The sequence below is a fragment of the Capsicum annuum genome, chromosome 1, assembly GCF_002878395.1.
Source record: "Capsicum annuum cultivar UCD-10X-F1 chromosome 1, UCD10Xv1.1, whole genome shotgun sequence".
Classification (NCBI taxonomy): Eukaryota; Viridiplantae; Streptophyta; class Magnoliopsida; order Solanales; family Solanaceae; genus Capsicum; species Capsicum annuum.
Genome location: NC_061111.1, coordinates 153477235 through 153549323, shown reverse-complemented (window position 1 = coordinate 153549323; position 72089 = coordinate 153477235). Strand labels below are relative to the sequence as shown.

General features: G+C 34.0%; 1 protein-coding gene and 1 long non-coding RNA gene across 2 annotated transcripts; one reads left to right on the top strand and one right to left on the bottom strand.

Moving 5' to 3' along the window:
• Positions 1-27752: 27752 nt before the first annotated feature.
• LOC107853485 (nucleotide pyrophosphatase/phosphodiesterase) lies at positions 27753-39226 on the top strand. The gene is made up of 13 exons (XM_047407682.1): positions 27753-28108; positions 28982-29069; positions 34880-35149; positions 35384-35492; positions 36104-36218; positions 36580-36712; positions 36832-37019; positions 37399-37585; positions 37878-37945; positions 38212-38311; positions 38577-38765; positions 38865-38945; positions 39036-39226. The coding sequence occupies exons 1-13, from the start codon at positions 27753-27755 to the stop codon at positions 39087-39089; spliced, it is 1938 nt and encodes a 645-aa protein (XP_047263638.1). The 3' UTR covers positions 39090-39226.
• LOC124896143 lies at positions 29935-33206 on the bottom strand. The gene is made up of 2 exons (XR_007052644.1): positions 31158-33206; positions 29935-30465 (listed from the first exon to the last, which is right to left on the bottom strand). It is a non-coding gene; the product is annotated as an uncharacterized LOC124896143 (long non-coding RNA).
• Positions 39227-72089: the final 32863 nt, after the last annotated feature.

Sequence of the window (72089 nt, the reverse complement as noted above, 5' to 3'; positions counted from 1 at the left end):
ATAGAGATTTGGATGAAGAAGTTTACATGAAACTGCCCACTAGACTTACTGTTTCTGATTCTTCTATTCCTATGGTTTGCCAACTCAATAAATCATTTTATAGGCTTGACAGGCCTCTCGTCAATGGTATGCCAAGTTGACTTATGCCCTTCAATTGAGAGGTTATGCTTATTCTCTTAATGATTACTCTCTCTTCACTAAAGGTTCGAGGGATTTTCTTGTCATCTTGGCTATCTATGTTGATGATACTATTTTGACTTGCACTGATCTCAAAGAAATTACTGATCTCAAGTTGTTCTTCCATGAACAATTTAAGATCAAAGATTTGGGTTTGTTGCATTATTTTCTTGGTATTGAAGTGTTATATTGTGACTCTGGTGTTTTCTTGCATCAAAGCAAATTTGTTCATGATCTACTTACTGATTATCACTGTGATGTTTCATCTTCTAGGGTTTGACCTTTAGAACTGAATCATAAGTTATCTATTGACATGGGTAATCCGTTGGTGCAGCCTGAGGTTTACCTTAGCCTGGTTGGCAAGTTGAATTATTTAACTCATACTCGGTCGAACCTCTCTTTTGCTGTCCAACATTTGAGTCAGTATTTATAGCGTCCTTGTGTGCCTCACATGTAGGCTGCCTTACATCTTTTGCATTACCTGAAGGATTCCTCTGGGTTTGGTTTGGTTTATTTTTTAATAATTCTGCTGACTTCTCCTTACAAGTTTTTTGTGACAGTGATTGGATTTCTTTCCCAGATAGTCGCTGTTCCATCACTGGATTTTGCATTTTACTTGGAGGTAGTTTGATTACCTGGAAGTCCATAAAGCAGCCAGTGGTGTCACTTTCATTAGCTAAATCTGAGTATCGCTCGTTGAGTAAGGCTGTGGGTGAACTCACTTGGCTTTTCTGCCTCCTTTTTGACTTTGGCCTGCACTCTTCTCTACCAGTTCCAGTGTTTTGTGATAGCAGGTCCGCTACTCATATCGCCAAGAATCCCGTATTCCATGAGCGCATGAACCACATCGAGTTGGATTGCTACTTTGTTCGGGCTAAGCTTGGTGTTGGCTTGATAACTTTGCATCATACTCCGAGTGCTTCTCAAATGGCTGACATTTTCATGAGGCCTTACCTGGTGCTGCTCATCACTTTCATCTTCGCAAGTTGGGAGTTATCTCACCCTCCAACTTGAGGGGGATATTGAGCTACATGATAAGACCATAACTATTAGTGAAGTTAGCTAGTCCATAATATTTGTGTATATATTTTGTATGATGGCCCATACAGTGTATAAGTCCCAATGTCTTATTTATTATCCAATTTTATTACTTCATTTTGGGTCATGTCTATATATTATTTGACCCATATTATGTGGAAAACAGATTCATAATTGAAGAGATCAGTTACAGGCATTATATATCTTCCTCCCTCCTCTCTTCTCGAAGCTTAGTTTCTCATCGAAGTTTTGCTCTGAATCTGGTATATTTTCGCTTCTAACAAGTGCTGGAGGAAATATTACTAACGATGTCGCTGTTAGAGCAGGGGTCACCAATCTTGATTCTAGTATAAAAATTATAGGAATATTTTTAATAATAACTTCAAATACTTGTTCAAATTAATATATGAACAATTAAATAAAGTTTTAACTTTGTATTTACAACTTTGAACTTGCAACAATAAGTTTAACCTAACTTATGAACATCAACAAAATAAAGTTCAAACTATTTTCTGGAAAATAGCAAAACCAAATGTTATGAACTTCAACACAAGTTCAAAAAGTTGAAGAACTATCAATATGAAGTTCAACTATTTACTGAAAAAAAACAATAAAAGAAACAACATGAATTAATAATTATTTCCTTAAGATTGTTGTTTTGGGTGCACAATCTGTATTTTGGTAAAACAACTTCAACACAGGTTCAAGATTAAATCAAGAACACTTATAAAGTTTTCCTACACCTTTAACACAAGTTCAATATGAACTATCAATGAAGTGTATTATTTTATTTAAAAATAAGATGAAAACAGAATAAGCCAAGTCCTCCAAATTCACGGAGTGTCCTGAAGGAAATAATTCCCCTCAAGTACCTGAGGTTGCAGAATTTTCCTCCCAGGATAAAATAGCTTCACAACTAGAATATAGCGGTACGTCAAACTTTCTGATTTTCTTCAAACTCACTCAACGGGAGATGATCACACACAGTTTTTAGAAGAAAGAGAATATTTTTCTTATGTAAAATTTTTTCATACTCAATCTGTGGGAAAAATGCAGGTTTGTATAGCCATAAAGTGCCCCTTCCGAAAGGTGGCAATGGTTTATCCGAAAAGGTGTATCATTTGGAAAAATCATGTCTTTGAAATATTTTGTCTTTTTTCTGAACAGACACAACTATCCGAACAGTCACTCCTTTTTCAAAATAATGTGTCTTTTCCTCAAAGGGTTGTGTCCCTCTATTTTCCATTCACACCAATTAAACCCAACAATATAATCTATGGAAACACAATTATTTACTAATCACCTTTTAAAATTATTTTAAATAACTTATTTGAAATGTAATATTAACTACCTCATGTTAAATTACTACAATATATATCAAGTTAACTTTTGTTAGTTCTTTTGATTCTCTTTAGTTAAAATAGTAAATTTTTTCATCAGATAGACAAATCGCTTTAAAAGAAATTTCTTGCTTACTATATTAAATTGGTCTCCAATTTTTGACGTATATAAGACAAGACATAAAAATAATACTTTAACATTATGATTCATTAAATTGATCATCCACTAGGTCCTTGTTTTCTTTTGTTAAACAAACTTAAAACGAATTTAAAATCATTTATGTATAATTAGTATCCTCTATTGCTTCGTTTGATTTTATAAAAAATGTTAGTAAATAGATATTTATAATATTAATCTATTCTCTTGTATAATTTTTAAATAAAGTAGAAAAAAATATTAAAATTAGTGTTTAATCTAAAAAAATGTGTTTGACCTGATATTAAAATAAACATTAAAGTATATGATATTTAAATATTAATTATGAAAACTTAAATAGGTTGTAAGATATTATTTGATTTTATAGAAATAAGAAGTTATATTTTACTATATAGTGTGATTTCTATTTACATCTCCAATTGTGTTTATTCAAAAATATTAATAATTATTTTTTTAAAACCTAATTAAATAAATATAAATATATTTAAAATTATAATATTGAGCCCGTAAATGGGCCCTTTATTATCTAGTGTAATTACATGGAGTAATTCCCAATTCCTCACCCTTCCTATATATTTTAATCAAAAGTACTTTTAGAAAAAACTATTTTTTAGCCTATAAAAAATAAATTTTGCTACTCCTTAAAGCACTTATTTCTCATAAAAACTTGGCCAGACACCTTTTTGTTTTTAATTTTTTTTTAAAAATAATTTTTAGAAAAAATAAACATTTTGAAAAAAAAATAAGTTTAACCCTGCTATTACTATATAATAAATTTAAAAATCTTCAAAAAAAGATATTTTTGTATTTTTTTAAAAAACACTCTATTTATTCTTGTAAACTGTATATTAATAAAATATCAAATGGTTCAAAGTTTTAGTACCCAACCCAAACAAGTCGCCTCCTCTCTTCTTTTTCTTGCTCGAAAAATCAAGCTTTTATACTTTGAGTTTTAGTTTGTTGAAGTTGAAGTTGAAATTGAAATTATTTCCTGATTGAAATCCAATCAATTTAGGAAAAAACTGTTGTTGATTGATATGAATTAATAAAGTTTGTGCCTTGGCAGCTCATTTGATTTAACTATGGATTGTAATGTCACTTTGGAATAATAATAATTTGTGAAAATTTAGAAAAGCTTCAATTACTGAAATGGCAGAAGAGAAGAGTTTAAATGTGAATGAAGAGTCGAATTCGAAGCAGAAGCACAAACGGAAACATGACAAGCCAAAGCCATGGGATGATCCAAGCATTGACCATTGAAAGATTGAAAAGTTTGATCTAGAGTGGAATCAGAGTGGATTGCTTGAAGTCTCTACCTTTTCAACTCTATTCCCTCAGTACAAAGGTTAGGGAGTTTTATCCATTGTCCAATGAATACTGAAAAAAAGAATGAAATTACTTCATAACTTCACTCTTTGCATTACTAATTACTGTACAATACGTTTTGATGTTGGATTAGCGAAGACTTTGTAAATAATAAAACTTCACCGCATTAATTCCAATGTCAACTCTCTAATTTTATTGTCAAATTTCAAGTTGGAGCTTTGGGCACATTTTAGATTAGTACGGTTAATTGCAAAACCAAAAATCAACAACAACACCTTAGTCCGAAAATAAGTTGGAGTCATCTATATGAATCCTCATTTGTTTTTTCAGCACATAGAATAATCATCATACCAAACAAAATAAAATTATCTGTAGGGATCTCTTTCTTCCATTGTGTTCTATCTGTAACTGAGTCGGCATAGATTCCAAGGATTTGTAGGTCTTTTGGGACAACTCAAGTTTTACACCTACTTTTTATTGCATCTGTAGGTCAATGCATGACCAAATCACGGAAACTAGAGTAAATATGTATGTGAGGGTTGGATAGAATCAGACACCTTAGGAATTTTGATGGAATGTGTGTTCCTTGTAGTGTTTCTGTTACTCCAACAGTTACACATGTTGTTTGTACTCTATGAATTAGAATGTAAAATTCCGGCTGAAACATATTAATCTTTTTCTCCCCAATATTCTGATACATGATATGGTTAAACTTAAGTTGAAGTTCTGATAATACCAAATTGAAGAAATAGAAAGCAATTCCTATGTCTATTGGAGTGTTGTTTAGTTGCTTCTTTCTTCAATAATTGGTTAATAAAGAACTGAAAATACAAAGTTCGCTGAGCAGGTCAGAATTTTTAATGAATCAATCAGTTAAAATGTCATATCAAATTTCTCCTTATAAATTATCCGTTCACTTGATGATGTTTGCGTTTAACTTTTTCTTGATAAGTATGCTATTCTAATTTTTTTTGTTAAAAGCTAACAATATTTCTTGTGAATCCATAATTTGAAACATTAGCGTGTGTTATGTTATAATTGAATATTTTTATCAGAGAAATATTTGCAAGAGTGTTGGCCTATTGTAAAAGGTTCCTTAAAAGAGCATAGAATTACCTGCGAACTGAACTTGGTAAATCTTTATAACCTCCATCTCTCTCTCTCTCTCTCTCTCACACACACATAAAAAAAAAAAAGAAAATTCATGTCTGTCTACAACTTGTAGAATACTTCTAGAACTGTGTAGTACTTGTTAGTTTGCGAAGTTTTTTCATATATCTTAAATTTGATCTCTAATCAAAATGATATAAACTGAAATAAAGAGAGACGTAGTGTAATACCCTGCGAAATTCTAAGTCTATTTCAGCCACTTGAAGCTTGATAAGGGATCCAACACTTAGAAAATTTTAGCTAAGTGTCGAGGACTTAGTCTCATTTTAAGCCTCCAAACTTTGAGGAATTATTTCATGACCTTTCCGACCTTCGTTTGTCGATTTCTTTGTTGATTCATGATGGGGTGAGTCAATTGTACACCTCGGGTGAGTTTTGAGATTTTTGGAATAGCATAAGGGCATATTTAAATTCCCAAAATAGTAGCTCTAGGCAATTAGCTCGCGTTGCCTAGCTTAGTTTGGGGCTACAGGTAAGGCGCCACCCTGGCTAGTCTCCCGCTCTAAGCAGGGCGCCGCCCTAGCTATTCCTCCTGGGCTAAAATTCTACAATCCAGCCTCGAACTTTTAAGGGCAAAAGGGTCAATTTTCCACTCCTATATAGCCCTAAAATATGAGATTCAGCCATTATTCACCAAAATATACTTGTTTTCTCTCAAATTCTCTCAAGAACAAGCATTAGGGTTCTTTATTCAAGACTCAAAACTCAAAGGTCACCGTCAATCTTTCGAAAGTCAAGTATTAAGGTATGTTAGATGTTGATTCATGGGTCTCTTCCAAACATGAAGTTCAAGAATCTTTTTCAAAATATAAGATTTGATATTTATGAGTTTTCAAGATTTATTTGAGTAAGAGTTCATTTTTATGTTATTGTTGGATTATAATTCATGTCTTAGAGTACAAGTTCCATGATTTGATCCTAGTATGTGATGAATTGCATGATGTTCATGATAAATCCTTCAAGTTGCAAGTTTATTGATGTAGTCATGATACTTAGATATAGTAATTGTTTGTAACTCCCCGAGTCTGGTACCTCCGATGCTACACGGTGCTCATGGCCCTGAAGGACCACAATCTAACCTATGACTGGTACCTACTGTAATAACTGTAACATAATTATGTAAAATATATGAAAGATAGGCTGAAATTGCCATAACGTTCAGTACGAAAACATAACTAATAAAATGATATCTAAATAATATGGTATCACGATAGCAAAATCAAAATAAATGTCTGAACATGCTAAATTCTGAAACATCTATTCTGAAATATAGTCTAAAAGCCTCTAACTGCCTGAACTGTCTGAATAAGAAGTTGATGGGACAATCCCCCCAAATAACTCCATCTACTGAAATATCTAAGTACTGAAAGAATAAAATAATTAAATAATAACATCCTCAAATGATGAGGACTCACTGCTAAGTCTACTACTGTGGACTGGATCTGAACTGCTAAGGATGCTTTGGATCTCATGCTTTTGAACCTATGGTATGAAACACCATAGCACATAAAAAAGTATAAGTTAGTACGTGGGAATATACTGGTATACAAAGTGGGGTAGGCTAAATGCAAAGGGTTCCTATGCATGAACAATGCTAACTGACTAAATAACATGAACGTGAAAATACATGCATGAATATGTAATTATAACTGAGATTGTGATAATACTAAATATTGAATCTGAATACTGATAACATGGATTACTGATAACTGATATAACTGATGCTGAGTGACTGTGTCGATAGTCCTGATTCTGATAGAACTAGCTGAGTTTCATACTGAATTAAGTGACTATATCTGACAGTCCTGAATCTGAAAAACTATCTGAATTCTATTACTGAGACTGAGACTGAGACTATGGAAAGTAGTCATCTAACCGATATGCCCCAAATAAGATATTATAGCTGAGTTGGGGTCCAATCTGTAACCCCAATTGGAAGGGTGTTAATACCTCGCCACTGGTAAGGACAAGTTGTGAGTGACCCTCATCTGGCAGTATCCCCAAAGAAGAATGGTGGGACCCTCATCTGACAATGTTAATCCACCTCATCAACCCTCAACTGTCAGAGCTGATGTCTTAATCTATGCTGGCTACATAGTTCTGGAATGCAAGGATTGCTTCTAAGGGTCACACCCTCTACTGTCAGTGTGTGCCCTCATCCTTGTGTTCACTCGGTGTTGAATCCTACTCCCATATAAATAGACACTGAACTGATTACACTAAACTTAACTGGACTGAGTTCTATAGGCTGATGAAATACTACTGAGATCTATTAACTGACTAAGTACTACAGAGGTCTGAACTTAATACTGAATACTACTGAGTTTTCCTGAGTCATGTAACTAACTGAATTTTATTGATCATGGCTTGACTGAGATTATCAAGAAACTAACACTGGCTCTTGGCACACAACTAAATTGTCGGGTATTAAATACCTCCGGGACTAATAACATGGAAAAGTAAATCATGGCACAAGCTTTAAAGATCAACAATGGCTATATACTCATAATTCATTCACTAACACATTTCATCAAACACTTGGCATGCATTAACTTGGACATGGATGGGGATTACATATTGACATGCTATAATGGCACTAAGTCATTCACATAAGCATTTTATCAAACACTTGGAGAGCATGCTTTGGTTATACAATCATCAACACATCTAATAATCATGGGTACATTAATCAACTTGTAAATTGAAGGGTTTATCATAAATATCATGTAAATCATTGCATACTAGAATTAATTCTTGGGATTAGTAGTTTAACACATGGATCAAAACCCAACAACAACATGACTATGAATTTCAATTCAATTAAATCATGAGTATTCATAAATACACAATCTTTGTGATTTAAAAAGGGATCCTTGAGCTTCATGGGTGAAAGGTACCCATGAATCAACACTTGACATACCTTAGAAAGTAAACTATAAAGGTTCTTGAAGAAATTCTTGAGCCTTTTTCTTGAATTTTGAAACTAAACCATAAAGGTTCTTGAAGAAACTCTTGAGCCTTGTTCTTGAATTTTGAAACTAAACCATAAAGGTTCTTGAAGAAACTCTTGAGCCTTGTTCTTGAATTTTGAAACTTAGGGTTTCTTGCTTTTGAGAGAGAATGATTAGCTTTGGGGAAACTTGAGTGAATAATGAAAAATTTAGGTCATTTAGGGATTAATTTCGTGTTTAAGGCTGACCCAGTTCATGGGGAAATGTCTAAGATGCCCTTGGGATTTAAAATCCCATAACTAGAATGTGGATTAAGGCCTCACCGCGACGCGGTAGAGGGGCCATCTCTATACTCAGAGCGATGCGGCCTAATCACGGTGAGCTACTGGAATTGGACAATTTTCAAATTAGCTTTCATCGCGATGAAATGGGATGGATCATCGCTATAGACACCACGACGCGGGCTTATCGCGGTGAGCTACTATTTCTAAAATTTGATTTCGATTCAATCCCTGTCCAAAAATTCTAAAACATACCCAAGACATGCTATTTCCATCCCTGAATATGATCAAGTTAGAAATTAATTTTCCGAGCTTGGAAAGGTCATAAATAAATTCAGTAAAGTTCAAAGGGCTTAGAAAAGACTAAGTCCTAAGACTTCGCTGAAGTTTTCTAATTTTGGGACCCTCAACAAGCTTTAACAGCTGTGTTAAGCTTAGGATTTTGTGGGGTCTTACAATATCTCCCCCTTGGGAACATTCGTTCTCGAATGAGACTGACTGAGATGGGAGAAATGATAGACTGAGGTACATACTGAACATTAACAACTGAAACATGATTACATGACTGATATAACTGATAAGCTGAATGTATCATACTGAACACACATATCTGATGCATGAATAACTGATTCATGATTGCATAACTGGGATTACTAATAAGATGAGTTTCTCATCAAACTGAACATGCATATCTGATGCATGAATACATGACTGAGCTGACACGTGAATGTGTGATTGAATATGCAATGGTACTTGATACCAAGTTTATAATGGAGATCTAAACATGAACTGAATAAGCTTAAGAAAACTATTACCTTGAACTGAGTCTAAGTCTACAGAGAAGAGGTGAGGATACTTAGTTTGCATATCTGTTTCTGCTTCCCAAGTAGCTCCCTCAATAGACTGATTCTGCTAAAGAACTTTGACTAGCGGTACTTCTTTATTCCTCAGTCTGCGAATCTGGTAGTCAAGGATTTCGACAAAGGTTGTTCTGAACATCTATGCTCTGAATAGGGACTACAACTGCTGGGTCACCTATACACTTCTTGAGAAAAGAGACATGGAACACTGGATGAACTGAGGCTAGATCTGAAGGCAATTCGAGCTCATAAGCTACTTTGCCAAAGCGACTGAGAATTTTGAAGGAACCGACATATCGGGGACTGAGTTTTCCCTTCTTGCCGAATCTCTTCACTTCTTTCATGGGAAAGATCTTTAAATAGACAAAGTCACCAATCTCGAACTCGAGATTGTTTCTGCGCACATCTACATAGGACTTCTGTCAGCTCTGAACAGCCCAAAGTCTTTCTCTGATCAACTAAATTTTTTCTAAGGCTTTGAATACTAAGTCAGGCCCTATAATTGAGGCCTTACTAACTTTGAACCAACTGACTGGAGATCTACATCTCCTACCATAGAGAGCTTCGAATGGAGCCATCTAAAAACTGAAATAATGGCTGTTGTTGTATGCAAACTCAATCAAAGACAAGTGATCATCCTAAATACCTTTAAAGTCAATTACACACGCTCGCAATATATCTTCTAGAGTCCGAATGGCCCTTTCTGCTTGACCATTTGTCTGAGGATGAAAGGTTGTACTGAGATGAACTTGGGTACCAAGACCCTTTTAGAATGCTTTTCAAAAATGAGAGGTGAACAGGGTATCTCTGTCTGAGATAATAGATGATGGAACACCGTGTAATATGACCAACTCTCTGATGTAGAGTTTGGCATAATCCTCGATTGAATAAGAGGGATGAACTGGACGAAAATGAGCTGATTTTGTCATCCTGTCTACCATGACCCAAACTAAATTATGCTGATAACGAGTACGAGGCAAACCCGTTACGAAGTCCATGTTCACATCTTTTCACTTCTAAGTAGGAATATTGAACTTCTCCATGGACCCACTAAACTTTTGATGCTCTATCTTAACCTGCTGACATGTAGAGAACTTAGCCATAAACTCTACAACATTTCTCTTCATCTCACTCCACCAATAGATCTCCCGCAAGTTGCGGTATATCTTAGTGGCCCTTGGATTAATAGAGTAACGCGAACCATGCGCTTTTGTAAGAATTTGCTTTCTTAAGTCATCGCTACCTGGAACACACAAACAACCCTGACAACGCAACACATCATCTCCCCCTTAGGAGAAAACCTCTACCTTATGATCTTTGACTGACTCTTTCAACTTAATTAGGCTGGGATCTCTATCCTGCTTTTCTTTCACCTCGAAAACTAGAGATGATTTTGAACTGTTCTGAACTCATATACTACTCTCTGCTAAATTGACTAAGCAGGCACCTAGTTGAGCAAGCTGATGAACTTTTTGAGTTAAATTCTTCTTATCTTTCTCAATATGAGCAACACTGCCCAAAAACAGTTTGATGAGAGCATCAACCACTACATTGTCTTTGTCTGGATGATTAAGGATACTCATGACGTAATCTTTCAAGAGCTCTAAACACCTTCTCTGACGTAGGTTGAGATCTATCTTTGAGAAAACATATCGAAGGCTTTTGTGATCTATGAACACATCTACATGAACCCCATATAAGTAATGCCTATAAATATTTAAGGCAAAAACTACGGCTGCTAACTCAAGATCATAAGTCAGATAATTCTTCTCATGGGGTTTAAATTGTCTGGAGGCGTAGGCTATGACCTTATCATGCTACATAAAGACACAAACCAAACCTACTCTGTATGCATCATAATACACGACAAACCCATCTAAACTATTTGGTAACGCTAGAACTAGAGCTGAGGTAAGTCGAGTCTTCAACTCCTAAAAATTCTTCTCACATGAATTTGACCACTGAAACTTAACTTTCTTCTGAGTTAACCTGGATGTAAGGAATGAAATTGAAGAGAATCCCTTAACAAACCATTTGTAATAGACATCCAAACCCAAGAAACTTTTGATGTCTGTCAGAGAGATGGGTCTGGGCCAATTTTTTACTACTTTGGTCTTTTGAAGATCAACTCTAATGCCACCGGAAATGATATGACCAAGGAATGCTACTGACCTTAGCCAAAATTTGTACTTACAGAATTTGGCAAATAACTAATGATTTTTGAGAGTCTGAAGTACTATTATGAGATGTTCTGCATAATCATGCTTACTGCAGGAATAGACAAGAATGTCATCTATAAAGACTATGACTAACATGTTCAAGTACTGCTTGAACACATGGTTCATAAAGTCCATGAAAGATGTTGGGGCATTGGTAACACCAAAGGACATGACTAAGAATTTGAAGTGACCATACTGAGTTCTGAAGGCTATTTTAGGAATGTCATATTCTCTGACTCTGAGCTGATGATAGCCCGATCTGAGGTATATCTTAGAAAAGTAACTGGCACCCAGAAGTTGGTCAAATAAGTCATCAATTGTGAGAAGTGGATACGTGTTCTTGATCGTGACTTTATTGAGCTAGCGGTAATCTATACACATTCTGAGAGAACTATTTTTCTTTCACATAAATAAGACTAGTGCACCCCACGAGGACACATTGGGTCTGATAAATTCCTTATCTAGGAGATCCTTTAACTGTTCTTTCAATTCTCTGAGTTATGTTGGTGCCATTATATATAGAGGAATAGATATGGGTTGAGTATCTGGAAGAAGATTGATGCTAAAGTCTTTTTCCCTTTCGAGGGGATTCCTGGAAGATCTTCAGGAAAGATACCCAAATATTCATTCACTAATGGGACTGATTTAAGACTGAGAGTTTCAAAACTAAAGTCCTTAACTCAAACAAGATGATAGATGCATCCCTTATCTATTATTTTTCTTGCCCTTAGGTAGGAAACAAACTGACTTCGGATTGCTGAAGTACTACCCCTTCACTCTAGGACAGGTTCATTCATAAACTAAAACTGGATAATTCTATTTCTAAATTCGACTGTGGCATAGCAGGAATGAAGCCAATCCATGCCGAGAATAAAATCAAAATCAGTCATCTCTAATTCGACTAAGTCTGCAGAAATGACTTTCTGAGATACCATAACCGGACAGTTCCTGTATACCCGTTAGGCTATAATAGTTTTACCCACTTGGGTAGAGACTAAGAAGGGATTTACTAGAACTTTGAGACTAACTCCAAAATCAACTGATATATAAGGAGTAACAAAAGAAAAAGAAGCTCCTGGATCTAGCAAAGCGTAAACATGCAAGTGAAAGATCTGTAACATACTAGTGACCATATTAGGAGAATTTTCTTGATTCTTTCAGGACTGAAGAGCATAAAGTCTGTTTGGGAGTTGCCCACTGGTGGCACTGGAGGTGTCACCCTGCTGATTCAGGCGATCGGACTGAGCTGAGGAACGATTATGCTGACCCTGAAAATGTGACTATGGATAATTTTTGACTCTATGGCCTGTCTTTCCACATCTAAAATAAACATCATTGTCAGCTCTACAAATACTCTTGTGGTTCTTACCATAAGTCTGGCAAAAGGGATTAGTTCTAGCACTGCTAACACTGCCTTGAGGTCTAGGGCCTGATTCTCTATCTCTATTGCCGTCTCTGAATTTTGACAATAGAGCACTGGACGAGGAAAGAGCTAGAATGGAAGACCTTGGGCAGAACTGAGAATGATTTCCACCCTCTGACTTAGGCTGATTGAAATTGAGTTTTAGCCTTCTTATTCTATTTTTCCCTTTCTTTAATCTTCTGCTCTTCTATCTACTGAGCATGGATCATAAGTCTAGCTATGTCCATGTCACTATTTAATATTACGGTCATGCACTCTTTGACCACACTATTATTTACCCCAGAAACAAACTTACTCATCTTAGACATGTTGTCTGCCACTACATGCGGTATCTAGCTAATTGAGTAAACTTGAGAGAATACTCTTTCACTGTCATGTTTCCCTACCTGAGATTGATAAACTCTAACACCTTTGCTTCTCTAAGCTCTAGGGGACAGAACCTATCTAAAAATACAGTGGCAAATTCCTCTCATTTTATGGACCCTGCATTATCTGCCCTCTCTGATTTACACTGCCTGAACTAAGTATGAGCCACATCCTACAACTGATATGTAGATAGCTCAACACACTCACTAGCAGTCACTCTCATGATATCTGTAACCTTCTGAATCTGATCAAGTAATTCCTGAGGGTCTTCGTCTGACTTAGACCCAGTGAAAAAAGGAGAATTCATTCGGCTGAAGTACTGAATCCTGGCTGCAGCTAAACTGGCCACTGGATTGGCCAAAACGATAGTTGGTCGTTTATTCTGGGCAGTAACTGAATTAGCAAGAGTGGTGAATGCAACTCTGAATTTTGCATGAGAGACATGTTCATCCAAGGGTCTGCCTAGACTGACTGAGGGGCTGACTGATTTCCAGTTCTCTTCTTAGGAGATATGTTCTGTAAACGAAAGAGAAAAGAATTAGGCTGAGAGTTTAATTTGAGCATATGCTCACTAGCACGACATGAATACTGAAAGAAGGAAAATTGTTCCTAAGACATCTCATAGCCTCCTGTACATAAATGTGGCGTGCAACACACCCATGCACAAGACTCTACTAGATGTGGCTTTCAGACTTCCTAGGACACTGTAGAACCTTAGGCTCTGATACCAAGTTTGTAATGCCCCGAGTCTGGTACCCCAGATACTACATGGAGCTTATGGCCTCAAAGGACCACAAACTAACCCATGACTGGTACCTGCTGCAATAATTGTAACATAATTCTATAAAATATATGGAAAATGGGTTGAAATTACCATAAGGTTCAATACGGAAATATAACTGATAAAACGATATCCGACTAATATGGTATCACGATACTAAAACCAAAATAAATATTTGAACATGCTAAAGTCTGAAACATCTAGTCTGAAATATAGTCTAAAAGCCTCTAACTGTCTGAACTATCCAAATAAGAAGTTGATGGGACAATCCCCTCAACTAACTCTATTTACTAAAATATCTAAGTATCGAAAGAATGAAATAATCAAATTATAACATCCTTGAATGATGAGGACTCACTGCTAAGTCTACTGCTGCGAACTGGATCTGAACTGCTAAGGATGCTCTGGATCTCATGCTTCTGAACCTATGGTATAAAATGCCATAATGCAAAACAAAAGTATGCATCAGTACGTGGGAATGTACTGGTATACAAAGTGGGGTAGGCTGAATACCAAGAGTTTATATGCATGAACAATGCTAACTGACTGAATAATATGAATGTTAGAATACATGAATAAATATGTAGCTGTAACTGAGATTGTGTTAATGCTAACTACTGAATCTGAATACTGATAACATGAATTACTAATAATTGATCCAACTGAGCTAACTGATATAACTGATATAATTGATATAACTGATATAACTAATATAATTGATACTGGGTGACCGTGTCTGACAGTCCTGATTTTGATGGAACTAGCTGGGTTTCATACTAAATTGAGTGACTGTATCTGGTAGTCTTGAATTTGAAAAACTATCTGAGTTCTATTATTGAGACTGAGACTGTGGGAAGTAGTCATCTAACCAACATACCCCAAATAAGATATTATAGCTGAGTTGGGTCTAATCTGTAACCCCAATTAGAAAGGTGTCAATATCACACCACTGATAAGGACAAGTTGTGAGTGACCCTTATCTGGCAGTGTTCCCAAAGGAGAATGGTGGGATCCTCATCTGATAGTGTTAATCCACGTCATCAAACCTCAACTGTCAGTGCTGATGTCTCAACCTATGCTGGCTACATAGTTCTGGAATGCAAGGATTGCTTCTAAGGGTCACACCCTCTACTGTCAGTGTGTGCCCTCATCATTGGGTTCACTCGGCGCTGAATCCTACTCCCATTTGAATAGACACTGAACTAATTACACTGAATTGGACTGAGTTCACTGAGTTCCGTAGGCTGACGGAATACTACTGAGATCTGTTAACTGACTGAGTACTATAGAGGTCATAACTGAATACTAAATACTACTGAGTTTTCCTGAGTAATGTAACTGACTGAATTCTATTGATCATGGATTGACTGAGATTATCGTGAAACTGACACTAGCTCTAGGCACACAGCTAAGTTGTTGGGTATTAAATACCCCCATGACTCGATAGCATGAAAAAGTAAATCATGGCACAAGCTTGTAAGCTCAACAATGGCTATATACTCATAATTCATTCACTAACACATTTCATCAAACACTTGGCATGCATTAACTTCTACATGGATGGGGATTACATGTTAACATGCTATAATGGCACTAAGTCATTCACATAAGCATTTTATCCAACACTTGGGGAGCATTCTTTGGTTATACAATCATCAACACATCTAATAATCATGGGTGCATCAATCAACTTGTAAATTGAAGGGTTTATCATGAATATCATGTAAATCACTGCATACTAGAATTAATTCTTGGGATTAGTAGTTTAACACATGGATCAAAACCCAACAACAACATGAATATAAATTTCAATTTAATTGAATCATGAGCATTCATAAATACACAATCTTTGTGATTTAAAAAAGAATTCTTCAGCTTCATGGGTGAAAGGGACCCATGAATCAACACTTGACATACCTTAGAAAGTAAACCTTAAAGGTTCTTAAAGAAATTCTTGAGCCTTGTTCTTGAATTTTGAAACTTAAGGTTTCTTGATTTTGAGAGAGAATGATGAACTTTGGAGAAACTTGAGTGAATAATGAAAAATTTAGGTCATTTAGGGATTAATTTCATGTTTAAGGCTGACCTAGTTCATGGGAAAATGTCTAAGATGCCTTTGGGATTTAAAATCCCATAACTGGAATGCGAATTAAGGCCTCACCGCGATGCGGTGGAGGGGCCATCGCTATACTCACCACAACACGGCCTAATCGCGGTGAGTTACTGGTTGGTGACAATTGCTGATTTGACCCTCACTGCGACGCGGCCTAGTCACGGTAAGCTACTAGAATTGGACAATTGCTAAATTGGCTTTTATCGATTTGAGATGGGATGGATCATCATTATAGCCACCACGACACGGGCTTATCGCGGTGATCTACTATTTTTCAAAATTTGATTTCGATCCAATCCTTGTCCAAAAATTCTAAAACTTACCCGAGACATGCTATTTATATCCCCGAATATGACTCAACTTAGAAATTAACTTTCTAAGGTAGGAAAGATCATAAATAAATTCACTGAAGTTCGAAGGACTTAGAAAAGACTAAGTTCAAATACTTAGCTGAAGTTTTCTAACTTTGGGACCTCTCAACAAGCTTTAATGACTGAGTTAAGCTTAGGATTTTGCGGGGTCTTACATTATTGTATGACCAAAGCATGCTTCCCATATGTTTGATTAAATGCCTATGTGAATGATATAGTGTCATTATCGCATGTTGACAAGAAATCTCCAATTATGTATAAGTTAATGCATGTCAAGTGTTTGATGAAAGACCTTATTGAATAAACTATGAGACATTAGTATGTATGCCTATTCATGTACAAGTTTATGATTTTCAAATGCATGAAGAGATACTTCATTGATGGTATTGTGAATGATAGAATATTGCCATGTTTTATTCTTATTTATGCTATCGAGTCCTGGGGTATTTAATAGCCGACAATTTAGTTGTTTACCTAGATCTAGTATCAGTTTCAAGATAATCTCAGTCATGCTATGATCAGTAGAATTCAGTCAGTTATACAACTTAGGATAACTCAGTAATCTAAGTACCAGTCCAATCCAGTTTCAGTAATCAGTTCAGAACTCCGTAGTATTCAATCAGCCAATAGAATTCAATAGTATTCCATCAGACAACTGATCCAAGTGAACTCATCTAGATCAGTCAAGTAACATAATTAGTAATAGATTTAGCTCAGTCTAGTACAGTCTAAGAATCAGATCAGTGTCTATTCAATTAAGAGTAGAATTCAGCATCGAGCAAGGACAGGGATAACGACTTCCTTGTTAGCTAGGAAAAGTCGTTAGTAGCAGTCCCTGCACTCTAGAACTATGTAGCCAGCACAGGATGAGGAGTCACCCGTTAGACTAGGCTTGACTACCTCTCAGGGGTCATCCATTAGATTAGGCTTGGCTCCACCCAGGTGTCACCCGTTAGATAGGCTTGGAATCCTGGTTTTAGTAGATGTCTTTACCCGTGGCATGATACTGACACCTTTCCAACTGGGGTTATAGGTTGGAACTCAAATTAGCTAGAAAGGGGCATATAGGTTAGATAATTACCTCTTTCAGTTTCAGATTCAGATTCAGTCTCAGTAAAGAACTTAGATAATTCCATAGATTCAGAGATCACCCGCTAGATAGGCTTGATCTCAGATACAGCCAATCATTATCATTATTAGTAGATTCAGAGATCACCCGCTAGATAGGCTTGATCTCAGATTCAGTCAATCATTATCATTATTAGTAGATTCAGAAATCACCCGCTAGATAGGCCTGATCTCAGATACAGTCAATCAGTATTAGTAAACTCAGATATCAAAATCAGTAGACTCAGTTATTCAGTATCCCAATATTAGTAAAATCAGATATTTGTAAATCAGTATTCAGAACTCAGTATTTAGTGTTACTACAATTTCAGTCATAGTTTATGCATTCATGCATGTATCCTCATTCAGTATACTCATGTTATTCAGTCAGTATAGTTCATGCATATGAACCCTTGCATTTAGCCTTACCTCATCTAGCATAACAGTACATTCCCATGTACTGACGCATACTTTCTTATGCTATGGTGTTTTATACCATAGGTTTAGAAGCGCTAGCTCCAGAGCACCCTTAGCAGTTCAGACTCAGCCAGTAGCATTGGACGTAGCAGTGAGTCCTCATTATTCGAGGAAGTACCTTATTTCTTTATTGCATTAGATTCAGTATTTCAGCAGACGGAGTTAGTTGGGAGATTATCCCATCAACTCCACAGTTCAGAGAGCTTTAAAAGCTTTTCAGACTAGATGTTCAGACAGACTAGAGTATTTTCAGACAGTTGTTTTAGCTTTGGTATTTTGATACTTTATTCAGTTTTGTTTTAGTATTGAACCTTATGACAAGTTTTCGCCAGATTTTTGCATTTATTTCAGTGTATTATTCAGTGCTCAATTATAGATATTAGTCATGGATTAGCTTATAGTCCTTCAGGATTATGAGCACCGTGTAGCATCCGAGGTACCATATTCGGGGCGTTACAAACTTGGTATCAGAGCCTAAGCTTCAATAGTGTCCTAGGAAGTCTGAAAAACCGCATCTAGTAGAGTCTTGTTCATGGATGTGTTACGCGCCACACTTATGTACAGAAGGCTATGAGATATTTTAGGAATAGTTTTCCTTTTTTCAGTATTCATGTCGTGCGAGTGAGCATGAGCTCCAGTAGAACCCTCAGTCTACTCTGTTTTCTCCTTTCATTTACAGAACATGTCTTCCAAAGAAGCTAGCAAAAGAAGTAATGAAAATCAGTTAGCTCCTCAACCCGTCCAGGCAGATCCCTTAGACGAGCATGTCTCTCATGCAGAGTTTAGAGCTGCTTTCACTACCTTAGCTTATTCAGTAGTTGCTTAGAACAGGTTGCAGAATGTTGTCCTATCTAGGCTTGATAGTAAGGCGTGAAGGATGCGGATTAGGGTAGAGGGTTAGGGGGTGGGAGTGCGTCAGTAATAGCAGGAAAGCAATCTTTTGTGTCTAGAGTTTCTTGTTCGTGGTGTTGTGGCTGTAGTATTATCGTGTGGCTATTTTGCATGCCATACTAGTTTCTATGCACTTATCTTTGGTGTTTGTTATACTGTTAGTTTATTTTGCGTACTGTACTAGTTTATATGCACTTACCTTTTGTATTTGGTATACTATTATCGGTCCTAAGCCGGGGGTCTATCGGAAACAACCTCTCTATTTCTCCTGAGGTAATTGTAAGGTCTGCGTACACTCTACCCTCCCCAAACCCCACTATGTGGAAATACATTAGGTATGTTGTTGTTGTTGTTGTTGTTGCTATTCATGAAATCAATAATATATGATAAAGTTATAAAATTGTTATAATAATATGTAAAATTATAAATTGTTTTGAATTTTTATTTCAGTTATAAAATATAATATTTATTTTAAAATTAAATATTTAATTATGATAATATTATTTTGTAGATAAGCTACATGATTTTATTCTATTTTGACATATAGCATAACAAGATACAAAAACCAAAGTTAAGCAAGATAAGAGGATTAAAATAAAAGCAAACAACACTTTAAAAATACTATAATATGAAGAAACAATTCATAAGATTACGGTTGAAAAATATAAAAAGAATAAATATCTTAATTACAAACTTATTATGACAATATTTATTTAATAATAATAATTTTGTAACGATAGCATGAAGTACGGATATATCCATGAATATAATATATAAGAGCAACATAGTGGGCTAATTAAGTATAATTATTAAATGATGACACAAAAAGTCTAAGTGAACGTTCCATTTAGTAAAATTCTAAACCATGTATGTGTGTTGTTAGGTAGAAAAAAATGTTATGTTTTGCGGAAAATATTTTTCTATATTTTTTTAAGCATTTCTCTTTAACAAAAAAATATACAAATAATTGAAAGGGAAAAAAGTGTGAAAAATATCTATATTTTGACGAAATTTGTAGTTATGTATTCTGAACTTTGTGGGGGGACCTATGAATCCCCTAAACTATTTTTTATCATATTTAACTGGCATATATTTTGCACTTCAACTACTGCGTGTATTTCACGCACATTGAGCGCGTAAGAAAAAAATATGCAATAAGGAAAAAATATATGCCAGTTACATACGGTAAAAAATAATCTAGGGGGTCATAGACCCCCCATAAAGTTCAGGATACGTAACTATAAATTTTATCTAAGTATCAATATTTTCCGCACATTTTTTCCTAATTGCAACTTATATATTCCTAAACTTTTTTCCGTATTAAATGTTACTTTGGAATTATTATAGGAATTGTCATTCCATAACTTTAAATTATCATTGTAGCTATATGTATGTGTGCAGACATCTGATTAGTCAAAGGCGGAATAAGGATTTTAGTTATATAAGAATTATAATTCTATTTATTTTCTAGGTTGTGGATATTTTATTTATAGTCATGTTATATAGGTATACAGTTTAACTTGACCTAAATCAATAATTAAACATCTTAACTTTAAAAATACATATTTAAACATTTTATTTTGGTTTAAGTTGGCTTTGTAAACATCTCAGCTTCTTGAATGCACAAAGGTGTCTAGATATGTATATTTAAAATTAAAGTGTTTGATCAGGAAACATACCTATGTTAAATTGAAGTGTCTAAATAATCTCAAATCACAATAAAAGTTGAAGTGTTCAATAGTAGTGGAAATCAAAATAAAATGTCTATCTATATGTATTATGCCTTATTTATACATAAAGGGCAGTCTCGGTGTACTAAAACTTCTGTTATGCACAAGGTACAAGGAAAGGCCTGATCACAAGGAACTATTGTACGTAGTCTTATCTTGCATTTCTGTCAGAGGTTGCTTCCAATGCTTAAACCCGTGATCTCATAGTCACATGACAAAAACTTTATCAAATATCAAATAAATATATTTTTAACGTAAATATAAAATTTGAATTGAAACTAGTTGATTTTTTTAAACCTGTAACTAAAATGATGACTTCACCTCTGTAATTAGTGATTTGCAAAATAATATATAGTGAATAAAATTATAAATGATAGTTCAAAAAAGTCAAGTTAAGCATTTCGTAAAGTAAATTCTAAAGAATTAAAAGCACACACTATATATCTTATCTAAAATGTAATTAGTGATTTGCAAAATAATATATAGTGAATAAAATTATAAATGCTAGTTAAAAAAGTCAAGTTAAGCATTTCGTAAAGTAAATTCTAAAGAATTAAAAGCACACACTATCTTATCTAAAATTTATTTTCTATTAATTAGATATTACTAAAACCAGTGTATGTAAGAATTTTAGTGTTAGAATTGCATTTCTATGGAAATAACACTTCACCACTTTTAACTAAGCATGATAAAAAATATAACCAAAAAGTCAAGTTAATAAAAAAAAATTGTGAAGTAAAATTTTTAAAAAGGTTAAGTAATTAATGCATTATCTTATCACAATTTAAATGTCTTAAAAGGGGGAGCCAAATTTTTACTTAGAGCCCATTTGGATATGATTAGAAAAAAGAAATAACTACATAACTACACAACTTAACAAACATATACTCCTAATTACTCTATTTAGCCTAAATTTCAATTAATTACAATCCATATCCCCCTCTTACTTCTTAGTTATTAATAATTACAATTTATAGTCACTCTCATGTATTTTTTCTTTTTCTCTATTTTCTATTACTTTATTTTTTCTTTTCCTTTTTTTTTGTTTTCTCTTTCTTTTTTCTTTTTTCACTTTTTCCATTTTCATCTTTTTTCATTTTTCTTTTTCTTTTTGTTCTTTTCATTTTTTGTCCTTTTTTTTTCTTTTTTCTATATTTTCTTTTTCTTTCTTTTTTTTTTTTTTTTTTTATTTTTTCTCCTTCTTTTTCTCTCATTTTTTCTCCTTCTTTCTTTTCTTTTTGTTTTTTCTCCTTCTTATCATTTGTGCGAATTAACAAACACAATTACAAGTGCGAACTATAAAATATAAATACAAATATAAATGCGAACTATAACATACAAATATAAATGCATGCGAACTATATCATATAAATACAAATGTGAACTATAAAATACAAATACAAATGTGAACTATAACATATAAATACAAGGGTGAACTATAAAATACAAATACAAATGTGAACTATAACATATAAATACAAGGGTGAACTATAAAATACAAATACAAATGTGAACTATCATTTTTATTTTTTAATTATTGAAAGGAACGATTGATTTTCTTTCTATGAATACTTGTTTGTATTTATTGATACGAGTATAAATACAATTCAATTTTTTATTACAATATATACAAATACAATATGTATTTGTATTTGTAAAATCATTTGTTTCATTTGTTTGTAATTGTATTTGTATCAAGTGATATTTGTTTATTTACAAATACGAATAATAATTTTGACATACAAATACAAAACGGTACATTTTTATTAAATGATACATTACATATTTATATATTTTAGAATCAAGAAAATACAATTAATGCATTTACTTTTTTGTGTACAAATACAAATGATAAATTGTACATAATCATGACTAAATACAATATGCAATCAACTTATAAATACAAATACAAAATAATTCATTAGAAATAAAAAGGCATCGACGAAAATATAATACAAATACAAATATAATCTAAATGTACAAACACAATAAAACCGCAATACAAATATAATTCAATATAATATATAGTCAATTATAAAATACAAATCAGTTCTTTAAAATACAAGTTTAAATTATATAAAATATAAATTATGGTGCGAACTAACAAATACAAATATAAGTGTGAACTATAAAATACAAATACAAATGTGAACTACAAAATACAAATACAAGCGTGAACTTTAAAATATAAATACAAATATAGTTGTATCAATGAATACAAAAATATAAATGATGGTGTGACTACAAATACGATAAAAAATCATCGTATTTACGTTATCATCCATGACTTGTGCTCGAGTAGTCATATTTTTCGAAAATATAAAAATATAAAATAGAACAAAAAAAAGTAATAAAGAAAATAAGTACAAAAAAGAAACAAAATCAAAGAAGAAAAGAAAAGAAGAAAGAGAAATATAAGTTAGAGATAGAGGAGAGGTAAAAAAATAAAAAGAAAAAAACAAAAAGAAAAAAACAAAAACTAAAAATAGAAAAGAGAAGAAGCAAAAACGAGGAAAACACGAAACGAAAAAAATAATTAAAAAAATGTTAGTGTTTTTGGCGAGACTAAATATATAATGTATTTATGTTTTTTATGAATACAGAACACTGAGTAAAAGTAAATACAACGGCTATGAATCGAATACAACGGCTAATAGTACTGTATTTATATTTTATATGAATACAGATTATTGATAAAATCGAATACTGCGGGCGTCAACTAAATACAACAGTTATAAATGGTAATTATGTAAAAATATGGCTATGGAAGGTGAGTTTTTACAACAAAGTATCGCTATTTCTGAGAGATCCCCTTAAAAATAGTTTTTTAGCTTAAGAGATTAAAAAATTAAAATACGTGCTTATAAATTCGGCAGATAAGTGTTTGGATAAAAGTGTTGAAACTGAAGAAAAAAAAAGTTGTTGATATGTTTGGTAAACAAGTGATGTTAAATACTTTCTTGTTGGTAAAATGACCTAAATGTCCTTAAAGTTGTTAACACCATGAATAAGGTGAATTATTTATGATTTTTAATTTTAAAATATTTTTTTTTAGCAAACCTTCAATGTAATGATATATTCAGCGAAAACAAAAGAGAAAGATGAAGAGGAAATTGAAAGGGAGATATGAAGCGAAGCGCCAAAACAAAAAAAAAAAAAAAAAAAGCAAACCTAAAAGAGTTTTAACCTAAAAAGCAAAAAGTTGGGGGTACGCAGCTTCTTACTTTTGCCTCTTTTAATCAATTTTAACTTTTTAAAGCACTTTTTAATTTTACTAAACATCTAAAAGATTAAAAAAGAGATTAAATGTTAGTTTGATCAGATTTTAATTCTATCCAAACGGGGTCTAAAAGTATTTAAAATAGGAGTCGAAATGGGTTCAACGCGTACTATACATACATAAAAAATAATTTTAATTTGTATAAATAGTATAATTTTTCGCCGAGAAGGTTCAAGTGAACCTCTTGACCCTAAGCTAGCCCCTCCCCTAATTACAAGCCTGGAGACGGGTAAAGACGATCAACCTGGTCCTTATTAGTTAATGTTAGTTATTGAGTTAAGAAGGAGAGTCTTGATATAACTTAGGCAAAATGGTTCAGTGGACTTGTAAGTTGGACACTTCTACTTATATGTTTGTCATCTGGACCCCTGAACCCTCTAAAAAGCTATATTTTAAACTCTTTGACCATTGACTTTGCCTATGTGGCATTAAATAACTGACTAGGACAAAAAGAGTGTAGTCACTCGCCTGGGGTGCGAGTGGGGGTCAATTTTTGGTCAATTATATATTAAAATAATTTAAAAATTTTAAAAAATTCTCTAACTACAACTTTTAAAATTTAAATATATTTTTAAAAGTTAAAAAATAAAATAAAAAGATCCCTCCCCCAATCCCTCCCCGTCCAGCATCCCCCACCCCACAATACTGCCTTCCACCAGTCCCCCACCCCCATCGGCTGTCATGGCTACTGTAAAATCACAATTGCAATATAAATGCAATTCAGCTCATACAAAAATTAAAATACTTCAAATTCCATAAAAATGCAATAATTAGGGCTAAAAAAACATTGTATAAATAACATAAATACCAACCTTTTTGGAAGTAATTACACCCTCTCCCACTTTTTTAATTACTTTACTCTCTCTCCCTATTAATATACATAACATAGCCGACATATACATAACATTCTGTGTATATGTTGGAATTTTTGTAATATATTGAGGGAGTTGAGATTTTTTGTAATATTAAAAATATAAGTTGTTTATTTGTGTAATTTTTAAAAAACCATTAGCTAGCTCCAATCTCAAATTCAGCTCATACAAAACCCTAAACAACTTCAAAATTCCATCAAAAAAATAAAAAATAAGCCAAAAAATATTCAAATTCTACAAAAATCCTTCAAATCTGCAAAGTGCTTGTAGCAATAATACCTGCATAGCTATTAGTAACATCAACAGTGCCTTTGAATGAAGTACCAAGCAAAAATCCAACAACACGCTTTCTTGTATCCCTAACAACTCTATTGTAATGGTCTACGATACTCAGTAGCACCAACGGATGAATTATCATTTTCTCTATTGTCCTCGATAATATTTGCTACAATTGATTACTAAATTTAAATAAAATCATTAGCTAGGCCCAATACTAAATTCAGCTCATACAAAACCCTAAAATACTTCAAAATTGCATCAAAATGCAATAATTAAGACACAAAAAATCATTAGCCAGCTCTATTCTCAAATTCGGCTCATACAAAACCCAAAACAACTTCAAATTCCGTTAAAAAAAGCAAAAAATAAAAATTCAAATTGTAATGGTCTACGATACTCAGTAGCAGCATCAAAATGCAATAATTAAGGCACAAAAAACCATTAGCCAGCTCCAATCTCAAATTCGGCTCATACAAAACCCAAAACAACTTCAAATTCCATTAAAAAAAAAAGCAAAAAAAAAAAATTCAAAACTACAAATTCAGCAAAAATTAGAACAAATCCTGAGATCATCATCATCTTCAACAAAAACCAAAGCTCAAACATAGATAAACAGGTGAATGAAAAGCTTCAAGAACCGCCAGAAATTGTGCAACAAAAGAAAAAAATAGTACCTTTTTTTGTCCTCTTAGTACTTCGAGCGTTTCTTTTTATTTTTTTCAAAGAGTAAGAAGAATAAGAAGATGAAAATGATGAAGGAAAAGAACAAGGAGAAGAGGAGGCAGAACCATAAGAAAAAGAAGAAGAAGAAGAAACGCAAATTAGTTAAAAGAAAAATGGGGAAGAGAGAGGAAGGGGGAGGGGGAGAGGAAGGGGTTTATTTATTTATTTATTTTAATATTTAATATATTTTATAAAAATAAAAATGACGTGGAAGCTGATGTGGCAGCTGACGTGGCGTGAGTGTGTTACACTCACCAAAAAAGAGTTTAAAATATGAGTTTTTAGTGGATTCAGGGGTCTACATGACAAATATATAAGTAGAAATATTCAACTTACAAAACCAACCTACTACATGGGTCCACTGAATCATTTGGATGTTACAAAGTTAAGCTGTAAAAATAACCTCTTGCAAAAAAATACAGAATAAGGCCCGATACAATAGATTCTTGTGGTCCTAACTCTTCTGCAAATCCAATGAATAGCAAATCCAATGAATAGCGAAAAATTAATGCACCGAACATCTCTTTTTTTACTAGTTCACTAATCATAGAATATTTTTCCTCATCATAGTAGATTTGTTTCCTAGTAAGATCATCAACAAATTATTTACATACCTAATTAAGCAATGAAACATGAGAAAATTCAATCAGATTTGTTTCGAATTGATGGAGATAAACTTTAATGTCTTTGATGCACAAAATAAAGAATATTAGTTGTTGACACAATATTCATCATCATCATCGTCGTCGTCATCATCATCATCAGATTTTACTGAATTCCCACAACTACTATTTTGTTAAAGTGCTTAAACTCCAAAATGTAAAAATCTAGGACAATTACCATAGCAATAGATATTTGTCCTAAAATACCAAATTTATTGGCCAAAGCTGTTTTAGTTCATTTTGCACAAAAATACCAAAGGAGTATTCAATTTCATATCTTGCTTTGATGCTTTCACACGTATGTAGGCCTTATCTAGTATTCCTTCCATTTCGAAATAAATAAATTATTGGAGTATTTATTGGTGTTTCAAAATAAGTGAATTGTTGAATTTCTTTCCAAAATTACCTTTATGATTTGACAAGCAAAAGAGACTGCAGCTTTTTCTTTTTTTGAGTAAAAGAGACTTCAAGGGTAAAAATGGAAATTTATGTTAAATTTATGTCTTTGATACTTTTTTCTTAATATATGTGCCAAAATCCAACAATTCATTTATTTCAAAACGGAGAGAGTAATATACATCGATTGTGAATTTTTTTTTCTCTGCACAACATCAGCTAGATATAAGACGTTATTATTCTATTTAGATGTAAGATGTTATTATTCTATTTTTCAGGCGAATATATTTATATATATATATATATATATATATATATATATATATATACACATATATACCAGATTTGCTACGAAAAAAAATCTAGATATATATGTCATTTCAAAGCCGTTTGATCAAATTATTGTATTTTTAAAATGTTACTTATCATAAATATATTTTTTTTGAGAAAGTAATTTTATACAGAGCATTAATTAATTTGTATTCAACTAATATATTTTTACATTATTAGAACATTAGTAACTAGCATTTGGCTAAGATTCAAAAGACACTTCAATTTCTTTCCTAAAATGCAGTCAATACTTTCAATTCTCTAAAATAAACTTTTTTTTTAATTAGTTCCCCAAAAAATTGGTCAAACTATTATTTATCTGATCATGTGAAAAATTACTAGTAACTCAAAAAAAAAAGGGATTTTTTTTTAAAGGAAAAACCAACATGACACCTATAAATATCCATCCTTTTCATTATAAACTTCCCATCAATGTCCTCTCCAATGGCTTCTTCCTCCAAATTTTCTAAAATTTTATCACCAATTCTATTCTTCATTTTGTTCTTCATCTCTCCTTCATTTTCATCTTCTTCAAATAATTATACATTATCAAACATAGTTGTAAATTCAACATCTGAATTTATTAACCATACAGCTATATCCGAATTCCGAATACTGAACCGAAGAGTCCTACCCAAATGCCCCGACCCGAACCCGTATATTAGTATAACTACTTCCTCAAATTCAACCCTTTCTGATGAGGACTTTGTTACTGTTCATATTTCTGGAATTTTGGATCCTTCTAAAGGAGAGTACTGGGTTGCCATGATTTCACCTTCACATGCTGAGTAAGTTCATATGCACTTACAGTTTGATTTTTAATTATAAATATATATAAATACACACATACACACATATATATATAAATTTATAATATAACATATGGTGGTCACTGGTCTGAGGCGAATTCATGATTTACGTTATATGAAGTTTACTAACTTTTTCAATTTTTATGAAATATTACATATAAATTTATATTTTGCGTCAAAGTAGTATAGATTTAATTTTAATGAATCTGATATCAACATGCTATATTGACCTCTTGGTGATGACACCATTTTTGGCTGGTTACCGTTTACTAAGATAAATATTACTATAAATTATGTTTATACCATTCGTGCAAAGAATTTAAACTAAAAAACGTAAAGAAGATGATGTTTTCACTTATTTTTTTTTTGGCGAATGGTAAACTGAACACCAACTCAATCGTGAGGAAAAGAAATGGTCATTCAATATCATGTCTTTTATTTTTTTCTTTTCTTCTTTCTGTTGTATGTAGATTTTGTTATTGAAACATTCTTCCTTATTTGTCTTTGATTTATCATGATTTTTCCAAATATATCTTTAAAGTACAATATATGGATATAACTTTTTCTTCTCTTTGTTGGTGGCTCATTATCAAGCCTTTATCTGCAAATTAGAAATATAAAATTATGTGACTATTACATGGTGGAGAAAGGCACGACTTCTTCTTAAAGTACACTCAACTAAGTTGTCAACTTTTGAGGAAGAGAAAGTATACTAGTGATTATTTCCAATTAGTAATAAAAAGAAACGAGGAACAAAGGGAGCATGTGGACAATGGAATAAACAAAATAATAATGATTTTCCCCCCTTTAAATATAATAGTTTTATATTTATTGACTTACTGCATTTTTCAGCACATCAAGTTGCCCCTATAATTTCCTACTATATCAACAGACTGGTGATTTCTCTGAACTTCCACTCCTTTGCCGTTACCCTGTCAAGGTTAGTTTCTTTTATTCTGAGTTTCGATGATAAGTTATGCCTGCAGTTGTTTATCTATATTGAAAATCTTTGGCTTTCAGAAAATGAATCGCAATTAATATCACTTGAAAGTCGTTACTCCCAAAAATTTCAAGTATATGGTATAAAATTTATCGTACTTCAATGGTTATTTTAATAGAATAAACAACTCTTAATCTAATAAAGTATGTGTTCAATATAACAGAAAATTAATGGTCATGACACTCTAGCTCTCTATATTTTCAGACATGCACACAAGTGTGTATGTGTGTGCACAAGTTGTTAGAAAACAGAGCAATAACGTAGCGAAAATTAGAGATTGGAGTACCTCCAGCCATTCTCGGTATTCATTGGAGTCGTCAAAGTTGTAGATGTTTGCTTTCCACGTTCGGTGAGTCTTCTAAGTATTCAACTCTCACTCTTTAGATGGTGTGGAGTATTTTGAAAGTCCTGCTTTGGAATACTTTAATCAGATCTATCTTATTTACAATGTTCTCCATCAAGAACAGATTGGGTGGTTAGGCAACAGTTACAGAGGATTTGAAATTCAAATCCTTAACAGTTGAGTAACTGCTAGAATGGGAGGTTACGGACCATATCAGATAAGACCAACATTCTCCCATTTGGTTCGTATATCCTAATCCCATAAGTGAAACATAAAACATGAATCATGAGGATAGTTCCTCTAAGAGCGAGTAGTATCTTTCACGTATTACAATGCATTATGTCTCTAAGCCTTAACCCTTATTTCTTAATGAATAAACCCAATGTTTATTCAAGGTCCAAAGTTTAGTGACATTTCTCAAAAATAAACTAAATGTGCATATAGTTACAAATAAGAGAAATATCATATAAAATAGAGTTTCATCAACATTCATTATATTGTTACAACGAAGATTTACATGTTGGAACTAAGTCCCATTGTGACTGCATGATCCTTAAACTTCTGCGGTGGCATGTCTTTAGTTAAAGGATCAGCTAACATCACTTCAGTATTGACGTGTTCAATGACCACTTTCTTATCTTTAACACGTTCTCTTATGGTTCGACTACCACTTTTGTTATTCTTAGCCAAAACCATACAATATGTGAGGTAGCCTCAAAACAGAAACAAATTCAGCTTCCATAGTAGAAGTAGTAATCAAAGTCTGTTTTGCACTCCTCCAAGATATAGCTTCACCGGCTAATATAAAAATGTATCCAGAAGTTGATTTTCTTGAATTAACACAGCCAACAAAATTTGAATCAGAGTAGCCAATGACTTCCAAGTCATCTGATCATTTGTACATAAGCATGTAATCTTTCGTCCCTTGAAGATATCTTAAGACTTTCTTTGTAGTTCTCCAGTGGTCAAGACCCTGATTACTCTGATATCTTCCTAACATTCCAACATCAAATGCTATGTCAGGTCTTGTACAAATTATATTAATCACTAGATGTTTACCAAACATTATGCAACAGAATTAAATAGCATGTACTTACAAATTTTATTTCATATTTGTACACAAAATAACAATGTAGTACATATAGTGAACAAATAATGACAAAATGGTATCAAGTTTGCCAACTTAATATGTTAATGGCATCATTAATTGACGAAGTCAAAGAAACGTTTACAATATAACTGGAAAAATTCCAAAAGTGACTATTGCCATTATGCTTTTTTTTTAATAAAAGAAGAACATAAATTGGGTTCCATTTATTAATGCTTTCACATGAAAAGCAATTATATTCAGAACTTGAGGAAAAAGAACTTCAACATTGTCGGTCATCTTCTTCATTCAACCAAGTTGAAGACCCGGTTGAAACCCAGTTTACTTTTACCATTTGAGACAGAAAAAAAAAAAAGATCGATGCATAGCCACATAATTGTTAGAAAATCTGTTTTCTGATGATTTCTAACATCAATTTATATCAAAAATTCAAAAACACAGATCTGAAAATCAGAATACCATTTTTTAACCAGGTTTCTACTCTGAAAATTAACAAGGCAGAGGTAAATTCGCTTGCTCTGATACCAAATGTTAGAAAATAGAGCAATAATGCAGCGAAAATTAGAGATTCGCGTACCTCCAGTCATTGTCGGTATTTGTCAGAGTCGTCAAAGTTGTAGACATTTGCTTTCCACGTCCGGTGAGTCTTCTAAGTATTCAACTCTCACTCTTTAGATGGTGTGGAGTATTTTGAAAGTCATACTTAGGGACCCTTTAATCAGATCTATCTTATTTATAATGTTCTCCATCAAAAACAGATTGGGTGGTTGGGCAACAGTTACAGAGAATTTAAAATTCAAATCCTTAACTATTAAGTTACTGCTAGAATGAGAGGTTACGGGCCATATCAGATAAGACCAACACTAGTAACTTGGTACGTCAGATATATTCCAACAAAAAATTTTTTCTAAATATTTAATAAAACTATTTTTCAGCTTTCAAGTTGTACCACATTTTGAATACTGGTAGTAAGAAATAATTATGGAAATTTTATATTAAGAGACTAGAATAATATTGTGATGAAAGAACATAGTGGAATTTTATATTAAGATGTAGGAATATGGATACCACTTAGGGTGTGTGTTGGTATTCTAGTTTTTTCAATTTTTTCATGTTTTGTTAGTTAATTTTTTGAAAAATAATTTTTGCTTTAGAAAAACAAAGTTCGAAAATGGCTTTTTAGTGGAAGATGAGAAAACAAGTTTCACAAGTGTTATTTCATATTAATTGTGTCCTCCCCATCTTCCAACACTCCTCATCTTCACCCCATCCCATAGCCCCATCTGAAACCCCTACTCTCGACTCCTACCTCCCATAGTATATTTCAAGATATATACAAATATATTAAAATAATATTTTTACTTACATACCAAGCACAAGAAAATAAGTAAGAATTCACTTATTTTCTTTCGTAGTGAATGCACATTTATAAATAATCTAATCGTGTAGAAATTATTTATATTGATAACATATAGTATTATTAAACTCTATTGAAATGAGTCATGCAAATGCCGCTCCCTCAACTAACTTCATAGATTATACGTACAGAATTTGACTTCACTTCATTCACATCATAAGCGTTACCCCACTTTTCATTGTCCATCAATGTCCATGTTGCTGCAATTCTAACTGTTTCTTTCCCCAATTAACACTTGACATACATGCCCATTTTCTTGATCATTACTCTCGCTATTTACTTTTACTTGTCCAAATTAAAAAATTAATAAAAAGAATAGTAATCTTATATAGTAAGAAATCAATATAGTCTCCCCTTACCAAAGGAGTTGCAGAATAAATGTTTTTGGATTTGTGATTTAATGTCAACATTACGCGATCGGCATCATCATCTGATGAGAATATATATGTCATAGATAGTTAGATATTACTCCCTTCGTTTTATATATGTTATAGGCTTGCTTAATGTATAATTTACTCCGATTTTATAATCAAATCTCTTTTATTATGAGAATTAACACCCTTACACAAAGCAAATCTAGATATCCTTCCAGCTGAATGTTTCATGCCCGAGTTATTTCAGTGATTCCTACCGCGATGTCCTAGCTGGACCTAATCAATCCGTCCTGTCCATTGCCATCCCTTTCCTTATAACCAAAAGAGAGAAAGAAGGCAGAATTCTGCTACAGATGTGGGAATATGTCTATAACTTAATTGTAATAATAGAATTAAATAATAGTGGGAAGTGGTCACATTTCCGCCAAAAGCGTACCACGCATTGAAATAAGTCATGCAATACTGCTTCCTTAACAAACTTTATTGTAACTTCATTCACATTAATTATTACCTTCGAAACATTAATAAATAAATAAATAAATAAATCATATCACTATCACTACACATTAGGTAGGCCCCACCTTTTATTTTCATGCAACATTACGTTATTAATGACATCATTCATTTGTGAATGATGTGCGTGTAAATTTTACCTTACATGGATATACTACTTCCTTAGTTTCATTTCTATTTTTATATGGTTGTGTTTGACTTGGAAATAAGATTATTTTAAAAAAAAAATCTTGACACTTTAAGTACGCGATAAAATAATCCAATGTACTCAAGCTAAACACTCTGATTGTGGTTAATTGAAGCAAGCAAGAATTGATTAAGGACCCGCTTGATCATAAAAATTTAAAATATATTCACTTTATTTGATATTTTTGAAGTTAAAAATAAAGTTGGAGTTGTGTTTGATCATAATATTTTGAAATGAGATATTTTTGAAGTTAAGAAAGATATAAAAAGTGAAAATAAGTTTTAAAATAAATAGAGTTTTATGAAAATTAAGTTATTTTATGAAAATAAAAAATTTAGATTTTATTAAATAAAAAAATAATAAATTAAAAAGTGAATCAAAATATAGTGAATGCACCTCTTGAGGTTTTTTTCAAATATATTTATGACTAAACAAGTAAATTAAAATCATATCCCAAAATATTATGAATAATATCCCACCTGTTGAATGGGGGCTAAAATGGTGTAAATAGAGTTCGCCATTTGTTGAGAAGGTCCAAAATTGTTATCTTTGGGTTGGGATTCCAAAAAGTTATCCTTAGTTTTTTGGGTTAATTTTAAATATGTATAAAAGGTAAATAATTTACAATAAAAATAGCCTAGTTTTTGTTTACAAGAAAAAAATCATTAGGCCATTTTCTTCCTTTTTCTTTTTTCTAACAGTAAATTTTTTTAAAAGAACTTTTCTTTGTTATTCTTTTGCTGCATTTTTTTTTAATTTAAAAACATTTTTTTAAAATTTATTTTCGTATAAATTTTATTCATCTATCAAATATTATATAAATGATGTATAAACATGTATACGTGATGTACAAATAGTTATATAATGTATTAATATTGTATAAATAGTTATGTAGTGTATATATAATGTATCAATATTGTATAAATAGTGTATAAAAATGTATGAATATTGTATAAATGATGTATAAATATGTATATACTCTATTTATACAATATCAATACATTACATATACACTACATAACTATTTATACAATTTTGATGCATTATATAACTATTTGTACGTCATATATACATGTTTATACACCATTTATACAATATTTGATACATCAATAAATGCTGTACGAAAAAAATTTGAATTTTTTTTTTAATGAAAAATACAGAAAAAAAAATATTTCTTAAAATATTACTGCTAAAAAAAAAAGAAAAAAGAAAGAAAATGACCTAATGGTTAATTTTCTTGTAAATAAAGCCGTGACTATATTTATTGTAAACTATTTACTTTTTTTTGTACATATTTAAAATTATCCCCCCCCTTTTTTTTTTAATGTAGATATATTTTGACCATAAAAATTTAGTGTATGAAATGTTCACTCGTCCTCGACGTTGTTATTGAGTAGAAACAATAACTTCAAGTGAGAAAATATGGGCAGAAGTATGCTTCTTATTTTAATTTGTTTATTCCCAACATATATCACTGTAGCAAAATAAAAAATGTACATGCTTTTCGAATTTTTTTTCGCATTTTCTAGGAGTTATATTGCTTCAGTAAGTAATTAATAGTATGAAACTCTCGCAAGTATTATATGAAAGGCAAGTTTCAAATCTCGATACATGAATGAATAAAGAAAAAAATATTATATTTGAGAGATGATTAGAGTGTTACACGATATTTGAAACTCCATGATACCGTATATTTGTCAATTATATAAGGGTTGAAAAATTGACTATTTTGAATATTACCTGGCGTTCAGTTGACTGATTTTGCATATATTATTATTTTTTCAATATTATGAGTGACGTGCATGCAGGCACAATATTTAAGCAAGGATCCAGATTTTCTAAGTTGCAAGAAGAGTGAGTGCAAGAAGTATGTGAAGGGAAGATGTGCAGTGAGAACATGTAGTGCCTCTCTCACATTTCATGTTGTTAATTTTAGGACAGACATTGAGTTTGTGTTGTTTGCTGGTGGATTTGCAACTCCTTGCATCCTCAAGAAATCACACAATAAATTGAGCTTCACTAATCCTAAACAGCCCTTATATGGCCATATCTCTAGCATCGATTCCACTGCGACATCTGTGAGTAAACCTGTTTTATATTCACACATAGATTATGATCGACATGCATGCATATATATTTAATGTCACAAGTTTGAAAAATTCTCGTTTTATTATTAAATTTAATGATCAGACAAATAAATTCTCACATAAAATATTGAAGGTAATATATATAAATAGTATATATTTATATTGTAAGTAATGTTAGTTTGAGTACTATTAATTGTTTTTGCCAATGTTTGGTATAAAATTTAGATGAGAGTAACATGGGTTAGTGGGGATAAAGCACCTCAACAATTGCAGTATGGAGATAAAAAATCTGAAACATCACTAGTTTCAACCTTTACCCAACATGACATGTGCAGTAAGTTTCCTTTTTCTTATTCCACTTTACTTAACCACATAAATATAATACTATATCCCTTTTAAGTTTTAATATTGAAACTTATAAAGATAATATCCAACTTAATTAATTGTATTAGTTCTTTAGGTGATTGTAAACCACAAGCAAGCCAAGTATATGCTTAAGGCTTAAATGAGCTAATCAGATCGTGAATTTCATGCATTTTGGCACCAAATTCTTTTGAATGGTCTATTTTCGACATCAAGCATCCATGACAATAATATTATATTTGAACTTTAAAGTTCTAATTTTAATAGTACAATAAATTTAAAATCAAGAACTTTACATGTATCAAATTAGTCAAGCTCAAACCATGAATTTGCCTCTAAAGCTAGTTATATCTTATGTCATATGGTTATTACTTTTTCCCTAGCACCTCATGATATCAAGCATCAAATATATTGACTTTTATAACATAGTACATGGGTCCTACGAGGTTATGACCAATGTTAATATAAATATATATGTTGGGCCCTAAATATATTCTGTAATTTTGCATGTTCTTGTTGGTCTCTATTAATTGTTGGAGTTTAAAACTAATTAATATATTTTAATTTTGGTAAATCTGTAAGGTTTGTTCATAAAAAGTCCAGCCAAGGACTTTGGGTGGCATGACCCTGGCTTCATTCATTCAGCAGTAATGACTGGCCTTAATTCTTCCACCACATACTCCTACACATATGGAAGGTACCATTATTCCATATCCTCCATATTATTAAGTCTCGTAATTATTTTATCTATAAATTTAAGTTATTTTACTTTTGTTTTTAAATTTAATTGTGCTCTAAGCCTCTAACACACCCCACCTTTTTTCTTCATAGGCAAATATATAAAACGATTTCTCTATCATAGCTGATTGTGAGACTTGAACATAGCTAGAACACTCTTTCACCCCCCCCCCCCCCCCCTCTCTCTATATATAATCGCGTTATCACTTCATTTAATCTTAAAAAATTAAATTTATTTATTAAAGAAAAGTCTGCTTTTATTTATTTAATGATGCTTCAACACGTTTAACAATATTTTTTTCCTTCTGCAACCACTATAGTGATTCAAGTGGTTGGAGTGAAAAAATAAGCTTCAAAACACCACCAGCAGGAGGAACAAATGAGGTTAAATTTTTGGCATATGGAGATATGGGAAAGGCTCCTAGAGATCCGTCTCGTGAACATTTTATTCAGGTAATACTAATTAAATGTCTAATATATATATATATTTCTACTAACTGCTTAATTAATTATTCTCCATCATTTAATACGAATTAATTAATTATTGTGCATATATGTATGTAATTAATTAGCCAGGATCATTATCAGTGGTGAAGGCTATTGCTGATGAAGTATCAGCTGGGAATGTAGATTCTGTATTCCACATTGGTGATATAAGTTATGCCACTGGATTTCTTGTAGAGTGGGACTATTTTCTTCAATTAATCACTCCAGTTGCTTCTCATGTTTCTTACATGACTGCTATTGGAAATCATGAAAGGTAACTACTAAAATTTATATCACATATGATAACTGAATACTATAACAATAAAGCCAGCAAAAATATTCTTAGAATTTGTAGTCATAAATATATGATCACACTTCTATTGCTAAAAGAGTTTTTATATATGAAATGTCATTTTTAAAAATTAAATAGAGTAAAAATCAGCTAGTATCATATAAATGAAATAAATGGAGCATACAGAGCTAGGTGCTGGCTTCGGCCACAATTCAATTAAATTCTTTTTGTCAAAAATTATTTACTACATAGATAAGAAAAATAATTCTTTTTTATTTTATATAAAATGTCGAATCATAATTAAGGGGAAATTTTGAACAACTTTCTTATCTTTTTATATGGCTTAAAAAATCATATTCAGGGATTATGTAGCTTCAGAATCAGTGTATATAACACCAGACTCAGGTGGAGAATGTGGTGTGCCTTATGAAACTTATTTTCAAATGCCAACACCTGCTAAAGATAAACCATGGTACTCTATTGAGCAAGGAAGTGTTCACTTCACTGTTATTTCAACTGAACATGATTGGTCTCAAAACTCAGAACAGGTACCTATATTTATGAACATCAACTTTAGCTTTTCTGGTACTTGATAATTTCCATTTATTCATGGCGTTCGATCCAAAATTTGAAGTTTATGAATTCCTAAAGAAATTTAAATCAATATATAGCAATGATGGGGTTTACAATTAGAGATTTCTAGATATTTGGTGGATTTCTTAGTACACATATAATCCGGACAAAAACTACCAAGTTTATGTGAGTCCATAAATTACACTAGAGATTTGCATTTATTTGGAAGTTCTAATTTCTTGCCAAATATAAATGTCTCTCTAACAGTATGAATGGATGAAGAGCGATATGGCTTCAGTTGATCGAACGAGAACGCCTTGGTTAATTTTTACTGGGTAAGTAAATCTATATTAATTGGCAATATACATCTTTAATTGTTTTTGCTAAATCAAAGTGCTCATAAGATGTAACATTTTTTGTTATTGCAACTAGTACGCGTCAATTCCAGGCAAGTTGCAATCGATTGTAAAAGTGAAAATAGTGGAACGACTAGCTGAGAAAATGTTAGGACAAATAATAATTTGAAATAATATAAGACAATTACTTACTATTATTTGTTTTTTTCTTCCTTTAATAATCATATGTTGATTACTTCATATAGGCATCGACCCATGTATTCTTCTGTCCATGGTGGAATATTTCTTAAAAATGTTGATGAGAATTTTGTCAAAAATGTTGAGCCCTTACTGATGGAAAACAAGGTAATTAAGCCTTTTACGTGATAAGAATTTGAGTTATGTTTACATTATCATGATTGAGTCGATCAAGTCAGATCACGAGTAGATAAAAAAAATATATTGAAAAATGTATATAGTTATTTCAGCTGGAACGCATGAAATAATTCTAACACCTCCTTGAGGTCGTGTGGATTGTTACATTCTTCAATAATAACTTAATTTGTGATATTAAATTAATTATTATTTTTATCAGATCGACAATTAATACGCCTGCGGAAAAATGTATCAGGTTGATCTAGCATTATGGGGACATGTTCACAACTATGAGAGGACTTGTGCAGTATATCAGAAGGAATGTAAAGCATTACCTACTAAAGATGCAAGTGGAATTGATACGTATGATAATACCAATTATAGGGCACCAGTTCATGCTGTTATTGGAATGGCAGGTTTTACCTTGGACAAATTCCCTTACGTGGTAATTAACTCTAGCTCGTCTCGTCTAAAATAACTGCACTTTATTCACTATTTATAACAGTAAGTTATAAAAGTAATGAAACGTTAATCATCTACATAGGCTGATGAGTGGAGTTTGGTAAGAACAGCTGAATTTGGATACGTGCGAGTTCATGCAACAAGAAATGCATTGACAATTGAAGTGAGTGTTACAAACATGAACTTGTACATTTTTTGTAACACACATATGCACTTCTCAGAATTTTCTAAATTTCTCTATTCCATTTTGCAGTATGTGAATGCAAATACAAGAAAGTTGGAAGACAGTTTTCAAATCACCAGATAAATAGAGATTATACACTGGTAGAACAAAACTGTGTAATACAAAGTATAAGGGAAGTTAATTATATGGAATACATAAAAAATATAGAAGAAACAATGTCTCAAATATTTGTTTCTTCAATAAAGGTGCTTCTTTGTTGATTTTCACTGTATTTTTTTTAGTGCGTTTTAAGAACCGATCAAACTGACCTAGTACATAAATCATACTACCAAAATACATAATCAAAATCAATTACTGTGTTATACTGCGTCTTGTATAGGATATGAAAGAACATCCAAAAATGTTCATGAAAGTCTTGGGTCTCTCCACCTACAGCCGTATCGCACTCTTTCACGCAGTATTAAAGTTCAACATTTGGTAAACTCATTCTAACACTCGTAAGTCCGCACCACATGCGTTTAAGTTCAAGACTAAACTCAGAATATGGTTAAAGGTACAAAATGGTGTTGAGTTAATAGTAGTTTGGACAATATATATCAAAGTTATGTAAATTGTGTTATTACTGAAGTTTATGTTTCAATCAATTTTTTGGAACAAGTGCATCAGTTAAAAGTTTTTTATATTTCAATTAATATTGAAACAAATGCATTTTGAGTTACAAAGAAAATGAATGTGAAATTACAATTGAAACAAATGCATCTTGAGTTACAAATGCATTAACAATTATAAATTCATTTACGTTTTAGGTTCTTGAAACTTGAAAGAAAGACAACTTTTGTTCATAAACCTATTAACTATTGCTTAATTAATACTTTTCACTTGCATGAAAACTTTACCCTATAAATAGTGTTTCTTTTGTTTGGAAAAGACAAACACTCAAAACTACTTTTCCCTTGAAAAGTACTTGAGAGACATTGATCAAATGGTGAAATCACCAATTCAAGAATAGAAGAGCAACATTCTTGAATGCTACTTGTTTTGTGGCTTAGTTGAATCCCGAAGATAGAGTTGTCACTAGTTCTTCCGTTTGCTCGTCGGAGAGACTCCAACTTTCTTCAAAAAGCGTATTATCATACCTCTAAGCAAAACAAGTTTTATTTTAAATTTCTTGTACAATTATCATTATTGTTCTAACAATTTGAAGATAGTTGTCTCTATGACTTCTACATCAATATCAAATAGTATTCCATCTTTGCCTAATCCTAATTTTGAAATATTTAATGGCAAAGACTTTCCTAGATGGAGTGGAAAGATGAAATTCTTTTTAAGATGATTAAAGTTGGCATGTGTTCTTGAAGAATCTTGTCCTAATGCTTCTGGTTCTTAGGTAGCATCTGACGAGGCTACTTTGATTAAAGAAAAAATTACCAAATGGTAATATGATGATTATTTGTGCAAGAATTATATTTCTGGAGAAATGTCCAACAAATATTATGATCAATATTATGTTAAATGCAAATGTGCTAAAGAGATATGGGACACTCTTCAAGCTATTTATTTAGCAGAAGAGGCGAGTTTCTAAGAAATTTCTCATTTCAAATTATATGGAGTTCAAATTGGTTGATGACAAGTCAATCACTGAACAAGTACAAGAATTCCAACTTATAGCTAATAAAATTGTAATATCTGGAATTGCTCTTGATGAAAACTTTCATGTTGGTGCTATTGTATCAAAACTTCCTCCATCTTGGAAAGAGTACCGAAGCAAACTCTTACACAAAAAGGAAGATTTGACTCTTGAACAATTGTTGCAACAGTTGCAAATTGAACAAGAGACATGATGGCGCGATAATAATAGTTTGAAGGAACCTGTTATGAAAGATCATATGGTTGAAGAAAAATCAAACAAGAAGGAACCAGAAAATAAGAATTTTTCAAAGGCAAAGAAGACTACAAATTTCAAGCGTAATGGTGCCTGCTAATTTTAAATCTGGTGAATGCTATCATTGTCACAAAGTTGGTCACTATGCACGTGATTGTAGAATTCTCAAAGCCGAAAAGAAGAAAAAAAATAAATAAAAATAAAAAAGATAATCTTGTGGAAATGGTCACAGAAGCATTTGTAGTGGAAGATCAAGTGGAATAGTGGATAGATACCTGGTCAACTCGTCACATATCAGGTAACTGAAATTCTTTCAAGACTAATGAATTAGTGGGGGACGGTAAAATTGTATATATGGGAAAATCCTCCTCTACTAAAGTTTTGGGAAAAGGAACTGTTGAACTGAAGTTTACTTCTGTAAAGATAGTTACATTGATGGACATATTGTATGTTCCTGATATTCGAAAGAACTTGGTGTCAGGTATGCTTTTTTCGAAGCATGATTTTAAAATGGTTTTTGAGGCAGATAAGTTTTTTTTTATCTAAAAATGACATGTTTGTTGGAAAAGGTTATGTTGCAAATGGAATGTTTAAACTCAATATTGAAAATAAAAATATTTCTGCTTATCTTGTGGAGTCTCTGGACTTATGGCATGAACGTTTGGGACATTTGAATTTTAGATCCACTCAACTTATGGTGAATAATGGATTAATCAAAGATTGTGGAAAGAATCATACTACTAAGTGTCTTACTTGTAGTAAATGCAAGATTACGAAGAAGCCCTTTAAGATAGTTGAAAGGACTTCCACACTTTTGCAATTAATTCATACTGATATTTGCGAGATAGATTATTTGTCACGTCATGGAAAGAGGTATTTTATCACTTTTATTGATGATTACTCAAGATATACTTATGTCTTTCCATTGAAAACAAAAGATGAAATATTTAAGACTTTCAAAATATATAAAGCAGAAGTTAAAAATAAATTGAGTGTGAAAATTAAGTCAATTAGGTCTGATAGAGGTGGAGTGTACTTAAAGTCAGATTTTATTAAATTTTATGAGAGAGAAGGCATTGAAAAATAATTAGCATGTCCTATACACCACAACAAAATGGTGTAGCAGAAAGAAAAAATAGTACTTTCATAGAAATGGTTAATTCTATGCTTTATGGATCGGGTATATCTGAAAATTTATGGACTGAAGCCTTGCTTTCAGCATGTTATATTTTGAATAGAATTACTTCCAGAAATCATAATGCATCTCCATATGAACTTTGAAATAATTGAAAACCAAATATAAATTATTTTAAAGTATGGGGTTGCTTGGCTCATGTTCGATTATCAAATCAACATTTAATCAAGATTGGCTATAGAGGAGTAGATTGTGTGTTTATTGGTTATTCACAAATCAGTAAGGCTTATAGATTCTTAAATCTTGAGACCCCAAGTCCTCACACAATTATTGAATCCTTACATGCTAACTTTTTTGAGCATATATATCCCAAGAAAAAAGATTCTTTTGAACAAGATTCAAATTCTTCTATTTCTTCTCTTAAAAGGAAAATAGTTAAGCCATCGGAATAAAGTCAACCAAGACATAGTTCAAGATCAGCCAAATCAAAAAACTTTGGACCTGATTTTCAAGCTTATTTGATTGAAAAGGATCCTAAAAGTTATGCTGAAGCTATGTCTTCACATGATGCTCCATTTTGGCGTGAAGCCATTGATGATGAAATGCATTCTATATTATCTAATAGTACATGGATATTGTCAGATCTTCCTCCTGGATGTAAACCAATTGGTTGCCGATGGATTTTTAGGAAGAAAATGAAATCCGATGGTACTTTAGATAAGTACAAAGCCCGTTTGGTAGCTAAAGGCTTTACTCAATTGAAAGATATTGATTATTTTGATACTTTTGCACCTGTAGCTCGGATGACCTCTATTCATCTCTTGATTGCTCTAGCAGCAATTCATGTCTTGTGATTCATCAGATGGATATGAAAACTACATTTCTGAATGGAGATCTAGACGAAGAAGTCTACATGAAACAACCAGAAGGATTTGTCAATCCTGGTCAAGAACGTAAAGTTTGTAAACTTCTTAAATATCTTTATGGATTAAAACAAGCTCCAAAACAATGACATGATAAATTTAGAAAAGTTATGATTTCTAATGGCTACTTAATCAATGGTGGAGATATCTGCATATTTAGTAAATTTCAAGAAAATTCAGGTGTTATAATATGTCTTTATGTAGATGACATGTTGATCTTTGGAATTGATATCGAAAGAGCCAAAGAAACAAAATATTTTCTTGCTTCTCAGTTTGAAATGAAAGATCTTGGAGAAACTAATTAATTTTAGGCATCAAAATTGTAAGATCGAAATGTGGTTTGACTCTTACTCAATCAAGTTATATTGAGAAGGTTCTAAAGAGGTTTGGTCATTTTGACAACAAGCTTGCTCCTATACCATTTGATCCTAGCATCAAACTAGTATGAAACTCTGGTGATATTCTTGATCAATTGACATATTCTCAGATTGTTGGGAGTCTTATGTATGCCATGCATTATACCAGGCCAAATATTGGTTATGCAGTAGGAACTTTGAGCAAGTTTACTGGTAGCCCTGGAGTTGAGCATTGGAATGCCTTAATTCGTGTTTTAAGGTATCTGAAGGGTACAATTAATGTTGTCCTGCATTATTCTACCTTTCCAGCAGTTCTTGAAGGCTATAGTGATGCTACTTAGAATTCTGATCCGAATGACTCTAAATCTATTACTGATTGGATTTTCACTTTGGCTGGAGCAGCAATATCTTGGAGATCAAAGAAGCAGACATGTATTACTCTCTTAACCATGGAGTCAGAATAAATCGCTATGTCTTCTGCTGGAGAAGAAGCTGATTGGCTACGAAGTATGCTAGTAGATATTCCATTATGGAGTAAGCCAATACCACCTTTGACTATATATTATGATAATAAAGCTGATATATTTCGGGCTTCAAGTGATTGTTACAATGGCAAGTCAAGACAAGTTCGTCTCAAACATAATCATGTGAGAATATTATTGGAGGATGGCATAATATCGCTTCAATATGTGATGACCAAACTCAATTTAGCAGATCCTTTGTCTAAAGGGTTAGGCAAGGAATTGGTGGTACAAACTTGTAATGAGATGGGAATAAAGCCTATTGTAGGTTGATTGTACTTTATGGTAACCCTACCTAATGATGTAATCTTAGGTTCAAAGGGAAAAACAAGTAAATTTAAATTGTGAAGCACATCAATAAAATTTCTTTTTTCCCTATAGAGTGAGTAGATGTGCATAATTTGAGATTTTTTCTTGATAAATCTATAAGACCAATATCGGTTGGAGTAAATAATAACACTCTTGATAGATTTGAAAGTATTCCTACAAAAGAAAAGAATGAGATTATATTCTCTTATTAAGTCTATACACCAATTTCAGTTGGGTTGTGTAGGAACACTCTTGATAGATTTACTGATACTTTATTGTAAAGGAGGATGAGATATATTTCTCTTAATGAAATTCATAGACTACTTATTCGGAGTATGGAAAGTTACTCTTGATGAATTCACTCCATTAAGTGTGAAGTGAAGGCCGCTTCAATAAGATTTTAACAGGGAAATCTTAAAGCACTTAGCTAAAAGAATTCGGGACACATGGCCGTAAGGTGTCAAAGGATTTTGATTTTCACCGGAACGTAGCAATATGCGTTGAATGTTTTTCTACTTCATACAATAAACCACTTAGTTCAATATTTGTTCACTAAGTTGTCAATGATTTAGAAAGTCTTCACTAGCTAATGGTTCACGTCCAAAAGACACCATTATTGATGCATGTTGCTAGATTAATGTCTCAGAAGAATTTTTTTCTTAAAGATAAAATTTCTTGAAATAAGTGGGGGATTGTTATTACTGAAGTTTATGTTTCAATCAATTTTTTTGGAACAAGTGCATCGGTTAAAATTTTTTTATGTTTCAATTAATATTGAAACAAATGCATTTTGAGTTACAAAGAAAATGAATGTGAAATTACAATTGAAACAAATGCATCTTGAGTTACAAATGCATTAACAATTGTAAATTCATTTATGTTTTAGGTTCTTGAAACTTGAAAGAAAGATAATTTTTATTCATGAACCTATTAACTATTGCTTAATTAATACTTTTCACTTGTATGAAAATTTTACCCTATAAATAGTGTTTCTTTTGTTTGGAAAAGACAAGCACTCAAAACTAATTTCCCCTTGAAAAACACTTGAGAGATATTGATCAAATGGTGAAATCACCAATTGAAGAATATAAGAGCAACATTCTTGAATGCTACGTGTTTTGTGGCTTAGTTGAATCCCGAAGATAGAATTGTCACTAGTTCTTCCGTTTGCTCGTGGGAGAGACTCCAACTATCTTCAAGAAGCGTATTATCGTGCCTCTAATCCAAACAAGTTTTATTTTGAATTTCTTGTACAATTATCATTATTGTTCTAACACATTGTTGTCACACCCCCTTTTTTTTTTTTAAAAAAAGATTATATTGAGTTCGAAAAGAATTTTATTATTAAGTGACAAAAGAAAATAATTTATTTCGAAAAGTATTGTTTACATTCAAAACTCAGATTCGCCACTTGGCATAAAACCAGTGTGCCAAGTCACCTTTGAAAATCCTTTTTCAAAACAATTTTGACTTTTTAAACTAATTTTCGAACAGAGATTCCGACAAAGGAATTCTGTTGACCAACGGGAAGGTGTTATGCACCCCTAGGACCCATGGTTTGACCACAGTCGCTTCGTAGAGTATATCTGCTAGTATGACGCTATGAAGTGAATAAACCAACAAAACACATAAAACAAGCAAACAAAATTCAAAACCAAGATAATGTGCAGTCCGAATTATACATTCCCAAAAATAGAAAAATACAAAAAATGTAAATCTTATTCTAAACCAATCCTAGACAATGCTCTACCCGATGCCTCGGGCCTTGATTACGATCATCTTCCACCAACATAATACATTGGAAAATTATCCAGTGAATAAATACAAATAGCCTCGGGGCATTCCCCGACTAAATGAGTACGTTTTTTCAATGCGAGAAAATCAACACCATTCAACGAACACTTCAAACATTCACAATTTCACAATCCCTAAGTTAGCCTACCCAAACCTACTATTTGCCTATTAAAATTAATGATATCAATGAATCAAAACAACAATATGACTTTATCAACTTTCAATCCCCGTCCCACTTATTTCCAATTGAGTTTAAATCATTCAATTATTCAATTCAAACAATCAATACGATGAATCAAACATATCAAAATCAATGAAAATAAGAGCCATACACTATGAATTTACCACACAAAGTATTACTTAATTAAAAATAAATTGAGAATGAGATGAAGAATTGACTTAATGCCGCTTTTATTAAATTAAATGGAGGAGTTTCGTGGATTTGTAACCTCGGATTAACCCGACTTTGAACAAAACCCAACTCGGTGTTGAATTTAACCCCGAACAAATTTAAAACCAGTCGGGAACCTCAATACGGCCCTAAATCATAGATTTCGACTTAAGATTAAATGGATCTCACCGGAATCGAAGCTGGGTTCACTATTTCATTTCACCGGAGCTCCGACGAGCTTAAATAGTGATGAAAGATGAAAAACAACTCAAATTTCAGGCGACAATGGTGTTTGTCGATTGATTTTCAATGGGGCATAACTAATTTTGGTGATAAATTTACCAAAAAAGATGGACCGACCCCTTTTCTCACTTTATCTGTTCACCTAAATCTCACCAGTTCTCCCTTCATTCTCTTAATTTCCTTCACTGTTCTCTTTCGTCTCTCTATTTGGTGTAACTGTAAGTGTATCGTGTGTATTTGCATTTTTGTGTGTTTATCGATGAGGGTGTGTGTGTATGGCAGTGTGTGGGTTTGTGTGTAGTGTAAGAGTGCATGTATGGAATGGAGAATTGAATTGAAAAATGGAAGGGTCCTCTTGTTATTGCTGTGGTGTGTGAGTATGTCGTCTTTGTGAGGATTGTAAGGTGTGTCAATTGTATTATGTTCTTGTTGTGTGATGGTGTATTGTGTATTGTTCCTAGTGTAAAATATGAGCTGATGTGTTGTTTTTCTGTTAGTGGTGGGGCCCCATTGAGAGGAAAAAATGTGATTAAGGGGTGTGTGGGACACATGGGATGAGTTGGTTAGGGTAGGTGATGTGTCAAGTTTCTAAGATAATTTGAAGAATATTGGGGTAGATATTTTATCATGAATTGGTTAATTTTGTTCTTTTTTGTGTAAAAATTATCTCCTAGATTGGGGTGTATGGTAAGGTGAGGTAAAAAAATTAGAAAAAATTAATATTTGGTAGGGATAAAATTAGGTGTCTACATTATGCCCCTCTTTGGATGTAAACACAACATGTTTTCATACAAAGAAGTAGATAATGAGACCGAATTTTGACCCGATTATTATTCAAAGGGAGGAAAAAAAGGAAGGAATGCAATCAATTTTTGATTTTGGACATCCTACTTACCCAGATTAAGAGGGGATCAAGTCACAGGCATTTCAAAGGGTTGGAAAGAGAAGGACCATACCGAGTTGGAGAGTCGAGTGAGGACCTATCGAGGTTCCGGTCTGCGGTTATTACATCAAAATAAAAATTACAGGTTAAAAAGATAAATGAAATTACAAAAGTCCTATTTATGCAGCTTCTTTTGAGCTCTTGATTTGAGTTTCTGATGCTTTCAAGATTGATAAAAGATCTGATCTTCTTTGGGTTGAACTTGAGAATAGATTACTCAAAAGTTAACCATGTTAAAACTAGAACAAGTGTTATCTCAAACAAAGATTATGATAAAGAAAGATTTTCTTTTTCAGAAAAGTAAAGTTTCAAGCAACGGGAATTAATTTTTTTGTCCTAGTTTATCATCAGAGGACTTTTATGAAAGTCACATCATAACTACTTGAAAAATCCAAACAAGAAAATGCATCTTCTATGGGTTAATTGGAATGATTCGACTAGAAAGTGCATTTTCGAGGAGTCAAAGCGAATGACTCGACTAGAAAGTACATCTTCTAGGAATCAAGGGGAATGACTTGGCTAGAAGTTACATCTTCTAGGAGTCAAGGTGAATAACTCGACTAGAAGGTACATCTTCTTAGGAGTCAAGGGTAATGACTCGACTAGAAAGTACATCTTTTAGAAGTCAAGGGAAATGACTCGAATAGAAAGTATATCTTCTAGGATTTGAGGGGAATAACTCAACTAGAAGGTATATCTTCTTAGGAGTCAAGGGGAATGACTCGAATGCAGAGTACATCTTCTAGGAATCAAGGAAAATGACTTGACTAGGAGGTACATCTTCTTAGGAGTCAAGAGGAATTACTCGATTGGAAGGTACATATTCCAGGAGTTAAGGAGAATGACTCAACTAGAAGGTACATCATCTTAGGAGTCAAGAGGAATGACTCGACTAGAAGGTACATCTTCCAGGAGTCAAGGGGAATAACTCGACTAGAAGGTATATATTCTTAGGAATCAAGGGGAATGACTCGAGTAGAATGTACATCTTCTAGGAGTTAAGGGGAATGACTCGACTAGAAGGTACATATTCTTAGGAATCAAGGGGAATGACTCGACTATAAGGTACATCTTCTAGGAGTCAAGGGGAATGACTCAACTAGAAGGTACATCTTCTTAGGAGTCAAGGGGAATGACTCGACTTGAAGGTACATCTTCTAGGAGTTAAGGGGAATGACTCCTAGAAAGTATATTTTCTAAGAGTCAACAAGAATGACTCGACCAGAAGGTAAATATTCTAGGAGTCAAAAAGGAATGACTCGACTAGAAAGTACATCTTCTAGTAGTCAGAGGGGAATGACTCGACTAGAAAGTACATCTTCTAGGAGTCAAGGGGAATGACTCGACTGGAAGGTACATTTTCTAGGAGTGAAGACTTAAGTTAGGAAGTGCATCACTAAACAAGTAAAATTCGAACTACCCAATCAAGGAAGTACGTCTCCTTACAAATGCCACTTAAATTACCCATACAAGGAAATACGTCTCCTTACAAATACCACTTAAATTATCTAGACAAGGAAATACGCCTCCTTATAAATGCCACTTGAACTACCCAAACAAAGAAATGCATCTTCTATGGGATTGGAATAATTTGACTAGAAAGTGTATTTTCTAAGAGTCAAAGGGAATGACTCGACTAGAAGGTATATCTTCTAGGAGTCAATGAGAATGACTCGACTAGAAGGTAAATCTTCTAAGAATCAAGAGGAATGACTCAACCTGAAGGTACATCTTCTAGGAGTCAAGGGGCATGACTCGACCAGGAGTTACATCTTCTAGAAGTCAAGGGAAATGAATTGACCCGAAGGTACATCTTCTAGGAGTCAAGGGGAATGACTCGACTAGAAAGTATATCTTCTAGGAGCCAAAGTTCAATTTAAGAAGTGTATCACCTAGCAATTGAAAACTGAAATACTTGGACAAGGAAGTTTGTCTTCGAGGGATATAAGATGATGAATTTTTACCATGATTTGATTATCAAAAGGTGCAACAACATTGTTTCCTGAATTTGTAGAACTGAGGCATTGTAACCCTTGATATTTATGCTCTGAAGTCCTTGATTTGAAGGTAACATATTTCCTATTTCATCAAAGAAAACTTGTGAGTTTAAAACATGGTTGCTGGTTTGTGGCTTTATCTTTCACAACAATCGCTCTTGCCCTCGTCATATTTAACCTTGCTTCCAACCATTAGCATACGTCATTGACTTGTTGAATCATTGATCCAAACTCAGATTATTAAAAGTGACTCTGAAACAAACACAGTATCCCTGCTTTGCCATGCTTCTCAGATAAACCCTTTGAATCTTGGGATTTTCACGAGTTCCCAGACTTGTCTGTTGAAAAAACTTTCTGCATGCCTTATTTCAGCTCACAATCATGTCTTTTTCATGTGCTGGCCTTTTTGTTTTGCTTTGTCCAATTAAAGACGTTGGTAGCCAGTGTTGAAATCTTTTCTCATCTGTTTTGACATGGACTTGAATTAAAGACACAACAAAAATGATAATGATTTTTTTTATTTGGATAACTGACTAAAGAAAACAAACATAAAACTATAGAGAAGAAAGAAAAGACAATGAATGTTCCCAAAAGAAGAATTTATCTGAAAGTGACAGTTAACTCTAATGATTATGACATGCATTTTAGATTAAGCTGCCTGATTTTTCCATCCGAACTTTCACCCACCATTGTTGAGTTAATGACCTTAAGATTGAGGTGCTTCCATAGACCAATTGCACTCATAGACCTAATTCAGTTAGTGACACCTTGAAGGGTTTTCCCTAACAAGCCACTTTCTTTCTCTCAGCTCACCATTGCCCTATGCTGTTCGTGAGAATTTTCACCAATAAAACTCTCTTATTTTTATTTTTCTCAACTTACTATCACCTTACGGTGCCCATGAGGGTTTTAACCAATAAAACTCTCTCATTTTTATTTATCTCAACTTACCATCGCCTTATGGTGCCTGTATAGGTTTTCACCAATAAAACTCTCTCATTTTTATTTCTCTCCTGATTCCTTATGATGAAGAAGACAAGTAGCACCCAAAATGTGTCATAATATCCATTCATGCTTAGCCTTAACATTCTCAAAGATTGAGCTGAAAGTCTTTCTTTGGTTGCAACTTGGCTTTTGGATAGGGTTAGAAAAAAAAGATAGTATGAGGCCCAAACGACACTTGAAGTGGGGTAGGACTTACAACTTTTGGAATTGACACAAACAACAAAGATTAACACATGTGCCTATTTCTTTTGAATGGGTAATTCTAAACTAGTTATTTGGTTGGATCGAGCCTAGAGTAGGGCAACCGTATATCACCCTCGAGAGAGGAGAATCAGATCACACGTAGTTCCGACAACTTGTTCTTTTGCTTGACATTGATTTCTTTTTCTTTCTTTTTTTATTGACTCTTTTCTCTTTGGATCTTTTGACTCTATTTTTCTTGACACTCATCACTTTTCTTTCTTTTTGACACTTTTTTTTTTTGAAACTTTGCTGACTCTATTCTTTTACTCGACACTTTTGTTTGAGCTTTTCTGACTATATTTTGATTCTAAAAGAGAGGTATGGAAACAAATAGAACTAAGGCTCAAACGGGTAAAAAAGATAACATAATGTTTGGATAGCAGAATAAAATACCTTCGTCATATCAATCCTTGACAACGCAAGTACACATCATGCAATATGAAGTGAAAGATAAAGATCATTTGTGATACTTTAACAACACTAACTTTAACTGAGCATGTGTGCCACTTCTTCCTCTCTACTTGTCAAACATACAAATCCACCTTTGTTATACATCCTTCACATCGAATGATCCATGCTCTCGTATAGCTGATTATCTTCTTGTTTCTCTTGATTTAGGGATCACGCGTCCACTATTTGACCTAATTGGGATATGTTTTTTCAATTAATGATCAAGTTATTCTTTTACTTCTCAAAATAATTGTCTTAATTTTTAAAGAAGGCTTCAATATGGTCACCAAATATGTCAACTCTATTAATTTCTTGGATGCCTTTTTTTCTAACTTTATCCCTTTGATTCAAAGTTAATGATTAAAATGGATTTTAAGATCTAGATGAAAATTTTTCCAGCATGTCATATCACTAGAACCAGCATAAAATGAATTGTGTAAAGAAAACAAACAATCAACTTAAAATAAAACAAAACAACAAGGACAACACATTTCATTAAAAGAAAAGATAGAAGGGTTTAAAAAATGACAGGGAAACAAAACAAAATAGATTTCGAACTACAACCCTGAAATAATTTGAAAAATGGAAAGGAAAACAAAACAAACTACCAAAACCCCTTCCAAGTTAGGAGAGGATTGTCTTCTGAATTGCTGAGCTTGACTTCTTAACCACTAGTTTGCATATCAGCATGATTAGAGTTTCCACCACTGTCCAACACATTTCCTTCAATAGATAAGTTATGGATCCCCATGCTTAACTTATTGCTTCCCACATATTGTGCATTATCGTGTGTTGGTGAAGAATTTTGTGTGACACCCATAGTACCAATGTTTTGCACTACAATTAATTTTTCTTGAATCATCCTTTCTATTTCTCTTTTTAAAGCACGACAATCTTCAATACTGTGACCCTGAATATCAGAATGATATGTACATCGTACATAAGGATTAAATTTATTAAATGTGCATTAGGAGTATACCCAAGGAGAGGAGTGATCATGCCTTATTGTACTAATCTCTGGAACAGATTGGCATATGATTCCACAATTAGCATAAAACCTTTCTTAGGATTTTGCCTCTTCTCATTGTTTAAATTGGATCGAACATCAAGCCTAGAAGGGCTTTGATATGTTTATGGGGTTGGAGGGTGACTCTGAGGCATTGGTGCACGCCATTGTGAGTAAAAAGAGAGTTGAACATATGGATGTGCACAATATACTAGATATGGAGGTGAGAAAATAGAGTATAATGGATTTTGGGAGTGATTATAGAGAGCTTGGGTATGAACTTGGGCTTGAAACTGAGGGTAACGACGACGTGTTGTTCTTGGGCGTGCCCGTTGTCCAACTGCAATAGCATCTGCATCTTTCTCATTCTTCTTCCCTCCAATTTCCCTTAATTGATTGCAATATTGTCCCAAATGTTTCACGAATTCCTCATGTCCGTCTTGCTCCTTAAATTTTGATATCTCAAGGATTGGAGGAAGTTTAACACTTAAAGACATGCCCCAGTCTTTGTATAAATCATCTTGTTTGCCCACAGGTCCTAGGAAACTTTTCATAGCATTTTTGCACTCTTTATTTTTTCAACCATTTTCTCTAGCTTTTCTGGCACGCTAGACTTTTTGTTAAGAAATTTAGGTAGTCCAATTAATGTTGATGTGGGATCCGGAGTATAGCAACGATCATTAAGAGTATTGAATATGGGTCCATTAGAAGATTGGGGTAGCACAACCGTTGGATTGATAGCCAAAGTGGAAGCCTCAGTAGAAGGTTGAGCAATAAAAGCACAGATAATATGTGGTGCTGTCAATGTGGTAGATTTATACCAAAGATCTACATAATGAGTGATGTAAACATTGGTATGCTTTTGGCTTGGAATGAATTCTGAGGCATATTGTGGTGCATCAATAACATTAGAAAATGGAGCTTGCAATTGTGATGAACAACTCAGGATATTTGCAGGTTCAATAGTGGGGAATGGAGGAGGAGGCAACCCACTAGCCCAAGCTCAATACATTTCTATTATTTGTTGCCTTAATCTCACAATCTCGTGCTTTAAATTCTTATTTTCCTGACTCTTTGTGTGGTCCATGATATCACTCACTATATCTTTGTTGGACACAGATGTGGAGGACCAACTAGAGTGCCACAAACCAACCACCTTAAACAAACTGAACAAGAGATAACAAATGCGTTTGAGTTTAACATTTTCTAAAAATCTTTTTTTTAAAAGATCACCAAACCCAAGAAGGGCGCATACATATCTCACTCCCGCAAGAGGAGAATTAGGTGTGCATAGGTCATGAAATTTTGGCACAAGATGGCCAATCGAAGTTTTTTTTTTCTTAAAACTTTAAGAAGAAAAGAAAATAACAAATTGTCAAAAGAATTGACAATTTTTTTTTGAATTTTTCTACTTTAACATCCCTATACAATATGAAACCTATAATTACCAAAGAAAAATCTTTTTGGGTTTTTGATTTTGAATTTCATCTGAAAATAAAACTTGAACCTATTAATAGAAAATATTTTTGTAGTTTTCTTTTAAAAGATGTATATGACACCTACTCTAAATGAAGACCGAAGAAAATCTTTTTAAATTTTTAAATAAGATTACCGAACTCTAGAAGGGCTGCCTACGTATCTCACTCTCGATAGAGGAGAATAAGGTGTGCGTAGTTTGCCCAGATTGGACAATTAAAAATACTAATACACGACTTGAGGGACATAACCAAAACAGGCAATAAAAAACGTCAATAAAGTCTTTTTTTGAGTTTTTAATTGGACACTTCACCTAGAAATGACACCAACAACTATGAAAGAAAAATCTTTTTATTATTTTCGTTATATAAAATGTACAAAACTTCTACCATCTTTTTTTTTTTGAATTTTTATTTTATAAAAAGCTCCTATTAAAAAAAATCTTTTTGAAATTTTGAATTATGAATGCTTGTTAAAGGAAACAAAGGCAAAATCTTTTTGATGTTTTGTAATTTTGAGTAAATGAGTGCAAAAGGTAATTTTTTTTTGAAGTTCTGAATTGTGAAAAGCAAAAGTCATAAAGATCACTAAAAAACTATGAAACTCTTTTTTCTTTTTTTTTTTTCCTTGCCTAAACACATGCTTCTTTAATTCTAACACATGCTTTCCCTAAATCAATCCATCAAATGACCATGTTATCCTCAAAGATGTGACAATTAGCATGTAAGGATGCTTTAGGGGTGAGTCTCCTACAAAGGACAAAGTGGGTCCTGATAGGTCTCAATATGATGCAAATAAGCATTACCTAAAGGCTGACTTAGGTTGGAGTCCACTAACAAGGCTGTTCAGGGGAGCGTATGATCGATAGTGGCTGTGATAACTTTTCACCCACTCTATATGTCCGACTACCCCCTCCTAAAATAAGGATGACTCAACCAGAGTTCATGTACATAACATGTACTCTGGGACTTGTTGTGAAAGAATGACTCGGGGTAATGCACATGATGCCAGATATAAAGCGATAACATATAAGAGAAAAACTGTAAGCATGTAGCACGTAGACACTCAACAATGATAAAACAATAACACAAACAATAATACAAATAAAATGTTTATACACCTATAGTGTCAAGATAAACCGATACAGCTCAAAAATAAGCTCAAATTCTGGAAAATTTCCAACAGAGTCGCCAGAGCTGTCATACACCTTTTTTAACCAAAAAAATTATACTGAGTTCAAAAAAGGTTTTATTATTAAGAGACAAAAGAAAATAATTTATTTTAAAAAGGATTGTTTACATTCAAAACTTAGAGTCACCACTTGGCATAAAACCAGTGTGCTAAGTCACCTTTGAAAATCCTTTTTCAATATGATTTTGACTCTTTAAACTGATTTGCGAACAGAGATTCCAGCTAGAAAATTCTGTTGACCAAGGGAAAGGTGTTAGGCACCCCTTGGACCCGTGGTTCAACCACGATCGCTTCATAGAGTAATCGGCTAGTATGACGCTATGAAGTGAATAGACCAAGAAAACACATAAAACAAGCAAACAAACAAATCAAACAAAATTCAAAACCAAGATAATGTGCAGTCTTAGAAAAATGCGAAAAATGTAAATCCTATTCTAAACCAATCCTAGACTATGCTCTATCCGATGCCTCGAGCCTTGATCATGATCATCTTCTGCCAACATAATACGTTGAGGCATTACCCGGTGAATAAATACAAATGGCCTCGGATCACTCCTTGACTAAATTAGTACATTTATTCAATGCGAGAAACCAACACCATTCAACAAAGACTTCAAACATTCACAATTTCACAATCCCTAAGTTTGCCTACCTGAACCTACCATTTGCCTATTAAAATCAAAGACATCAATGAATCAAAACAACAATACAACTTTATCAAATTTGAATCCCCGTCCTACTTATTTCCAATTGAGTTTAAATCATTCAGTTATTCAATTCAAACAATCAATACAATGAACCAAACATGTCAAAATCAATAAAAATTAGAGCCACACGCGATGAATTTACCACCCAAAGTATCACACAATTAAAAATTAATTGAGAATGAGATGAAGAATGAAACTTAATGCCGTTTTTATTTAATTAAACGTAGGTGCTTCGCGGATTTGGAGCCTCGAATTAACTTGACTTTGAACAAAACCAACTTGGTGTCAAATTTAACCGCGAAAAGATTTAAAAATCTGTCGGGAACCTCAATACAGCCCTAAATCACAGATTTTGACTTAAGATTAAATGGATCTCGCCATAATCGAAGATGGGTTTGCTATTTCTATTTCACCGGAGCTCCGACGAGCTCAAACAGTGATGAAATACGAAAACAACTCAAATTTTAGGCAATAATGGCATTTGTCGATCAATTTTTGATGGTGGATAACTAATTTTGCCGATAACTTTGCCGAAAAAGCTGGACCGACCCCTTTTCTCACTCTCTCTATTCACCTAAAACTCACCAATTCTCCCTTTGTTCTCTCAATTTCCTTTGCTATTCTCTTTCGTCTCTCTCTATATATTGTAACCGTGAGTGTATCATGTGTGTGTTTGCATTGCTGTGTGATTATCGGTGAGGGTGTGTATGTATAGCAGTGTGTGGGTCTATGTGTAGTGTGATAGTGCATACATGAAATGGAGAATTATATTAAAAAATAGAAGGGTCCTCTTGTTGTTGCGGTGGTATGTGAGTATGTCGTCTTTGTGAGGATTGTGAGGTGTGTCAATTGTATTATGTTCTTGTGGTGTGATGGTGTATTTGTATTTGTATTGTTCAAGTGTAAAATACGAGCTGATGTGTTGTTTTTCTGTTAGTGGTAGGCCCTATTGAGAGGAAAAAATATGATTAAGGGGTATGTGTGACACGTGGGATGAGTTGGTTGGGTAGGTGATGTGTCAAGTTTCTATAGGGTGAGATAATATGAAGAATATTGGGGTGGATATTTTGGTATGAATTGGTTAATTTTGTTTTTTTTTTGAGTAAAAATTATCTCCTAGATTGGGGTGTATTGTAAGATGAGGGTTAAAAGAAAGATATTTGGGAGGGACAAAATTAGGTGTGTAAAGTAGCCGCTATTCATCTGTATACAAGGTATCAGCTAGATGATGAGGCCATCTCGTATATATAAACAAAAGATTAGAAATCTTGTAATGCATTGTTCTACTTCCTTCCATCTACTTGTCTTGTAAAGTCCCCATCAAAGTAAAAAACAGTTCTTGGATGATCTTTATGAATAGAGAGAGGAAATATCTTCTTAGAATTAAGAGGTCACAGCGAGATGAGCCCCGTGTTTGGCTTATTCAGCCCAAATATATTCTTACAGTTTCCTCCAAAAGGCCTCACACTATTAAGAAATCTACACCTTATATGTAGTTTCCCAATCCTATCAGCTACTAATGTGGACTTTTGTTCGCACAACCAACAATCTCCCCTTCCAAAGTTTCATGTGGCCCATCACCATAATCCACGAGTCACCGAGATTCAATGTAGGCTACCCATATCCTCTGAGTATTTTGGTAATCGAAGCCCAGACTAGCTTCTTCTTGTATGTGCATCTCCAAGCTCGTAAGAGTAAGCAAATTGAGCCCCGCACCTTCATCACTCCGCCACCCATACTCATCCTGCCAAACATGGGCTCAAATATCAGTTGTTGGGCTCATTTAGCCCAAATATAGACTCTTAAATAGTGTGATATTGTCCACTTTGGATTAAGCCGGCACGATTTTTTCCGAAAGGCCTCACACGATTAAGAAATTCTACATTTTATCTGTTGCTTCCCAATCCTTTCAATTACCAATATAAGACTTATGTTCACACACCCAACGCTGTGTAGTAAGGTATGCATCTAAGGAATCTGACTATAGACTTGAACCTTGTTCCTAGATGACCTGATAAATTTTATTAGACGTGCGTTATCTATTTTCATTTTTCAAATCTTTGATAACACCAAAATACTATTGTCCAACTCTTTGTGTAATAACGTTGTTTGATTTTCTGGATAAAAAATAATAATTTTAGAATAAAGTATAAGATTATTTTCTTACTCCCTCCCTTGGAGATTTCATATTTTTTGATTCCTTTAGTGACTTGAATGCAAAACCTTAAAATTAAAATTAAAACATGTGTATCATCCTAGCAACTCCCTCTTATCAAGTATGAAATTATTTAATCTCACGTTTAATTGAATTTTTGATTTCAAAATTAGCAATCCATGATTATTTAACCACACTCCTAAAATCCTTTTAAAAAATTAAGGTCAAGTAGGAAAAAAGTAAAGGGTAAAAAACATACTAATCTCAAGTTTTGGGGTTAGAAATGAAATGATGAAAACAAAAGAGATTGAATATGGATGAATTCCAGCTTTTGCTCACTGAGGTTTTAAAAGCCAAACATTAGGGCTTTTTAGGGGAAAGGAAATCATATTGATTTTTCCAAAGCTTTTCTCCTAAAATCCTTTTAAAAAGTTAAGGTCAAACAGATAAAAAGAGAAGGGTAAAACACACACTAATCTCAAGTTTTGGGGTTAGAAAGAAAATGATGATTTTGGATGCGGATAAATTTCAGCTTTTGCTCACTAAGATGAAAGCCAAACCATTAGGCTTTTCAGGGGAAAGGAAATCGCATTGATTTTTGCACACAAGCAATATGTCTGACTATTTGCCAAAAGAGGTACTAATTGAAATCTTTTTAAAACTGCCCACAAATTCAATCATTCAATGCACAAGTGCATGCAAGCCATGATATTATCTTATTACTAGCCCTACTTTTATCTCCATACACCTCAACAACAACATAATAATCACTTGCTAGTACGTCATTGCTCCAAAGAAGAACTAGTAAAAGAAATTTATGCTTTATACTATGATAACAAAAAGCTTGATCAGTTTGTCAAATTTTACGAGCCATTTGATATGTTAGAAGGTCAGTTTATCTTTGGAATCCTTGTATTAGAAAGTCCGTAATACTACCCACACCTTTTGATCATATGCTTGGGTTTGGAGATGGTCGTGTACTAATAGGGTACTACCATATGTTGAGGTTTATAAGCTGAGTACTGGTGTTTGGAAAGGCATTACTCATGTTGCTCCGTCCTATAAATTTTATAAGCAGAAACCAGGAGTCTGTGTGAATGGGGCTAGCCATTGTGTTGCTATTAAATCGAAACAAGGAGAGTTTCCGAATGCGATGATTGTTCTGTTTGATGTGCATGATGAGACGTTTATGGAGATGATGGTACCAGGTAGTTTAGCTGAGATGTTTTTGTATTACTTGGATTGGTTTAACCTTTTTGTTTCAGAGGAGGCACTTTGTTTGGATGATCATTTGTTTGATAAGGACAAAACAATTAATATTGTGAGGATGAAAGAGCATGGTGATCTAGAATCATGTGGGTGAAGCAATTCAGCATTAGTATCCGCATTCCATTCAATGTTGGTCTGCGTTAGGTTGCTCTTTTCTTGGTAAAGCCAATAGCTTCAAGGAAAAATGGCAAAATTTTGTGGAGAGCAAAAAATGGATTCTTTGTTTCGTAGGATATTACAACTGAAAAAATTGAGAAGCTTGGCATTTGCAATGCTAACTTTTTACCGTATGACAATGCACTTTATATTAATACTTACAAAGTGAGACTTGTTTTACTTGATAAATGAGCAAACTATTTTTCTGGAGACATCTGTAGCCGTGAAGAGTCATCCAATTTATAAAAGAGGGAGCCGAAACATGGGAGAAAAGTTCTTAAAAGGCAACACTAAAGGAGCATTGCCGTATTGGTTTTGTCGCTACTTTTACTCCAAATCTAGCATCTAGGTCATTGTTAACTTCCATCTTGTCAGGACCTAGATCGGCTGCGATGGGGTCTTCTTTAGTGCTTCAATTGAACTCCCACTCATATTGAGTTTCTTCATGACTGGATCCTCGCGAGGAAGACTCATCTAGTCATGCTACTACTAGTGTACCCACCTGGACTGGTATGATATCACCGATGGTCTGCTATTTTTTGTGCTTGGTTGGGAGGCACTCTTTCACCGGACTTCCAAAGGTCACAAAGACCTATTTCAACCACTTCTCTAGCCTCGTCCACTGCCTTTTCTCCTTGGCATGGCGACTATGTGGTGCCCGTTAACACACTTATGTCGAGGGATGACTTAGGGGAGAGAAAATTTATATTTCTTTCCCATGATGAATTAAGTAGGTCTTAGAGAAACCCATGACTTCATGTCAGAGTAGGTTACTTGTCTAAATTCCAGCTTCACGAAGGTGACAATTTTGTTAGAATGTTAACCATTTTGGGATCTCATTAAATGGCAGGGAGCGAGTACATATACTATGTTATCTTGTACAAGTTCTTATACATGAATGCTTGCAGTATTTATATGGCTTACCATGGTTGTTCTTGCTAGGTTAAATGTAAAAACTTTGTATGTTTATTGTTCACATCCACTAATCGTATTCTTTGGTAAATGCGTAGTGTATCTACTAGTCAAATAAGAGAAAGTCTCCCAGTAGGCAGTTTAAGTAATTTTAAAATACACCAAAACCTAATCTTAATTAATTTCTAGTTATAACCTAGGGACGACGTCTAAATGCGATCAAACTTTAAGTCAAACACGTTATGCCATCGAACTCATCACTGAAATCCTCTTGAGGCTTCTAGTGAATCCTGGCTTAATTTGATCTCCAGCCCTGAATTTATGAGAAACCATCTTCTTGTCGCCGCTGATTACAAAGATTATACACACCACGACCTTTTGTTGACCCAATTCCTTCTCAAACATGTTACATCTAGTTTTTTTTTCTATAATCTTTTCAATTTCTTGCAATATGACATTGTTTTGCAGGTTATAGGCTAACATTGGGGGACCTCCTTACACTAATTGGAAGACCAAAGTCTCTAAAGGGAGTCAACAGTGCATGGATATAGATTTTTTTTCTTTTTTTGGATAACCGTGGTATTCGGGCTAGGTTACCCGCAACTCAGGAGTGCAGGGAAATCTTTAAGATTTTTAAAACTCTTTTCCTTATCATATGTCTTGTCAGCATTTCTTTATTTTAAAGTTTGTTTCTCATAACAACAGGATTGAGTAATGATCTACTAATTCCTTCCTCTTCCTATTCTCTTCTACGTTCTCCTACTAGAGTTCACTATTTTTCTAAGCTGAAACCTTCAATTATAGTTGACAACAATATCTGTTTGCATCACGATTTCTTTGGTATGCTAGAAAGTGTTTGCAACCACCTTTTGCCAAAGCATTTTACATCGGAATAGATAATCTGTAGCGTAGTTGTTATTTTGCTCGTTCTAGGAGAAACCTGAAGAACTACACGAGTTGCCCTCGGACTTTGGGACCTGGTCCCAACTAACGTATGCAATAGGAAAACTAAAAGGAACAAACTTGTAAAGTAAATAAATAAAGAACACAATAAGTTTTACGTGGAAACTCCTTGCTCAAGGGAGACAAACCACGATCTACTGTGTAGGATTTCCAACAGCTTTACTAGATTCAAGCAACCTTGAATAAGGCTCCATGACTTCTAGGATTAGCCTCTTAACACTTCTTCAACTTGTGATAACTCTATTACAATGACTTTAGTGCAATAACTCTATTACACTTAGACCCATCTACCTTTAACTGAATCAGAGAAAGCTAACTCTAGATTTTATGTCAACTAACTCTAGATGACACTTAACACAATGGGATTTACTTATAATGCACTTATTTTTAATACAAAAGATCAGTTGTCAACGTTTACAAACACAAAAAAAGACTCAAATACAACAAGAGCTTGAGACATAAGAAATGACTGAGCAGGTCCCTGTTGTAACCGAGGCTTTGAATCTGAGAGATTCAAGAGAGATTTGATGTTGTTGAGAAAGTGGAAGCTTGGGTTTTCTTGTTGTAACATGGTCATATATAAGAGACAAGAAAACCCAAGATGATTCTGAAACACCCTGGGTTTTGGTCCCTAGAAAATTTCCTAAGTTTTGGATTTTTTGGACAAGTTCCAGCTCATCATGTGAGTCTTATGGTTTGGGTACGGGTCATATGACCCAGTCGTATGTTGTCCAGTGTTGGTGGTGTTAGGTGGATTGGTTTTTGCAATCGACTTGGGTGGTATGAGTCATATTGGTGGATACGGGTCGTATGTTGAGGGGTTTTCCTTCAATTAATATGAGACTTAGTAAAATAACTTGAATCTGAGTATGAGTGGCTCATAATGGGTCATGAGTTAGGGTACGAGTCATACCATCAACTCGTATGGTAGACGGTGTTGGGTTCAAGGGGAAGGCTCAGGGTAAGACTGTTGGGTACCACTCATATGGAAGGGTATGACTGGTATGGTGAGTCGTACCCATATGCGGGATTTTTACACAATTTATGTAGGGGTAATCTGGATATTTTCCCACTTACCTACTTAAGTCCCCACGACTTATAACTCTATTGGAATATTATTTATCCGATTATTCTATTCTTAAACACTTAGAAAACACTCTCTAATTCTCTCTAAGGCTCTTGGGTAAAAGAAGGCTAGGGTTTCTTCTTGAGGAGCAATTTAGGGTTTGTTTAGGTGATTTCTTCTCATCTTCTTCTTAATTTAAGGAAAAATACTCTTCCCTCATTGTTAGTTCCAACTAAAGACATGTTTTATACAATGTTTTCATGGCATGATTATTGTATAGTTTTGGGGTGTTCAAATATATGTTGGGGTTTTCATATTAAATGTTTGATTATGGCTTTCCCATGTTTTAATTATTTAATTATATGCTTTAATGGTGGTTTGGACAATTGGTTGCATGGGAATGGTTAAATGGTAATTAGATTTGGTTTTGGAAACACTATGCCCCTAATATGTTTGATAAAATGCCTATATGAATGCTTTTACTATATTATTGGACTTTAAATGAAACTATTGCATGGTATGGTTTGGTAATGGAACCCTAAATGGTATAAATGGTTTAAATTGTTTGGAATGGTTAAAATGGCAAAGTTTTGGTGGTCATGGTTATGGTTAATTAAACTTCCTTGTGGAGTACAAAGGAATCCCCCGAGTTAACATGTCAATGAATAACTTGTGGGGTACATGGGATTCCCCCAAGCAACTTAATAATGGAATACTTTTGGAGTACACGGGATTTTCCCAAGTTAACTTGATAATAAAATCTATGGGTACATGGGAATCCTTTTACATAAAGGTTGGATAAGGACATTGTTTGCAAACTATAGTCGGTATGACGATACCACTACTTATAGCCTTGGTTAATAATAATAGTCTAATGGTTTAGTTGGATGGAAATAGTTTTAATTGGGAAATAATAGTGGGGTGTGATAGCTAATCGTGAAGGTGTGAGTCTAATGGACGGCCACTGGAAACTCATGTTTGCCGACATGCGGGTAGGTCATAGTGACCATATATGATACTAAGAGATACATGGGAATTCTCTAAGTACATTATACATATGTATAATGGAGAGCGAAGGGTACTTGGGAAGCCCCTACTCTTCTGGTATCTCTGTTTCGTGCAGCTACACGCATCGGGGCTCCTTCAGGGGGTTACATTAGACCCATATAGCCCGTGGGTGGTTTTAGGTCAGTTAAGCTACACATACCTAGGTTAATGGTTTTACATGTATGTTAAACCCGATTTCCTTTCCCGACATGGTTATATATAAATATGTATGGTTTTTATGCATACGGTTGGTTTACTTAGTTTTACTGGATAATATTATTTTATCCTTATCCTGAGTTTTTTGCTAGCGTTCACCTGCTAACCCATCTTCAAATAGAGGTATCCCCACGAGATGCCGAAACCGACCATTCTACTCCTCCTACTTAGTGTTTGCTTCATGATCGGCTATTAGATTGAAATGGTGAGCTTTCATATTTTGAAAGGCTCCATTTCTTTCATGCATGTTTATACTTACTTTGGTTACTTCATGGATGTTGGTTTTGGCTATGGTTAGGGGAATGTCCCAACTGGATATTATTTTTCTTTTGGTTAGCGACTTTTATGGAACTATTATGGATTGGTATGGGCAGTATCGGCATTGGTGTCAGCCTTAGTATTAGTGTTGATATTGGGGCTGGTACCGTTGAACTAAATTTCTCACTGTTCCATCCTCTTATGTTATTTTATGGAACTTGGTTTGGTTACTATTTGGTTTGGTTATCGAATAGGTTTGGACGGTTAAAATCGATTCGGTCAGTCTTGGTCATAGATCTATCCCAGAGTCTAGATTTGTGAAATTACACACTATCTTGCTATATACTCTAAATTCAACCAACTCAGGGTAGGCGACTGGAGGTTGGGTTGGGTAATGGGGGTGGTTTCCTGTCCTGATCGGACTTAGGATGCCCATTACAACAAGGTCTCAGGTCTGGTTGTGTCAAGTTTGTATCAGAGCTTTAGGTTCATGTTCAATTGAGAGTCTACAAAACCGTGCCTAGTAGAGTCTCTTTTAGGGGTGTTTAACGCGCCACATGTATAAAGGAGAGGCTACAAGGCATTTAGGAATATTTTACTTTCTTGGTATTCTATTTTCAAGATGCAAGGTCTAAGGTCCTTTCTAATCCTGGTTTATTTGCTTTTCAAATCATGCCTTGACGATCTGAGATGCAAGCCAACTCTTCTGTCCCAACTAGGGACAATGAAAAAGGGACACGTACTACTAAGGGGATCCATACTCGGTCTAGGGGTCCAGTCCCTGATATTTTTGGAGTTCCACTGGTTGCTACTAGTCCTCCTCAAAATGAGGTGACTAATGCAGAATTTAGGCAATTGATTTATGTTATCGCTCAGTTGGTTGCTGCTCAGGCTGAGCGGGGAGCATCTGGTGTTTCATCTGCTGAGGCCACAAAGGTTGGATAGTTTATGAAAATAAATCCTTTTACTTTTACTGGTGTGAAGGTGGAGAAGGATCCTCTGTGTTTCTTGGATGAAATAGAGAAAATCTTTAGGGTAATATTGGCCATGAATGTTAAAAGGGTAAATTTCACGGCTTATTAGCTCAAGGACATGGCGTACCAATGATACGAGGAGTGGGATAAGGTAAAGGGTGAGGTTGAGGAGTCGTCCAACTGGGAGACTTTCTCTAATGCTTTTCTGGATGCTTCTTTCCTCAGAAGCTAAAAGAAGCGAAAACAGAAAATTCGTTAATTTGAAGTAGGGAAAAATATCGGTCAAGGAACATGCCTTGACATTTTATCAGTTGTGAAGGTATGCTCTGGAATTAGTGTTTGATATGAGGGCCAGAAGAAGAAAGTTTGCTTTAGGGCTGTCTCGTAAATTGTTTCTTGAAAGTAAGACTGTATTGCTGATCAAGGACATGGATATTTATTGGTTGGTGGTTCATATGCAACAAGTGGAGAAAGAAAAGAGAAAACATGCTGAGTTTGGGGAAAGACAGGGTAAGAAGTTTAGGTTATCTAAATAGGGTGGTTAGAATAGTGGTAAGTGGCCAAAGAAGAAGGGGGGGGGGGGTTCTGGTTCCTTCTCTACAGCTAGTTCTCCTTACCCGAAGTAGTCGGGTGATAGGCGTCAGCAAAGTAGTGATAAATTCTAGGCACAGGGTGCCCAATCTTAGGTGAGCGGGGCATAATCAGCTTCTTCATGTCCACCTTGTCGATTTTGTGGTAGGTTGCATAGAGGTTTCTGTGATAAAGAGAGGGACAAATGTTTCAAATATGGTCAGCCAGGCCATTTTCTTAGAAACTGTCCAGTTGGTAAGGGTGCTTCGGGAGCGAGTAAGGCTCCTGTTTCTTCATCTTCTGCTCCTGCACCAAAGGGTGCTACTTCTACTTCAGTTTCTGCTCTTAGTACCAACGCCAATCAGATAGGTTATATGTTCTTGCTTCTCGGCTGGAATCTGAGGCATCACCTAATGTTGTGACTGATACATTACAACTCTTTTCTCATAACTGGGAATCCCTTTACATAATGGTTGGCTAAGGACATTGTTTGCAAATTATAGTCGGTATGACGATACCACTACTTATCGCCTTGGTTAATAATAATGGTCTAATGGTTTGTTTGGATGGAAATAGTTTTAATTGGGCAACAATATCGAGGTGTGATAGCTAACTATGAAGGTGCGAGTCCAATGGACGGATAGTGGAAACTCATGTTTGCCGACATAAGGGGATGTCATAGCGACCATATATGATACTAGGAGGTACGTGGGAATCCTCTAAGTGCATTATACATATGTATCATGGAGAGTGAAGGGTACTTGGGAATCCCTTACTCTTATGGTATCTTCGGTTCGTGCTGCTACACGCATCGGGGCCCATTCAGGGGGTTATACTGAACCCATATAGCCCTGGGTGGTCTTAGGATAGTTAAGATACATATACCCAGGTCAATGGTTTTAAATGTATGCTATGTCTGGTTCTCTTTCCCGGCATAGTTATATCTATATATGTATGGTTTGTATGCAGACAGTTGGTTTACTTAGTTTTACTAAATGATATTATTTTATCCTTATCTTGAGTTTTTTGCTAGCGTTCACCTGCTAACCCATGTTTGGGAGGCTGTATCCCCACGTGATGCAGTAACCAACCATTCTACTCATCCTTCTTAGTGTTTGACTTTGGGATCGGCTATTTGATTGAAGTGGTGAGCTTCTATATTCTAGAAGGCTCCATTTCTTTCATGGACATCTTTACTTACTTTGGTGACCCCATAGATATTGGTTTTGGCTATGCTTGGAGGCATGTCCCAATCGAATATTATTTTTGTTTTGGTTAGAGGTTTTGTGGAACTACTATGGGTTCGTATGGGCGAGATCGGTATTGATGTCAGCCTTAGTATTGGCATAAGTATTGGGGCTGATACCACTGGACTAAATTTCTCACTATTCCATCCCTTTATGTTATATTATAGAACTTGGTTCAGTTACTTTTTGGTTGTTGGTTTATGGTTTGGTTATCGGATGGGTTTGGACGGTCGGACTCGATTGTGTTGGTCTTGGTCATAGACCTATCCTAGAGTCTGGATTTATGAAATTAGACACTATTTTTTTATATGTTTGGAATTTAGCCAACTCAGGGCAGGCTGCTGGAGATTGGGTTGGGTAACAGGGGTGGTCTCCGATTTTGGTCAGACTTAGGATGCCCATTACGACAAGGCCTCGAGTCGGTTCATGTCAGATTCTGATTGGTTGGGGAAAAAAGGTGTTGTAGACTTTCCACCAACTTACTGCAAAACAATACTTTTTCCAAATGTAGTGCTGACTTATAATAGTGACGTGAATGCAATAAACCTGGTCCCTAACTGGTTACAGCTTTGCTACCAAATGATCTTCAGGAACTAGGTCTCAAGTTGATGGTTTGTCTATCATCAAAACAAATGACTTAATAATTTCCTCCTTTTTGATGATGACAAACCCATACTTAATCGTAAGTATTCACACTCTATTCTCCCTGTCATTGATACCATTTCCATGAGTCCCCCCTGCCTGTTGTACCTAATATTTTGACTTTCTACCTAAGTGTGAAGACCTGGTCCCAACAAAAACAATACTAATACTACCACACACTATACACTATGCGTGGTACCTCTTCTTTCCCCATTTGGCATCATCAAAGAGACAATATAGCAAACCAAGTGAAGATAATCACATTTGTTAATGCATGACCATTGAGGATACACTGACATGAGTTAGAAAAATTAGAAAAATGTAAGAGAGATGATAACAACAAACACAATTCATTCATTGATCATTCAGATAACATCTTTCATAATTGAAAAATGAAAAACATTAGAAAACTAAGTACAAGCAGTGCCATAAGATAAAATCAAGGAGGGAACTGACAACAGCAAGGCATAATGGGACTAAACAAGGACTAAGTTGACAGAGATTTAGGCTAAGGGACCAGAAGGATCATGGGGTAGCCGATGAAGGTGCAGAGTAATTCGCTCATTCTCAGTTGTATGATTTTTCAAAAGTTGTTGTGTTAATTCCTAAACCTCGGCTTCTAGTTTATTGACCTTGTAACTCAACAACGTATTCTCAGCTCGAAGACCCTCTGTCTGACCTACTCTCTCTTCACCACCATTCACACTTGCTGCCTTCAAGGTAGCAATTTCTATATCTTTGCATGCTACAGTAGAAACCATTTCTTCTAATTCTCCTTACAAGCTAGTCTTCATATCTAAGTAACCATAGTCTTGAACTTCACACCACTGTTCCTGGGAATACACTCGTTGTCCTTTAATTTTGACACAATAAACATTTGCTTCACTGATCCATCTTTCCCAAGGCCGCTTTTAACTCCAAAGTATACAAATATCCTATTAAACCTGAAACCATAAGCTAACCCATGTTTTCCGTCCTTGGTAATCATGACCTTGTGCATATGCTCACTGATTACTGCAGGGATTTTCACATATTTGACCATAAACATGGCCTCCATAATAAATAGGTCGGGACTTGTGACTATTGTGCTCTTCTCATTCCTTGGTAGAAGTGCCTTGTTAACTAACTCAAACAAGAGTTGAAATTCTTCTTGTAAGGACTTATTACTCACATTCTTAATATTTAAATTATTTAACTTCCCACGAGCCTTCAATAACTTTTCAAACCCATTTTCATCTGTTAGGGACCTAGTACCTTCAATGGATACTCCAAAGATTTCATCCAACACTTGCTCATCAAGAGCAATATTATATTATTCACCTGGGGAGTCAAATATAGAGCATCAACAGAGATGGTGAGGTTGTGATAAAACATCCTGACCTCCTTATCATGTAGAGTGGGAACTGGACGCTCAAAAAGATGCTCCTAACTTAGGAATTTGACCATTCTCTATCAAATCCATCATGCTAGGCATTGCAAAAGTTTTAGGATAAAAAATTCTTCCCCTTAAGACTTATTGGGTCTTGAGGATTTCTTGTCTCTCTTTCCTTGTTAACCTTTTTCCCTTCTTCTTTGTCATTGAGGCTTGACCACTAGGACCAGTTCTTTTAAGTAAGACCTAGGAGCTTTGGAAGTCTAGGTAGTTTTAGAAATGGGACCTAGTCGTTTAGAGAATTGCACCTCTTCTCTTTTTCTCTTTTCTTTACCAGTAGACACTAGCTTTTTGACCATGACTCCATTTGGTTTTCCCTTCTTTCGTGAAATAGTAGCACTACTCTTTGCCTTGGCTCTCTTAGCAGCCACACTTCTCACCACAACATCATCGACTTCATCCCTAGAATCACTACCAAAAATACTATCAAAGTTACTATCACTCTTATCATCACTTTCAGTTTGCTCTTCATATTCTCTTACAGTCACTACTTTCTTATCAGGTGTCTCAGACTCAGCAACAACCTTCGTTTTAAGCCTTTTATTTCTTTGAGTATTACACTTGTTTTAAACCAATTCTTCTTGCATCAATTTCTTTGAACTCAACCTGGTCCTATGGGTTTTGTCTTCCTTAGAGGGAAAATTTACAGTGGTCACCACACTTCATTTGGACATCTTCCAAGATAAGGGCTTATTGTAATTGTTGTCCATGCTCCCCTTATCTTCCCTATCATTCTCATTCATAGTAAGTGGAGGGTGAAAGATATCATATTGTTTCTCAGTGGTCACACAGGCTTTATTTTGTCTATGAGTGGACAAGGATCCATGGGTATTACCCCACTTAGAAGGAGGTGGAGATCCTGAATCTCTTGGGGCTCCTCGTTCAATGCAGTCAAACCTTGTACTACAATATGTTTACTCATTATAGGAATGTTAGAAGAGGTTCCCTTTGAAGTAGGTAGATCACCATCAAATATGTTTTCATCTATAATAGGGCTTCCTGACTTTCTAGATGAACTAATTTTTTAGGGGTTTGTACTTTAGATGGGGAGACTGAAACTGATACTTGAGGAATAAGTTGGTCTGAGGGTTTTGGAATGTCTCCTGACACTTTTTCGATAGATGAAGAAATTACTGTATTGAAAGTAGGTGGAGTATTTTGACCTTTCTTCATCAGAGAGGATGATGCTGAGGCATCTTTATCTTTTTGAGGGGTTAAAAGACTTGTATTTTTAGGAAGGAAAGATGGAGTAAACTTGACTATGGAAAGGGGTTTTGTAATTTTGAGTCAGGGGAAGAAGTTGGTGGAGAGAGAATTATGATGTGTGTAGATTCATCTGGTGAAGGGTGATGATGGAGATGGATTAGACATGTTGATTAGATTTTTAACGTTCAAGGTTTAAAGAAATATGAAGAGGGAGAAGGAGTTTGGGAACTGATATGGTTAGAATGGGAATGTTTTAATGAGAGTAAAAAAAGAGAGTAGATTTTATTTATATAGAAATGAAGGTACAATAGGTATTTAAAAGGGTGTAATAGATGGACATGTCTGATCGAATGGACATGCTCTTGAGCTTAAAGTAGGGGTGGCAGATTTTGGAATAGGCGGGAAGTCTATGTGGCATGTCTATTATTAATTTTAAAAGGCTATCATTTAATAATGGTGTATGATGCTAACCTGATAAGAGACCTAGTACCTACATGATTTTTCAAACTTTTATTGCTTGAGTCTGTCTCATTCTTTTCCTTGATATTATTCTCCTTACCATGGGTGTATATTTGCAGAAGATATGAAACTGAGTTGACATGTGTTACATTATCTTACATGGATACCTGCTTATTGATTCATATATATATTCTAGAGGAATAAAAGGAACAACATGCATTCAACTTTGCCTCTTCAAACCCAACTTTATTCCGTTCTTTTCAAACTGGTACCTGCCAAGTGCCTTAGTGAATATATCAACTATTTGATCCTCAATGCTGCAAAAAACTATTTTGATTAGCCCCTTCTCCATATTATCTCTGAGGAAATAATGTATGACATCAGTATGCTTGGTCTTTTTATGTTGTATTAGATTCTTGGCAATATTGATTGCACTTGTATTATCACAGAATAGAGGAACACAATCTTAAAGAATACAAAAATCTTCAAGTTGCTACTTGATCAAAAGTAATTGAGCATAACACGAGGCAATGTCCTATATTCAGCTTCAATAGTTAAAAGAGCCACTGAATTCTGTTTCTTGGTACCCCAGGAAATCAAGGATGACCCCAAGAAGTGAGCCACTCTTGAGGTACTCTTCCAATCAACCAGGTACCCAACATAATTAGCATCAACATAACCAACTAGGTCAAAATTGTCACCAGCAGGATAAATAAGGACCAGGTCAGGGGTGCCCTTGAGATATCTCAGGATTCTTTTGGCAGCCTTCAAATGAGTTTCTCTTGGAATTTCTTGAAATCTAGCACACATCTCTACACTAAAAATAATGTCTGGTCTGCTAGTAGTAAGATAGAGAAATAAACTAATAATTTCTTTGTACATAGTCTAATTAAAAGAGGAACCAGGTTCATCCAAGTTCATTTTTGAAGAAGTTCCAATGGGAGTGTCGATGGGCTTTGCATCCTCCATATGGAACCTTTTCAGTAACTCATGAATATACTTTTATTGACAGATGGTAGTGCCAGTTGCACTTTGATTTATTTACAACCCAAGGAAGAAGTTAAGCTCCCCCATTATGCTTATCTCAAATTCACTGCTCATCAGTTTGGAAAATTCATCTCATGGGGAACTGGTTGTGGCCCGAAAAATGATGTCATCAACATAAATTTGAACAATGAGTAGGTTTCTCCCTCTTGCCTTCAAGAAGAGTGTATTATCAATTTTTTTCTCTTTTGTAACCATTGTTAAGTTAAACTTTGATAGCCTCTCATACCAAGCCCTGGGTGCCTGTTTCAAACCATAAAGGTCCTCATCCAACTTGAAAATATGATTTGGAAAGTCAATATCTTTAAATCTTGGAAGCTGCTTCACATACACTTCTTCTTTTAGGAATTTATTCAAAAAGACACTTTTCACATCCATCTAAAATAGTTTGAATTCCATGTAGGATAAAAAGCAATGAGAATTCAAATAACCTCTATTCTAGCCACTGGAGCAAAAGTTTCATTATATTCTATGCCTTTTTCCTAGTTATAGACTTGCACCACTAGCCTAGCCTTATACCTAATAATATTACCATGCTCATCAACTTTTTTTATATATACCTACCTGGTCCCTATGATAGTTCTGTCTCAGGGGAATAGGACCAGGTGCCACACAGTACTTTTCTCAAACTGATGTAGCTCTTCTTGTATGAAATTTATCCAATCTGCATCCTTCAAAGCTTTCTTCACATCTTGGGCTCAACCTAAGATAAAAAAGCTTATAAGGCATAAAAATTTCCAGCTTTATTCCTGGTCTGCATTCCTGAATCCTGAAGAGAAAGTAAATTATCAAGAGTATTTGAAGATTGATGCTTCCTAATAGATCTTTGAGGGGTAGGCTAATGTCACGCCTTAAATTCTATTGGGTCGAACAGGCACCCGTAGCCATAAAGGCCCAAGAGAACCAATCCATAACCTTGTACTTCTCAAGCATAT

Bases quoted from the DNA above. Each gene is read 5' to 3' on its own strand.
- LOC107853485 (XM_047407682.1), top strand. From the start codon at position 27,753: ATGTCCTCTCCAATGGCTTCTTCCTCCAAATTTTCTAAAATTTTATCA. The intron at 28,109-28,981 runs GTAAGTTCATAT...TGCATTTTTCAG, and splicing joins ATTTCACCTTCACATGCTGA to CACATCAAGTTGCCCCTATA. The intron at 38,766-38,864 runs GTAATTAACTCT...TCATCTACATAG, and splicing joins TGGACAAATTCCCTTACGTG to GCTGATGAGTGGAGTTTGGT.